Raw genomic sequence first — 71,688 nt, 5'->3', positions numbered from 1 at the left:
TGCTTCCTTGCTGCAAAAAAAAAAAAAAAATTAGTTATATCGAATTATGCATAATATGACTTGCAATAAATAAATAGAGATTTCGGAGTGAGAAAAAAAAACTGATTAAACCAAATCAAAATTAATTTGTTAATTTGGAACTAGTTTTGATTTTGATTTTATTTATTTTAATGTGGTTAGTTTTTTAGGTAAATATCAAATCAAATTGAATGATTCCTGATCCATGAAATTCTCGGCCTATGAAATATGAATACCATATCCTTAAACCAAGAATGGCTAGTTAGACATTATTTTATCCAATAGTTTCTATATTATTAGTTAGTCCTAACCTTTCAACTAGTGGTCTTGATTCCCTATTTATACCTTCCACCTACACTCTCTCTTTCTTTCCACACAAGGCTAGCTGGCTTCTCCAAGACTTCCTTCGATGGATCAGCTTCCAAAGTGTGATGCAAATTATGTTCCTCTCACTCCCATAAATTTCTTGAGTAGAGCTGCCAAAGTTTATGGCAATCGCCTCTCAGTTGTGTACGAAGGAATCCATTTCACATGGCAGCAAACATACGACCGTTGCCTTCGCCTTGCCGATTCTCTCCGTTACTTTAATATTTCTAAAAACGATGTTGTAAGTTTTTCGATCTAGTATATGTTGTGTCTATGTTTTTTTTTTTTGGCGGTCAGGATATTCTCTAGCATATTAGTTTTGAGTATTTACAATATTGTTGTGTTTATTATCTTATTAACAGGTTTCGGTGTTGGCTCCCAACATTCCAGCTCTGTATGAGATGCACTTCGCAGTGCCCATGGCAGGGGGAGTCATCAACGCCATCAACACCAGGCTAAATCCAAACCACGTAGCCACCATTCTACGCCACTCAGAAGCAAAGGTCTTCTTTGTCGACTACCAATTTGTGCAGCTGGCACGTCAGGCCCTCCAAATTCTGATGGCAAGTGAATCTAACTCATCCAAATTAGTTCTCCCTTCAGTGGTTCTCATTGATGACATCGAGTCACCGACTGGTGCTATTTTCGGTGAATGGGAGTATGAACAACTTGTCCGCAAGGGCAATCCAGGGTACATCCCTTATGAGGTCCAAGATGAATGGGATCCCATAGCCTTGAATTACACTTCTGGAACAACATCAGAGCCAAAGGGGGTTGTCTATAGCCACAGAGGTGTCTTCCTTGCCTCCCTTGGCGAAATTATTGCCTGGGAAATGGCAAGTGAACCTGTGTATATGTGGTCTCTTCCTATGTTCCACGCTAATGGCTGGACCTTAGCTTGGGGCATTGCGGCACGGGGTGGAACAAACGTTTGCTTACGCAACACCACTGCTAAAGACATGTATAGGAACATCGCTCAGCACAGGGTAACTCACATGTGTTGTGCACCGATTGTTTTCAACATCCTCCTTGAGGCCAAACCAGAGGAGCGTAGGGAAATCACTTCTCCTGTCCAAATACTTGCCGGTGGGGCACCACCACCGGCCTCACTACTTGAAAAGATGAAGCCATTAGGATTCCATGTCACTCATACGTATGGCCTCACGGAGGTTGGACCAGCCCTTTTGTGTGAGTGGCAAGCCAAGTGGAACAATCTTCCAAGCCAAGATCAGTCAAAAATCATGGCTAGACAAGGGATTAACACAGTAGCTCTGGCTCATATGGATGTCAAAGATTTGAATACAATGATTGGCGTGCCTTGGGATGGTAAAACAATGGGGGAGATTGTTCTGAAGGGAAGCACTGTCATGAAAGGGTATTTCAAGGACCCAAAGGCCACCGCGAAAGCATTCAAGAATGGATGGTTTGCTACAGGCGATATTGGGGTCATACATCCGGACGGATACTTGGAAATCAAGGACAGATCAAAAGATGTGATTATATCTGGCGGTGAAAACATCAGCAGTGTAGAATTAGAGTCAGTTCTTTACAGCCATCCAAGAGTCCTAGAGGCAGCTGTGGTGGCCATGCCACACCCAGTTTGGGGAGAAAGTCCTTGTGCTTTTCTTGCCATTAGAAAGAACTCAGATGGAAAATCTAATGATCTCAAAGAAGCTGATATTATTGCTTATTGCAAGGAAAAGCTTCCCAGTTATATGATTCCAAAGAAAGTGGAGTTCATCCCTGAGTTACCCAAGAATTCAACAGGAAAAATTCAGAAATTCAAGTTAAGGGATTTGGCACGGAATTTTGTGGTCTCAGAGACCTTCCCTAGCAAGAAGAGTGCCCAAGTCAATCCCAATACAGAACTCCAAGGACGTCAGGCTCAGCCAGCTCGTGTTGCTTCGTCTCGTCTTTGAACTTTATATAGCTAAAAAAAAAACAATTTCTGCTATAAAGACCTGCCCCTTTCCGTGGAATATACCATATTACCTATTTTTATAGCAATATTTTTTAATTATGGTTTATAATTATCGATTAAGCTCAAGTGAATTAATTTTGTCCCACGATTAAAGTGTCAGCCTAGTGGTTAACTATTTAAAGCATGGTCGTCAGGGTCTGCCCTTGTTTAGTATGCGGATTAGGGTCAACGAGTTAAAATTAAATTACCCTTATTTTAGATAAAGACCAAAAAACAATTTTTCTCAGAATTGACTACCAAATTTAAAATAAAATAAATAGAGATAAATTGATTTGATGTATCCATATTTAATTGAATTAATATAAAAAATAATTTAAAAATAAACTCGGCTTAAATCAATCTCCAAATTAATCTTTTATATTATGACGATTTGATTTGATGTATCCATATTTGGTGTTTGGCCAATTGATTTGATCTATGAAAATTGGTTGTTTTCTCCATGTATTTATTCTGTTGTTGTAACCTTTAAAATATATTTCTGATTTTATAATTATAAATAAAATAAATTTTTAGTATGATTGTGAAAATCAGGTCAAACGCACATGAATTTTGTTTAACCTTTCTATAATATACTAAAATTAAAAAAAAAACAAGGGATATGAATAAAAAATTAAAAAAAAATTCTGAAAAAAAATGATAAATTAATATATCATTAACTCAATTCATAGGTCTAGAAACTCATTCTTATAAATATGTTGATCATCAAAGTAAAATAAATATCCTTTCAATTAAAATAAAGAAATTCGATGTTTTTTAAAATTAAGAGGAATCAAGGAGATTATGAGTAAATTAATTAGATGAAATTTTCTAATCAATTTTTGACCATCAAACAAATAAATTTAATATTGAAAAACAATTTTAATTCATATATATATATATATATATATATATATATATATATATATTTTATACTTATCATTCTCATCTCATCGTCTCTTGTTTAATGGATGCACACAATGTTATGGGCTATTGTGATGGTTGTTGCGAGAAAAGACAAGGTTAATAATTTTCTCATTGATGAGCAATTCCACTCAAGAATTACAACATATGATAAGATTTTAATCAATTACAATATGGTGATACATTTGAATGAAAATGGTAAAAACACTTTTTTGAACAATGAATTTTTATTTATAACTTCCATATTCGTTAAATTCAACCAAAGAATATAAACAGGATTAATCTAGTCTTACCGTTTCATACTTAAATATCAAGGATAATTCTCATGGATTTTCAAGGCAACAAGATATCAATATTAAGGATAATTCTCAATAATTTTCAAGGCAACAAGGTAGCAATATTAAGGATTAACTCTTTAGGGTTAGCAATATTAATGATGTTTTTTTGGCTTTAATCAATACTGTTGAAAACTTTCCGGGTGAACTTTATTTTTCTCCTTTAAGATTCATCAATGTTCCATTTCTACCTTTGTAATTTGAAGTTCTCAATGTTACCCTTCTAGTTTACATAAATTTCCATTGTTACTTTTAATCGTTGAATATCCTACTTTTTTTAATTTAGTTTTGAATTTTTCTTAGTTTTCCTTTTCTTTTGAGATATTATAACACATGAGAGATTTTAGAGCAAAAATAATAAGAAAAGGGCAAGATTGAAACTTTTGAAAAATTATAGGCAGGACATTGGAAAATTTTAAGCTTTGAGGGTTGAGATGGAAAATTGATGATTGCAAAAATATGATTCATTCTAAATTCTTTATTAAACCTCTCAACCTTGTTTAATAATTTTCTTTTTAATGATAAGGGTATTCTCAAATTAACTTGTGTGTCTATCAAAGCTAAGTGTCTTTTTAAATAATTTTAAAAATACATATTTAATAAATTTATAAACCACCCTTGTCTTTCATATTCATTTGTGACTGGCCAGACAAATTACTATTTTTTAATGTTTTCTTGACCAAATATTTAATATATTTAATAAATTAACTCTCGTAGGATAAAATACAAACTAAATTAAATTATCTAGTTAATAAACTATTCAACCATACAAGAGTGATTAAATAAGACTACTAACAGTGACCTAAGCATGCTGCACTTGCCACCAAAAGAAACCATCATTCATTGATTTTATACATGTAAGGTTTAAACAAATTACTATTTTCTTTTTAGATAATCGTCATATAAACAGTGAGAGTTAATAAATTATTCAAGAAATAAAAAATAAATCTTCGACAAACTAAAATATCCAACTGGTTATGCAAGTCCATGCCAAAATAAACAAAGAACAATTTAGGCACATGTCAATCATGAATCGATCATTAATATTAAAAAAGTTCACCAACAATGATTCAAGTATGTCATACTTGCTGCTTAAAGAAACCGCCTTTCCTTGATTTTATACATTTAAGGTTTGAACAAATAACTCCTTTTCATATCATTGTCATATGAATTGTGAAAATTACTAAATTATTAATAACATAAGAAATAATTCTTCGAGCTGGATCAAATACCAAACTAAAATATCCAACTAGTTTGGCAAGTCCATGCCAAAATAAACAAAGGACAATTCGAGCACATGCCAATCACAAATCGGTGACATTAAAGAAAGTCACCAGCGGTGACCCAAGTATGTCATACTTGTCGCCCTAAAAAACTACCATTCTTTGATTTTATACATTTAAGATTTGAAAAAATGATTTTTTTTCTTTTCATGTAATTGTCACATGAATTGTGAAAGTTAGTAAATTAGTCAAAATATAAAAAATTTGATTTGCATCAAATACCAAACTAAAATATCCAATTGGTTATCCAAGTCGATGCTGAAATAAACAAAGGCAATTCAACAACATGTCAATCACGTATCGATCAACGACATTAAGAAAGGTCATCAATTCAACAACATGTCAATCACGTATCGGTCAACGACATTAAGAAAGGTCATCAATTCAACAACATGCAATCACGTATCGGTTAACGACATTAAGAAAGGTCATCAAAGGTGACCCAAGTGTGATACATTTACCGCTCAAAAGAACCATCATTCCTTGATTTTATAGATTTAAAGTTTGAATAAATGACTCCTTTTCTTTTCATATAATTTGTCATAACCCATTTTTGAGTCATTCCCTAATTTTTAACCATTTTTCCTTTTTAAAATAAAAATAAATAATAAATAATAATAGCAAAGAGATTGATGATGTGGAAAAAGCTAGTTGAGGAAGGATTTCAGATATGTATAAAATCAAGCACAAATTTTGGATAGAATTGAGAGCCTAATTGTACCCCATTGTATCCAAAACTAGAGAAATAATATAGATTCAAGGTCAAATTAAATCATTATTGGATGAATCTACATAAAAATTAAGCTCAATGACATAATTAGATTTTTAATAGGCTAATTTGATTTAATCATGGATCAAATTAAAAGTTTAATTATGTTTAAGAATTAATTTGGGATTTAATTAAATATAAGGACTTAACTATACTTTAAATGGGTCAAATTAATTTTATTAGAGACTTAATTGGTAAAAACTTAAGTCTGAGAGCTAAATTTGAGCTTAATTGAGAATATTGAAATTTTAGAGGACTAAATTTAATTTTTACAAAATCAATTGGTTCAAATCAAGGGTGAGATTGCAAGAAAATTGGAAGTTTAGAGCAATTAAGGGCTAATTGAAGAAACTCGCAACTAAGGACCATTTTGAAAAAGATGCCAAACTTTGGGACTTAATTGACTAAAATCAAGGGTAAAATTGAAGAAAATTGAAAGTTTACTAGTCAATAAAGGGTCAATTTGCATAAATCCAAAATAAAGGATCAAGATGAAAAAGCCACTGAAATTCAGGGTTGACATTAAAGTTCAACAGGGACAAAATTGCATAAAATTAGAAGTTTATGGTCAATTAGGGGTGCAATTGAAAGAAATTAAAAGCCAAAGGACCGAATTGAACTTTGACCAAACCCCTAAATTGAAACCCTAAAAAGTTCAAAATAACACCATTTTGAATAGTAAAAAAATTCAGACCAGATGACACGTCCTTTGGTTACTGTTCATCATCATCATCTTCTTTTTCACCCAAAAAAGGTGTCCAAATGGCTATTTTTCATGTGCATTTAATTATTCTTCTCCCCATTAAACCGGGCAAACCATAAACCATTATGATGGCCTGACATTGTACTACACCCTATAGTAGGTCTCGCCAGTCAACAACCCCTACAGCCACCATGGTGCCTCGTCAAAATAGCCAACTCGACTAGCTTTAGCAACCCATTTTGACAGACCATGATGATACCTTTGAGTTAACGATTAAGATCCTTCCTAGATGAAGCAAGGGCCAAGAATTGTGCTTAAAAAAGACAAAATAATCCTCTTCCATCCCCTATAAATAGGGGTGGATTCCATGTATTGAGTATCAAGAAATCCAAGTTCAAAGTCAGTAAAAAACCAGCTCTTACCTCCAATTCCCACCTTTCTTTTTTTTTCTTCCAACGTTCTTTCTCTCTCCAACACAACTCCAGCGACATCACTGCCTCCAACCACCATGTGCCACCAGCCAAGCTACCAAACAAGCCACCGACCACTTCACCTCTTTGTCAAGTGAGCCCCTTCCTCTTTTTCTTCCTCTTCTTATTCTTCTTCTTCCTTTTCTTCTTCTTCATCATCTTCCTTTTCTTCTTCTCCCCCTCACCATGCCTACTACTATGCCTACTACATGCATTATGCATGCAAATGGAAGAAAATAATTGACATGGTCATTAGGTCGGGCCAATTACAATGTACGCCTGGGCTAGACTCGTTTTAGCCCAGCCTAAATGGTTGGACCAGGTCCAACCCAATGTGAGAGAGAGAGAGAGAGAGAGAGAGAGAGAGAGAGAGAGGCTAGGTCTGTTGGGCCGTTTGTCGGCCCAACCTGACCCGGTTGGGCCAGATCCAGCCTGACCTATAAAATAATATAAAAAAATATAAAAAAAAACCAAAACAATTCCAAGGGCTACTTCAAAAAATTTATGATTTTCTCACATGTTTTTCTACCAATATTTTTCAATATTGGGTTATAGATTTACACTGTAAGATATGAACCCAGTACAAAATTCCTGATTTTCTCTTAAATTTTTGAAAAAACAAAAAATCCTTATTTCAAAAACATAAAAACAAAAATTTCTTTTTTGGCATACAACCAAATCCTAAAGGTTTTTTATGCATATTTTTTATAAGATAAAATCATATTTTTATCATGTTTTGAAAATGCAAAAATGAATATTTTAACCAGTTTATGATTATCCATTAGACTTTGGCTAAAATGTCAAAAATCCTTCAACAACTATTTTGTTTAATTAATATTTATATTATTAGGATTTAGTTGTAGATTTTAATACATAGGGTATAAAACTACAAGTATACCATCGAGTATTAAAGATACAAAGTGCAAAATAAATGCGATGCTATAATTTAGCCCTTTGAACGGTTAGGATTTAACTCAATAAGATACAATCTTTCTGACAAAGGAAGATCTGCCTTGAATCTTAGACAAAACCAATAGATAAGAACACGACTTAGAATAACAATAAAAAAACAATGCAATTTAGTTTAGATATGATACACTAGGGGTGATGCGTTTTCTCCTTACACATCCAATCCCTTACCTAGACTCTCACAAATCATTAAGTTTTATAGTGAACATAATATTAAATGACAACTCTTAAACTTATTAATTACAATTTTATAATTAAACTTAAAATTCATTTCGAACACACCTCGCAGCAGGCAGACCTGCTATTTTCTATGTCGCACGCCCTGTGACATAATTGTCAATGAATTGCAAAAGTTAATAAATGAGTCAAAAGATTCGAAAGAAATCAATGATTTAGATCAAATACCAAACTAAAATATCCAATGGTTTGGCAGTCCCTGCCGAAATAAACGAATGGTTGGGTTGAAGAGACAAGACATCTTAGCTTGTCTGGTTAATTTCTTTTCGACCGAGAGGATTAGCTATGCAATATATGTCGGCCAAAAAGAAAATCCTATCCAATATCAAGGGGCAAGATGCAGTGGACCGTCGTGTTCATGAAGCCAGAAGAAGGATACAAAGGATAAAGAGAGGAAAGAGTTTATCCAAGCTAGTGGGAGTGTGGCAAGCTTGTTCATTTCATCGGACTAAATCATCTCGGCATTTTTTTTCAAACTACCCACACTCGTTTTCTTAAATTCAAACTACCCTTTGCTTCTTTCTTCTTTTTTCTTTTTTCTTTTTGTTTTACTTGGACTTGTTTTTCCTATTTAATTTATGCAAATAATTGATAAAAATAGATAAATAATTAATCAATAAATTTATATTTATATTCTAAGACTATAAAATAAATAGTTTTAAAAACAATTAAATTAAATTAAAATATTTATTTTTGAAAAAAATAAAAAAGCATACTGATTATTTGTAAAATAAATAAATTTAATTAGTTATTCAGATTTATGACTTGAAAATAAATAGAATTAATTAGTTAATTTTTATATTAACTGAAATAAATAGATTGTTTTTATTTATAAAATGACATAAATGTTTGGGACTAATAAAATTACTTATTTATGAAATAATGAATCAAATAAATTAATGTAATTCTGTGGTTACTAAGATCCATGCACCGATACATACAGCAACTAATCATTGTTGTGTAAATTACACTTCAAATATTTTTGATTTAAATTTTGAACCCAATACCTTTGAGCAAAAATTTCAATTCTTTAAATAATATGGTGAAACATATGAGAGGTGAAAAGTCAAATAATATATGATTTGCATCTTTGCGACCTTGTCTTTGAATATGATTAAAAGTCTCTGTCACACCAAATATGATAATTAAGAAAACTACTTTCAATACTAAATAAATTATTAACAAAAAAAACTAAGTCATGTGGCCATTCCACTGTAGCAACTTTACTGTACATTCTCCATCAAAATACTATGGATTAAAATAGTTATTTAAAAAAAAAAAATTGGTCCTCAAATTTTTTTTTCCATAATTAAGTCATTTTGAACCCAAATTCACACCCAATTGCATATTTTGTTTTTGTGTAAAAGGGTTGAATTGAAAGACAAAGAACTAAAATTAAAAAACAGGCAATATAGGTGGTAGTTTTGAGATTTGCTTTAAAAGTTCATTTTAGATCCTCGTTATTTTTAGCAGGTAACCGGTCCCTCTAAATTTTAAAAAATCAATTTTGATATTAAACTTCATTTTCTTTCAATCTTTTTTTTTAGTGAAGGAGGGAGAGAGGGAGAGGGTCGCTGAATTTTGGTGTAAAGAGAGAGGTTTTGTTGGTGACGATTCCGGCCACTAAAACAGTTTATTTTTATGTCAAATGATCTCATATAATGAGGAAAGTTCAGATTGTGTTTTTTTTACCTTGAAAGTACCTAAAAAATAGATCTGAGTTGGAAGATTTTTTTATTTCGGGTTGTTTATGGATTTTGGGATGGTTTTTTATGTTTTCGAAGGTCATTGATAGGTTTATTAAGGTTCCAATGATGTTTTAGGTTAAAAATAGTTTGCAAATGAGTATTTTGACCACTATAATGGTCGTATCCATTGTTTGCCAAGACAAACAACACGTTGTCATTTTTTTTTTTGTCAAAGAGCGCATTGAATTTTAAAAAAATTAAGGCCCTCACGCAATCCCTTTCTTGGTGGGCCACACACCAGGCCCACAGCACATGCCTTCATTCTTACTTTTTTCTTAATTATTTTTTTAAAATAATTTTTGTGTTTATATTTTAATTAGTATCTCTTCTATGTTGTTTTTTGTTTTGTTTTTTTAGCTTTTTTAAAATAATAATAATTTTTTAATTAAACAAAAGGTCCTCTTTTTAGAGCTTCGCTATGTATAACAGTGAAGCTCCTCTCTTCTTTTCCTTCAATTTAGTTCTTTGTTTTTTCTTTTCTTTTCATTTTTTTTCAGATATTTTTTTAACAATTATATGGATTCCCTTTAAATTTGTCTAATCAGTTGAATCACTCGATGTAATTTTTACATGGTTGGATTTTAAACTCGAGCAAAGTAAAGAGTTGGATTAAGATATTTTTTTTCTGTTATTTTTATTTTTTTTCAATTTCATTTTTAGAATTTTTTTACAGGTTTGCCGGGTTTTTTTTGAATTGATCAAGTCAAGATTATGATTAACACTATTTAATTTTAAATTCAGGCTGAGCTAGAAGATTTTAAAATTAACACTCACTGCCAATTTTAATAACAACACCAAAGTTCTTTATCCTTTAGATATTTTTTTGTTACGTTTAAAAAGTCTGACCCGACTGGCAACGGAACACAGTTATGTAAACTTACCGTGAATGCACGACTAATTATTGCAAGAGAGAACCAGTAGAAAGCAACATTTACCAGCAGCTTTCTTTTTTGATAAAATGGCCTCCAGAGAACATGATTTTGCTACTGAGTTCCCGAGGAGATTATTAGCTCTGGTATCTCCCATTCCGAGCCAACCTCACCCTGAGGAAATTAAGGCCCAAGAAAAAATTATTCTCTTTAGGGTAGTAGAGACGTCGTTATAGACTTAATCAACCATCTTAAGCAATATCTTCTAATTAGGGATTAGAGGGATCAAACTTGAATTTTTTGAAAGCAAGAAATAGGCATCAAATTTTAATGGGGTAGGAAACTTTCCAGCACTAGAAAGGTTACGTGTACTCGCAAAATATTAAGGGGAGGATGTATACTTTCCATCATTTAAAAGGCAAAATCTTTTAAAGGAAAATATCGAATATTATCTACTTCTTTATTTAAGAAAAGAGATTAAATTTGTTATATTATTAACAAAAAAGCAGCAAACTTTCATCCTAGTTATAACCATAGTTTTTAAAGTATCCAACTCCAGAGTTAACTCAGGAGAAGTCTTGGGTTACATGGAAGGTGGGTGTCCATGTCGATGTATATTTTTTATTTTATAAAAAAGTTAAAATAGAGTTGTTCATTCTTTGAGTGTGATCTAATATGTTTTTATGAGAGTTGAATGGACAAAGATGAGATTGGAGTCTCTATTACTATATATGGATCCTTCCCAGTTAGGTAATTTAAAAAATATTTCGATTCGAGGCAAACTTCAAGAAAATATTCAATTTTATCAAGTGTTAGCTTGTTGATTGTTGTCTAGACTACCCATTGAACCTCCACGCAAGCTTGTTTATTGGTAACCCACACCAACTCAAGTTATATATATATATATAGTCTTGTCTGATCATGGAGTTGGTAAGACGTATCGTTTTTCATTTTAAATTCGAGTTCTTAAAATTAATAGAAAAGGATGAGTCTCTTCCATGAACTAATCTTTATTGGCGAGGAATGTGTCGGTGAAAAGCTTAGAGCATACTTTCGAAGAATAATTTCATGAACGCAGGGGCCATGAAAGGAGAAAAACCCAGCGCTGCAAGATAACCGAAGTGGGCTATAACAATATTCAAGGGGCAGTGGCAGAGCTGCTGGCCATACAAATTTGTCTAAATTGATATTTAATTTTTCTTCCTTTTCTTTTTAATCCACAAGTAACTGTACCGGATGAAACAATGTCAATATCTTCTTCACTGTTAGTAGTTAGTGTGTCAAAAACCTTAACTATGTTCTCTCAAGTTCTAAAGTTGCAATCTTAAATTATAGGGGAAAACTTTGATACATTTTATAAGGTTAATGGCTCGTAAGAAGTCCTTGAAATATAACACATCAATTGTTTATATATATATATATATATATATATATATATATATGAAAAATAAGTAAAATCTGAAAATAACACTAAAAATAATGAAAAAAATTCAAAAATAGTATTTTCATTCAGAAGTACTTGTGGTATCATGTCGCTACAATATTTAACAGTTTTATCAACATATTTTTTCCATAAAATTCATATTTCATCAGTAATTAATAAAGAGTTTTTTTGTAATTTGATGGTTACAGCTAGAAGATAAATAGGGATGTGGGTGTGATTGTTACTCTAATTCGCAAACATCAATTGCTTCCTTACTAATTAAAATAATGTTATATTTAATTTTTAATCTAAGTGATTATGTACAGTATGATTAAAACATATAATTTCCTTAATCCAATTATGGCTAATTAGACATTATTTTATCAAATAATTTATATGTGATTAGTTGGTCCTAACCTTTCAACCTGTGATCCTAATTCCATATTTATACCCTCAATTATCGAAGACCACCTTAATGCCACCCACCAACAATACTATCTCTTTCTTTCTACACAAGCCTAGCTAGCTTCTCTGTTACTTCCTTCAATGGATCAGCTTCCAAAATGTGATGCAAACTATGTTCCTCTCACCCCCATAAATTTCTTGAAGAGAGCTGCCAAAGTCTATGGCAATCGCCACTCTGTTGTGTACGAGGGAATCCATTTCACATGGCAGCAAACATACGAGCGTTGCCTTTGCCTTGCTGATTCTCTCCGTTCCTTTGATATTTCCAAAAACGATGTTGTAAGTTTTTCGATATAGTTTATGTTGTGTCTGTTTTTTTTTTTTTTTTTTGATGGTCAGGATATTCTCGAACTAGCATATTTGTTTATTATCTTATTAACAGGTTTCGGTGTTGGCTCCCAACATTCCAGCTCTGTATGAGATGCACTTCGCAGTGCCCATGGCAGGGGGAGTCATCAACGCCATCAACACCAGGCTAAATCCTAAGCACGTAGCCACCATTCTACGCCACTCAGAAGCAAAGGTCTTCTTTGTCGACTACCAATTTGTGCAGCTGGCACGTCAGGCCCTCCAAATTCTGATGTCAAGTGAATCTATTTCATCCAAATTAGTTCTCCCTTCAGTCGTTCTCATTGATGACATCGAGTCACCGACTGGTGCCATTTTCGGTGAAAGGGAGTATGAACAACTTGTCCGCAAGGGCAATCCAGGGCACATCCCTTTTAAGGTCCAAGATGAATGGGATCCCATAGCCTTGAATTACACTTCTGGAACAACATCAGAGCCAAAGGGGGTTGTCTATAGCCACAGAGGTGTCTTCCTTGGCTCCCTTGGCGTAATTATTGGCTGGGAAATGGCAAGTGAACCTGTTTATATGTGGTCTCTTCCTATGTTCCACTGTAATGGCTGGACCTTTGCGTGGGGCATTGCGGCACGGGGTGGAACAAACGTTTGCTTACGCAACACCACTGCTAAAGACATGTATAGGAACATCGCTCAGCACAGGGTGACTCACATGTGCTGTGCACCGATTGTTTTCAACATCCTCCTTGAGGCCAAACCAGAAGAACGTAGAGAAATCACTTCTCCTGTCCAAATACTTGTCGGTGGGGCACCACCACCGGCCTCCCTACTTGAAAAGATGAAGCCATTAGGATTCCATGTCACTCATTCCTATGGCCTCACAGAGGTTGGACCAGCCCTTGTATGTGAGTGGCAGGCCAAGTGGAACAATCTTCCAAGCCAAGATCAGTCAAAAATCATGGCTAGACAAGGGATTAATTCAGTAGCTCTATCTCATATGGATGTCAAAGATTTGAATACAATGATTAGCGTGCCTAGGGATGGTAAAACAATGGGGGAGATTGTTCTGAAGGGAAGCACTGTCATGAAAGGGTATTTCAAGGACCCAAAGGCCACCGCGAAAGCATTCAAGAATGGATGGTTTGCTACAGGCGATATTGGGGTCATACATCCGGACGGATACTTGGAAATCAAGGACAGATCAAAAGATGTGATTATATCTGGTGGTGAAAACATCAGCAGTGTAGAATTAGAGTCGGTTCTTTACAGCCATCCAAGAGTCCTAGAGGCAGCTGTGGTTGCCATGCCACACCCAGTTTGGGGAGAAAGTCCTTGTGCTTTTCTTGCCATTAAAAAGAACTCAGATGGAAAATCTAATGATCTCAAAGAAGCTGATATTATTGCTTATTGTAGGAAAAAGCTTCCCCGTTATATGGTTCCGAAGAAAGTGGAGTTCATCCCTGAGTTACCCAAGACTTCAACAGGAAAAATTCAGAAATTCCAGTTAAGGGATTTGGCACGAAATTTTGTGGTCTCGGAGACCTTCCCTAGCAAGAATACTGCCCAAGTAAATGCCAATACAGAAATGCAAGGACGTCAGGCTCTGCCATCTCGTGTTGCTTCGTCTCGTCTTTGAACTTGATATGGTTCAGTTTTTTTTTCCTCGCCTGTATGTACAGACCTGCCCCTTTAATTTTGAGTGTTGATTGGGTTTTATTTTAATTTTTTATTTTGATTTTTTTTATATATAATTATCATGATTATTTTAAATTATCTTTATATTTAGTTGATAGTTAATTTTATTAAAAAAAATTAATATGATTGTCTGCATGGAATGACCAAAATTGAAAGCAATGAACAATGTCAGACCTTTCTTTTTTTAAAAAAAAAAAGTGTTAACTCTAGACTTTTTTTTCACCTTGGTTATTAATTCTTTTTTTCAATTGGATCCTACAATATTATATTTATTGAGATTTAGAAATGATGGTATGTTTTGGTCTTCAATGTTGTGTTGATTGAGATTTAAGAATGATGGTTTATTTCGATTTATTTTTTATGTAATTAACTTGATTTCAAAAAAAAACCTCGCAATTATCTTGGTGTATAATTTAACAGAAAATAATCTGATTTTATTATTTGCATATAATTGAAAATGAGAGGAATGAAATTGTCTCATAGAACAAATTTTTATAAAAACAATTTTTGTGTCGTTGCCTTTTCCATAAATTCACTCTTTGGGTTTTGACAAAAAAATCTTTTTTGGTCCCTTGAGCTTGGAGATTGATTGACAATCCACAACTTTATTTTTCTTGCATTGTAGACCACGTGAGAGGAGAGAAAGAGTCGTCAGATTACGGGAGGTAGAATGAGAAAGTTGATAAACATCCACTTTTTAGTTATTAAACTTGTCATTCTTGATGTGAACGGTTCTATTCAATGAAGATAGTTCTATTTAGACTCTTTTTTTTTTCTTTTTTTTGCCAAAAAAATAAATAAATTAGGACTCAAGAATTGTTTTTTGGTATGAGTTGATATTTTGTTTTAAAATCAATGAAATGCTAATTTAAGAGAATGAATGAACTTATTGAGGTCCCAAAGTGTTTTTCTAGATGTTTTAAATGAAAAAAAAAAATGTTTAAAATAGGTTTTTAAGCTCATATGAGCTGCCATGAATCTAGCCACATGTGGTGGCTTGATTCTAGAAAAGCAGGCAATGCATTCCTTCTATGTTTTGTTAAATGATAGATGATATGTCATCCGCTCTTAAAATAAAAAGAAAAAAAACTATGGGTAGACATGTGAGCCTGCTATAGGGCGGTGCACCTGGGATCCACACTCATACCTCCCTTGATATTTTTTTTCTTTTGATTTTTTAAAAAAGTTATTACATCCAACTAAAAGGTCAAACCGAGGCAAAGCTATGGACGACCCCGAGTCAAGAGGGTCAAATTGGATTCACCAAATAGTTTTTTATTTAAAAATACATCAAAACAAAGTTATTTTGGCAAGAAAAAAAATTATGAATGAGATATTGAGCAGGTTTTGCCGGGTTGACTAGATCAACCTAGGTCAATCCCCTCCTTATTTTTTTAACCTAGATATTTAGTCAATTTTGCTAGTGGAAATTTTTCTTTTTTCGTTGAATTAAGCAAAAATAGTTTTAAAAAGAACATAGTTGTTAAACTTGGTGGATCTAGTACAATTGCCTTTGAATCAATCTATGTTGGTCATACAAGTTGCATATAAACCCACTAGGTTGAATCTATCAATTCAAGGCACCTCCCAAATGGTTTCATTTAAAACCCGAGTTAGGTAAGAAGATTTTAAAATTGACCTGTTTACTGCCAGAAAGTTTTTGGCAAGCTAAACGTTTTTTCTCTCGCTAAAAAAAATGGTATAGCCCATGGCATAGCACATGTCACCTATATAGTGTTAATAGTAATAGTAACTATTTGACCAGCACTATACTACGAGTCAAATGTTTTTTTTCTATAAAATTTTTTTTCATATAGGCTTTTCTAACGTTATTTGTACATAAAAAAATACAAGTGTAATTCAAAAAATTTATACATATATATAATCAAATAAATCGAGAATCATGTGTGTTAAAAAATGAAAAAAAAGTCATTAACTATAAATGAAGATAAAAATAAAAAATTGATAAACATATATAGATTACGATATATAACATTGCAACATGAGCCATTCATTCGGTTGTTTTGAATGACTTTGTTTATCAAAATCAAATTTTCATTCAATTAAATGATAATAGATACAAATACACATGAAATTGATTGAATAAAATATAAAGGAAAATATTAAGGTTACAAAATATTATCCAAGAAAAAATATTGTTTATTGATATAAAACATAAAAAGAAATTATAGATGAATTAGAATAATCTTTTCAAAAATTAAATACATACAAAATAACTAAAAAAAATTATCATTTAAAAGAGGTTATATAAATAAAATAAAATAAAATAGAGAAGGGATGTTAATTTAAATATAAATAAAAAATAATTAAAAAAAACATATATAAAAACATTATTTAAAAACAAAACACTAATTTGAAAAAAAAGGGGCTAAGCCAACCCGCTTGACCCATTTCATTAGGGCTCGCGTGCATGGGCTGTTATTTTATTTATTGTAATTGGAGCAAATGACATGTTGTCTGTCCTAATTTTTTTAATAAAAAATAAGACAAGGTGTCACTTATTGAGACAAACGACGTGTCGTCTGATTTTATCTAGGTGGTTGGAAAATCAAGGGTGAAGGTTTTTTTACCCAAAACACCTTAAGAACCTTGATAAATCTATTTAAGGCCTCAAAAAATCTGAAAAAAATCCCAAAATTCAAAATTAATCTAAAATAAAAAAATCTTCTTGAACTCATATCTATTTTTTTAAGCTTTTTCAAGGTAAAAAAAAAACATATAATATAAACTCTTATCATAGAAAAGAATAATTTGACACTAAAATCGATCGTTTTGATGGCTTAAAACGGCATTAAAGATATTTTTTTCTCTTCACCACTGAAATGTGATGACTTTTTCCTCTTCTCTCTCAAATCTGAAACTTAAAAATAACAAAAATAAATTTTGTATCAAAATTGAATTGAAAAAATTATTGAGGGATCGAAAATATATAATTTTTAAAGTATGAGGACTAAATTATATTTTTTGTGTGAACTTTAAAACCATTGTTCATTTGTGGCATCTTTTCTACTTTGATCCCCTATTTTTTAATTTTATTTTTAGTAAATAAATTTGATTAAGTTTCCTTTAAATTTAGTTTAAAAATGATGCAATCTAAAAAATAAATGGAGGACCAAATTGAAAACAAAGAAAGTTTCTGAACACTAGATTTATCGTAAAATATAAGAGAAAGAGCAGTGCTTTGTGCACAATAAAAATACCATTTAGGTTTTTAGTAATTTTTGAATTATGGTTCGATGATTGTTGATTAAGCTCGAAGTGTCGATTAATTTTGTCCTAAAGGAATTCAATATCGAATAGTATCAGTCTAGTGGTTCATGATTGTGAAGTATACTTGTCAGACCTTGTTCTTGTTGGGAGCTAACCTAGATTAATAATAATAAAAAAAATAAAAATTCAGACTTGCTTATTATCCGCTAACTAACAATTTTTTGCAAGTTTAATTGTAAGAGAAAACAATGACGAGTACCCGTCATTCAAAACCGAACCTTCAGTCATCTTAAAAACTATAAATATAGTAAGATATGAGGGTGGCATCAGGCTGTCGTGGTGTAGTTGGTTATCACGTCAGTCTAACACACTGAAGGTCTCCGGTTCGAACCCGGGCGACGCCAATGTTTTCTATTTTGTTTTCTTCAATTACGTAATCAAGCTGCTCAAAAAGAAATGAAATCAAGCAAGCAAGCTGCTAGTTTTCTTCTTCTTAATATGTGATTTTTTACTCTGAATGTTCCTAATAGAGTTCATGCCATTCATTCTCTGGCTTATCGCACACCACATACTTCTTTGCTCCATTCCTGTCAAGGTTCCCACATGAGTAGTTGCTTGTCACACCCACGCGACATGGCATAAGGAGAGTCCTGAGCTTCAAGCTTCGCGCAGGGTGTGAATTATTCAGTTTGGACATGAATGCAGTATATATAGAGATTCAGAGTTTCGTACGTGTATATCATGCTCTCATTGTTCATCCTTCGTATTGCTTGCTGCAATTTCTGGTTGTGGAACTTGGAGGCAATATTCCAAGTCTCACTGTAATTCTGATATGAAGAGAAAGCTGTCAATATGGGCAGGCAATCCAAGAGGCCACAGTGTTGCTGCTGCTTTTCTTTTCAGGTTGGCAGAAAGCTGTTTGATAAGCGATGTTGTGTAGGCTGGTAAATCCCAACATAGATAGTAAACAATGATATGTTGTATTGCCACAGGTTACCTACCCTATCAGTCCAGCACCATGAGCACAAACAAAACAACAATGTAGTTTACCAAATTCACCTGAAGACTCCCATTTCTTTGAATGTAAGTAGGGTAGTCGTTGCCTGCTAGAGACACCAGGGCAAACCCTTCAGAATTCCATAACATATATAACTAGAACTCTACTAGAATGACAATCACTGAGTCTAGTCTCCTGTATTTTTCAATTTAATTCAAGTTTCCTCTCCACAAATCAGCAGCCACGATTAGACTACAAATCCAGAATTTCCCTCTCGTCTTTCCCATATGGCCTTAAGTATACTCTCCTGATGCACCAATAATTCTTTTGCGTTCTACCTACGAATTATCATATCCTTTAGTTAACTCTTAGACACCGATATGCTAGCTCATGATCTTGATTTCAGATCTTGTTAATTCTACTCAAATATTGTGGATGTGGAGTTAGGGCTACCACAATCCTTCTTGTACTTGAAAGTATAGATAGTCAGCAGTTTAAAATGGAGGAATTGATGCACGAACTTTGTAATCCATAATTAACTTGGTATTTAAATTAGTACAAGATGGGATTCTGATAATCTTGTTTCTAAATCAATTTTTTTTTAATATAACATTAGAATTCAAGATGAGATAGCAAAACCAATATCTAATTGACTGTGTACCTACCGGTTAAAGATAATTATGATGTCTAATACTATCAGAAGAAAATTTAGCTTTATTTTCTGAATATATTATACAATAAACAACAACAACAACAACAATAATAATAAAAAAACAAATATAAATATTAAATATTATACGGGCAATATTTATAGAACTTACAATTTCTTCATAAACGTTAGAACTTACAATTGTAGTATAAAAAATCCTCTGAAAAAGAAAAACCATATAGCAAATTTGAATTGATTTGATTTTAATGCATTAAGAACGTGTTTCAACATTACAATTTAAATGGCGTTTTCATTATCCTGCATGAAAGATCGTCATACTCGAAAGCGTCTTTATAATGCTAATAACTCCTTTTATGTCAAAGATTACCTTGAAAAATCATAATAAACTTGAATTGATTTTGAAGATGTCAAGCATATATTTCAGCATTACAACCTAAATAAACGTTTTCACATTTTCATTGGCTAGTATAAAATAATATTGTTGTTTTGTGCTGTTAATATTAATTTTTTTGTTAGAGAAATTTAATAACTTAAATTTTTAGGTTGAGATAATTCTTTGACTTGATGTTAAAGTTTTGATGATCAAACAATGACAAGTTCAAATTCTATCACCCTTGTTTTTTACTTTAATTAAAATCTAATATTTAACAGCACAAGAAGAAGGTGAACCTAAACAAGTTTTAAGTCTAAATTTTTTTTACTTGAGTAGATATATTAAATAATAATATAAATTATATATTAAAATCTAACCTAATAACTTAAATTTTTAAATTGAGATAATTCTTTAATTAACACCGTTCTCTTTCAAACATTTAAAAGACTTAATCTATGACAAATGAATGCCATGATTTGAAATCTTATCTTATAAATCTTGAAATCTAATTATGGAGTAATTTCTAAATAAAGTAACCTTCATTGATTTTAATAGATTAAGCTATCACACAATTTGTAAATATATAAGAAAATATAGATGAGATATAACCCAATTAAAAAAATGAGAACCCAAATCTTCTTCTAGCTGCATTAGTAATAGTAATTATTTGTTGACAATGACTATATAATAAATTACAGGATGAGATAGATGAGATATAACCCTAATAATAAAAAAAAAACTTTGTCTTTTAACAAATGATAGCAATGGCAGGCACCAATTGGGCCAATTGATAACATCACTTAATTCTATAATAATTTGACATCCCCACCTTCTTATTTTGTCTCTCTTGGGTAGTGGGCAAAAACTAAATGAGAACAAGCAAATTGCCATCGATCCAAGCAAGAAATAAAAAAGAATAGGGTTGAAAATAGACAGTCTCATTGATTATAGCTTCCTTCGTGCATTTCGGTGGCTAAATTTATTATTATTATTATTATTATTATTATTATACTTATAAAAGACCAATATTCATTTGTTACTTGAAGAAATGTTGAGAATTTTAAAATAAATTATTACTGAAAGCTAAATGTTAGAACCCAATTCTACTTTAAAAAAGCTTGGTACATGAGAGAATCCATAAACTTTTAGTCATTCCCCGCCAGTGGAAAATTGAAATCTCTCTGGTCCACGAGGGACCTCGGCCACTGAATTCTGCCTAGGCTATTAGATCCGGTTTGACTGAATTCCTAGATTGTTGATTAAGTTAATTTATATTAATTTGGATAAATTAAAATAATATTTTTTAAAAAATTAAAAATTAAACCAAAATTTAATTAAACAACTTAAAACACAAGTTAACATTTTAAGTTCCCTAAATTTAATCAAGTCAACCATAAAACCTGGGTTACGTCTTGCATATCGAGTCAACCAACATGACCAAGTTAAATTTAATAATATTGTGCTTTGCATGCATGATCATTCCCAAAGATTTATGTATAGAATTTTATTGATATTCAAAACAAATGGTAGTATAAAAAATTTTCTAAAACAGAAAATCTTATAACAAATTTGAATTAATTATGAAAATGCAAGCACATGTTTCAACATTACACCCTAAATCAGCGTTTTCATTAACTGGTATAAAATATTAACTAGTATAAAATTATATTGCTGTTTTGGATTGTTAATATTGTTGAATTTTAAAATAGTGAGATTTGCTTTTACTCCTCACTTGGGCAAGATGAAGGAAAAAACAATTCGTTCTCATCTATTTTTAACATTTCAAAGAATTAATTCATGATAAAAGAAAAATCTCATGATATTTAATACTAGAAAATTAACAAATAACAAAGAAAATATTTTATCAGTAATTTTCAATATAAATAACAACATATCATTCCGTTAATAATTTCTAACAAAACTTATGAAGGAATAGAAAAAATAGAAAATCAATAAAAAAATTTGTCGACAAATAAAATATTGATGGGATATTTTTCTAAACATCAAAAAAATATTTCATTGATATTTTCTAATTTTCTGGTAATGTTCAAATATTATCTTATAAATCTCAAAACCTGAATATGAGTTTTTTTTTTCAAATAAAGTAACTTTCACTCAATTGCGAATATGATCGATTAAGAGGAGTACTAAATAACAAGGACTAGTTACATTGATTTTAATAGAATAAGATAACACACAATTTGCAAATATATAAGAAAAGTGTTCCCATTATAGTATATGAAAAATAATTTATAAATAAGCTTTTCATATTAAATTGTCATACAAACTAATGTATTAATTTTTAAATAATAAAATATGGATTTTATGTATCTTAAATGATTAATCTCTCATGAAAAAACAATCCTTACATACATATATCTATATAAATAATTTATTTATATAGCATTATTAGCGGTGTTTCATGCATAGTTTTTAGACTTGGTCTAGTCCAAGACCTAGGTTCCGGGTTTTGACCGGGTCACCAAGTCGTTTGGGTCAATTCTTTTTTAAAAAAAAATCAAAACGACATCGTTTTGATTAAAAAAACAAAAATCAACGGGTTGCAACCGAGTTTTTGACCGGATCTTACCAGGTCAGCAAAGTCACACCAAATTTCTTCTTCCTTTATTTTTTCTTCGGATTGATATTCCAATACAAACTGGATTCCAAAACTATGATTTCACAAGTCACAAGCGGAGAACAACAAGCTTGAGACAGCTCAGACACGGTTCTTAATTCAAAGGTGAGGGACCATTGCCATTTTCTTTAGCTTAAAAAGAGGTTCTTGCTTTACTGGTTATCACTTCAAAGCATAGTTTTAAGATCTAGCCCAGCTGGTCAATTCGGGGCTTAATTGATCTGAAATTAAAACCGAGCTAGGTTAAAAAAAAAAAGGAAAATAAAAAATTCAGTGTGACCTGGTTGACCTGACAACCCGGTCAAAAACCCAATTGCAACTCGTTAATTTTTATCTTTTTTTACTAAAACAATATTGTTTTGAATTTTTTAAAAATTGACCTAATCAAAATCCGGACCAGCTACCGGACCGGGTATAAAAACTATGCTTCAAAGACTTGACCTGTTTGCTCTTCCAAGTAACTTCGTAAAGGACATAATAATACCATATATATATATATATATATATATATTGTTAAACCCATTACGTCTCATTATCCAGTTGAGACCCGAATATAAGCAATTCGTTGCCTTTGGTAACTCTTATTAACATCACCAGCTATGAGTAATATTGTTGCTGGTACAATGTTGAGCAAATTTGGCAAAGCAAACCAAATTATACAGCGTATTTTGGCCCTCCACTTTCCCTAAAATTAATTCCATGGCCACATTTTCTAGCTTCCACACCTATTTTCTTTCATCTTTTTTTCTTTTTTCTGGCCCCATTGGTGTCCTACTTTTCTACCAAGGCTACATTGGTATTGCGCCGCAACACAAGGCCAATGAATGGCCTCTTCCCCCCAATGAACCCCACAGAGATGCTATAAGTAATGCACCGCCAAGCTAGCTCCAAAATCATCCCACACAGCGAGACTCTCCTTTCTTTCTTAAACATGCAGCAATTCATTCAAGCATGGATGACAATCGCCTTAATCTTCTTGTGTTCAAGGACCGAGTCCCTCCTTGAAGCTGACAGAATTGTAAGATTGCCTGGACAACCGCCAGTTAGTTTCCAGCAATTCTCTGGCTATATCACGGTTGATGAGAAGCAGCACAGATCACTTTTTTACTACTTTGTTGAAGCAGAAACCAGCCCTGCTTCAAAACCCCTTGTCCTTTGGCTAAATGGAGGTAAAAATATCACTCAAGCTCACAGGAGCTTACAGCAAATGCTTTGGATTCTCCATGGATTTGACTGCCTTTACCATGTATAGTTTTTTCTTTCTCGAGTTTGAATAAATTATAATATATTGTAGCTTTTTTCCTCTTGTAGGGCCTGGTTGTTCCTCTGTTGGAGCTGGTGCTTTTGTTGAACATGGCCCCTTTAGACCAACAACAGGAAACAATTTGGTCAGGAATGAGTATAGTTGGAATAAAGGTGCCAGCCCTTATCTGTTTGCATCATTGTAGGAGCCACCACCACAAGTACTGTGATCATCACTAAGAAAATAAACGATCATCCGTATCAAATTCAAGATTTATCACTTTAATTAGTTGAGAAACTGTAGTTTCTTTGCGTTGACCTTGAACACTGGAGCAAAATGTTTCAAAATTACTTGGTTTAATCGGCTTTTTTCTACTTTGAATGCCTAATTCATAATTTTCTTTTGTGGCTGGCTAAAGTTTTTGTGCTCCTCTTTGTTTCAGAAGCAAATATGTTATACTTGGAGTCCCCGGCAGGAGTTGGTTTCTCTTATTCTGCCAACCAAACATTCTACTCCTATGTCAATGACGAGATGACAGGTTGAATTTCTGAACCCTTTTTACTTTAGCCAAAGTTTTGATCGACAATGACAAGAATATGTTGCCCTCTAACAAAACTTATTAGAATGGATTGGTGTTTGTTTCTTAAGCAAGAGACAATCTGGTGTTCCTGCGGCGCTGGTTCGTCAAATTTCCACAATACAAGCAGAGAGATTTCTTCATTGCAGGAGAGAGCTATGCAGGTATTTATGCCTCGAATCAATGACTGCGATCTACTGCTGTATCAATTAATCTCTGAAACCTCATATCTCTAATGTTCAACCAGGCCATTATGTCCCTCAACTCGCTCGGCTCATTATTCGGTCCAAGGTGAATTTCAACCTGAAGGGGATAGCTGTAAGTAGAACATAGAGCAATCTCTTTATGCTGCATTAAACTTTCCTTTTTCTTCTTCAAGTTCTAAATTTAATCTCAAACGTTTCAAATTTTTTGTATGATTGTAGATAGGAAATCCACTTCTGGAATTCAACACCGACTTGAACGCACAGGATCACTTCTACTGGTCACATGGATTAATATCAGATTCTACCTACCAACTTCTTACATCAGTTTGCAACAATTCTAAGCTCATGAGAGAGGCCATAACAGGCACTGTTTCCTCTGCCTGTTTCGGTGTATATACCCTAGTTCAAAAGGAATTATCTGAATCAATCGATCCATATGATGTCACTGGTGATATATGTCTATCATCTAATGAATCACAACTCAAGATCTTCAATCAGCAACTTTTAAGGTCAAGACTTCCATATTTATCACCTCAAGTTTTAGAATTGGATTCTGTCAAGCAGCAGCAGGTAATTAATTAACAAGTTCAAGACTAAATTTCCCATTTTCTCTATAAAAAGTCTGCTTAATTTTCCATATTTATCAATAGATTAATAATTCTATGTTCGTTTACAGCAAGTTATGGGGAAGGTAGATGTATGTTTACTAGAAGAAACAACCAAATACTTGAACAGGAAAGATGTGCAAATGGCTCTGCACGCAAGACTTGTTGGAGTCACCAATTGGCATTTTTGTAGCGTGTAATGATTCTGAAACCTTGTTCAAGATACAACATTCAAGAAAATCTTCTCTTATGAAACACCAAATTATATTTTCAATTTCTATTTTTCATGACTTGTTTCCAATGAATTTCAATGGCAATTCAAAAGGGCATGTTCAGTTTGTATTGATCTTTTAATTATTTGAAATTTTTTTCCCGATATTTGGTTTAATTTCCTATTTCTTGATTCAGGGTATTAGAATATGACAGATCAAATGAGGAAAGACCAACAATTCATGTTGTGCGATCTCTGGTTAAGTCTGGCCTTGCGGTCTTGGTTTACAGGTAATCATGCAAAAAGGCATATTGAAAGGCTAATCAGTCACAAGTTGCCTGAACTTTTAGTCAAAATCTAAATTAACTTGACTTTTTAATTTTTTTAATTTTGATATCTTAAATTATCAAATGAAAGCAATTGAACTATTATTCAACTTGGTGCCCTATTAACCCAAGATTTGTCACGGGTTGTATTTTAAATTAAATTATATAAAATTTAATTTGGTCAAACTTGATCAATACAGCACATTAATCTAAGATTTGTCACAGATTGTATTTTAAATTAAATTATATAAAATTTAAATTGATCAATATAACAGGGCAACTCGTGACACAATCAAAATCTAATTTGATTTTAAAAAATTTTAAAATAATATTATTTTAATTTTTTAAAATTTTTAAAATGATAGTGTTTTGGATTGTCCTGGATTAAAAAAAAAACCCTATTCATGATATTCATGTTGTTTGAATGAAATTTAACAGCGGAGATCAAGATTCAGTTATTCCATTTACTGGGACTCGAAGTTTGGTAAGTAAGATAGCGAAGGATTTGAGACTCAAAACAACAGTGCCTTACAGAGCTTGGCTTTCAGGCAACCAGGTCAGTTCATTCATCTATTCTTTGGTTAACTAAAAAAATCTTTAGCAGATTAAGGACATATTTATCCTCCAATTATCACCCAATTCTCAATTGGGTCCCCCATCTATTGGCATAAATCTTAATAGTATGGTTAATTGGATAATATTTGATACATGGGGGACTAAATAGAATTTTTTTTACAGATATTTTTCTATTTATTTATTGAGAATTAGGTTATAGTCCGAAGTTATTTAATATGTCTGTTTAGGACAGCGTTTCAACTGGAGTTTTTAAAAATTTTGAATATTTTTGATATGTTTTGAATCTTTTTAATGTGTTGATGTCAAAATTAAATTTTAAAAAATAAAATAATATATATATATATATATATTATTTTGATGCATTTTCAAGTAAAAAATACTTTGAAAAACAATAATTACCACGATCTCAAACATCCATGTAGCTTTTGATTGTGCTCAAGGTTCCATAAAAACTTTAATTTAGTCCCTGAATACTCTTCCATTGTTGGCAGGTTGGTGGATGGACACAAGTTTATGGTGATAACCTATCTTTCGCCACCATTAGAGGAGCTTCTCACACAGCTCCATCAACACAACCCAAGAGATCTCTGCTCCTGTTCAAGTCTTTTCTGGAGAAGAAACCACTGCCAACAGCATGAATGAACTGCTAAAAATCTTCAGTGAAGAATGATCTAGGTTTCTATGGATGGCATCATTGACTAGAAAAGGGTTGTTTCCAACTTCACATCATCGTGCAAGATGTTTTTTATACATCAAGATCATGATTTTGTTCATGCTTTATTGACTTGTTATGATGACTACAACAATAACCATTGAGATAAATTTCCATCACTTGGTGTTTCAGGAGCGGATAAGGCAGACAATTAGTCTACTATGCTCATCCAATCTCCTAGATGATGTGGTTTGAAGAAACCCCACAATGTTTTTACTCTTTTTTTTTTTTAATTTTTTTATCTTTTACATAATTAAAACCTTACATTACATAAGAATAAATAGTCATGGGATTAATGCTAATTAATAATTAATCAGATAAAAAAGTCTTATTATCGCTGGAATTTAGCATCTATAATATAAGTTTGTGTTTGGTTAAATAGACAAGAATACATACATAATAATAAATATATTTATAAGAAATTTTTAAAGTGAATTTTTATTTTTTAAAATAAAAAAATGAAAAAATATATCCTTTCTATTGTATTCTAGACGCAACCAAGCACTCTCTCAAATATTAAATTGAGAAACTGAATTTACCAGGACTGTAAAACTAAAAAGCTAGTCTAGCCTCCCGGTCAGATTCTGTCCATTGGGTTATCATTAAGAAGATAATTCTAAAATTATATCCAATAGATTTCACAATCATTGGTTCACTTGAGTATTATTTGAATTATAATAAAAAAAAAATATTTTTCATTTATGTATTAAAATAATTTTTTATTTTTTAAATTTTATTTGTAATATTAATACATTAAAATAATTTAAAAACATTAAAAAAATTATTTCAAAATAAAAAATTCAAAAATTTTAAAAAATATAATGGTATGCAAATTTTATTTTTAATATCAGCATATTAAAATAATTTAAAAAAATTTAAAAAATTAATTTAAAAAAAAAAACATTGTTATATGCTCACAGCAAAACATTGTTTGTTTGTTTTTGCATCTGAAACTGTACTTAGATATATTTAAAAAAACATTGTTTTAAGAATTTTTTTTTAAAAAAACTTGAATTGATTTAGATAAACCTACTTAACTTACAACCGAGTCTTTAAACCGGTTCAACTATTACACTGTGTTATATGCTCACAGCAACACTCCTCATTCTGTTAAAAACCACTCTTATACTTGAGACACACCCTGTCTCACCCTCCAAATGTAACAGCGGGAGCCATGGATTGTTTTAACAGCAGGGTCAATCTCAGAAGCTGAAAAAATTGTAGCCTTGCCAGGCCAGCCAAAGGTCAGTTTCCGGCAACATGGAGGATACATAACCATTGATGAAAAGCAACTTAGAGCTCTTTTTTATTACTTTGTTGGGGCAGAGATAGATCCAGCTACAAAGCCTCTTGTTCTTTTGTTAAATGGAGTTATGTATTCTTTCTGTTTTTATCAGAATATTGATCACCTCAAACTTTTATGCTTATTAATGGTGTAAAAAAAGATCTTTGCTGGGATTTGTAGGACCTGGTTGTTCATCTACTGGAGTTGGAGCCTTTTGTGATCATGGACCTTTTAAACCAAGTGGAGAGATATTGCGATTATAGCTGGAATAAAGGTAACCCCATAATGTCATGGTAAGATTTCCCGAGAGATTGCACTACAAGATCATATTTTCTTAGCAGGTCACCATGTTCCACAGCCTGCACAACTTATCATCCAATCTAAAGCAAAAACTAATCTAAAAGGAACAGATGCAAGTGATATGAACATTTTATAAGGACATGCAAAGCGTTTTCTGTAACATCTGATGAACTTTTATGGCTACAGATCGGGAATCCACTACTAGAATTCAGTACTGATCTCAACACACTCGCTGAGTTCTTGTGGTAGCATGGATTAATATCTGATGCAACCGATGGAATGGTTGCTACAGTTTGTAACTTCTCCCGGAGCATGAGACAAATTCAAACTAGTGGTTCCCTTTCGCATTCTTGCGCAGAGTTTAAGAACTTCAGGTTGTTTTTTTTTTTCTGTGATTATCTAAGACTACTTAATTGGCACCGTATATACCTTTATGATCTTCTTTTTTTCCTGGTTGCTGGGTGGACACAAGTGTATGGTGATATCTTATCTTTAATTTTGCTGCCATGAGAGGAGCTCTCATGAAGCTCCATTTGCACGGCCAGGAAGGCCCATTGTCCTGTTTAAGGCATTTCTACAAAAGAACCACTACCAACAGCATAAAGCCATCAATCTTATCTTCACTATAGAATTTATTAGGTTCTATGGATTGCATCATTGACTAGGAAAGGACTGTTTCCAACTTCAACTTACGGTGCAAATGATTCTGATCACATGAAAAAAAAAAAGAATTATTGACATTGAAATCAAAATTGAATGTGTCAGTAGTAGATGAGGACGACTGTTTGTCTCCCATAGCGTGATGAAATTTCAAAAAACGTGTGATGAGGAACAAAGTTATTAAAGTCAGTTTGTTCCCATGACATTACAAAGCTCAAAGTCACTAGTTGTTTCAATATTTTATTTAAAAAAAAGAAGTTAAAATGATGTAGCTTTGAAAAAATTAAATAAATCAAATCTAGTTTTAACTAGATATTCACTAGATTATATCAGATTAATTTCCACTCAATTTAACTCTCATTAAGTTGACTTGATATCCGCGCGCAGGGTTCTGTAACTTTGATTAAGAAGTGTTGATCCGTAATAAATAAAAACAGATTTGTCAATAAGCTTTTTAAAAGACAGTGATGGAGTTTGGAATTTTTTGTTCGATATTGAAAGACCAGAGTCAACCTTTTGATTCCTTAGAGGGTCATTATGTACAAAAACAATGACTTTTTGCAAACACTCCTTAAAGTTGAAGGACTGTTTTAATCTTTCAAGTGGCCGCAGCCCCTCCATGCTTGCCTCAGCCAAGAGGTCTAGATTCAAAGCTCTCTCTAGTTTACAAAAAAGAAATTCAACCAGTGCATAATGATTAGTATTGAGATCAATCGGTACATAGTTTTATATAGTCTCACTGAACACATTCTTCAAAACACTATGACTATAAAAAAAAATATTATTTTTTCAAAGCATAACTACAAAAGTTATCAAAATAGAATTTGGCAGCTACACGGTGTGAAAGTCATAGAATTTGGCAGCTACTTGGTGTGAAAGCAGTGGAAGTGGTCATCCCCAATCACTCCCACCAATAATTGACTATAAGTGTTTGTTTAGTGACAAAATGCAAGGTGTTGATAGGGATCTGTGCATCATTCTAGGCTCTAGAGCCCAAAGAGACTCTAAGCTGGATGTGTGCCATCATGTGGATTGGAAAGAGTGAGTTGTGAGTGGGATATATATGAAGAAGTTTCCAAGTTTGGCCCCTCCCCACAATCAACGGGCAAAAGCTTTCTATAGTTCAAGCTACAGATCCGTTGGTTGTTATTTTGAGCAACCATTTGTCTTGTTGCAGATAACCTAGTTGTAGAAACTAGAGAGTGGGTGTGAACAAAATAGTTGTGAAAGGTTAGAGATGATTTTCCAAGGAAGAGCCCACAATGTTATCAGGCTTTGTCTCTAATAGTTGACCACTTAACTCCTCTCGTGATCCTCGGTGTGCTTTGTGCGAGTGTGAGATTCTTACTCTGTGGGATTTGGCAGAGTCTACAGAAATTATCTTTTCAATTTAATCCTCACATGATAGATAAGATAATCTAAAGAGCATTTGCTTTCAAGCACTAAAATAGGGTTTACCCCTACATCATCTGATAAAATACCATAGAAAGGTGTGTATCACCGCACATTTCTCAGCTGCCACTATTCTGCACTTTCTCCAAAGCCAATCCTCTGCCTGAGAAACACAAACTGGAGCTGCCCTCAAAATCCTTATCTTCAAATGCAGCAGAAAGAGCCATGGATTGTCATTGCAGCAATTTGTGCAACTCTAATCTTTTTAACAACAGGATCAATCTCAGAAGCTGGAAAAATTGTAGCTTTTCCAGGCCAGCCAACGGTCAGTTTTCAACAGTATGCGGGATACATAACCATTGACGAGCAGCAGAAGAGAGCCCTTTTCTACTACTTTGCTGAAGCAGAAATAGACCCAGCGACAAAGCCTCTTGTTCTATGGTTAAATGGAGGTATGAATTTCTTTCTATCGGAAATCTGCTACAAAGTTTTATGCTTTTTAAATGGTTGAGAAGAATGAAAATCCTTGCCGGGATTTGCAGGGCCTGGTTGTTCATCAATCGGAGCTGGAGCTTTTTGTGAGCATGGACCTTTCAAACCAAGTGGAGAGATATTGCTCAAAAATTATTATAGCTGGAATAAAGGTAACCTTGTAAACTTTTCTGCTTTGTCCCTTTCCATGTGAAATATGAGAGTCTGCTTTTCATGTTCTATGCAAAATTAAAGATTCAAAGTATATAACAAAAGAGACTTAAATTTCTTTAATCTGTTTTTCCTGCAGAAGCAAATATGTTATACCTGGAATCACCTGCAGGAGTTGGCTTCTCCTACTCTGCTAATGATTCTTTCTACACCTATGTGACCGATGAGATTACAGGTTTTCATAAATTGTCAATTATAATTGATCCACACCATGATAAGTAACAGTAGATTACTAATAATATATATGGATTTGGTTGAAACTACGTCATCTAACACACTTAATTTAGTGTTTCTTTCACTTGTGCTACAATTTGTTTTTTGGTAAACTGATGACTGCCTAATTCATTTACAGCACAAGACAATCTAGTATTTCTTGAGAGATGGTTCGATGAATTCCCAGAATACGAAGGAAGAGATTTCTTCATCACAGGAGAGAGCTATGCCGGTATTTTGTTAATTTTCTGTTCATATTTTCAAGCATAGCAATTTAATGAACTCAAAGCTGCTGGATTGGCCAGCATGAAGAGAAACAGTACTAAAAGCACACGGTAATTTTTATCAGGTCATTATGTTCCACAACTTGCAACACTTATAGTCCAATCCAAAGCAAAATTCAATCTGAAGGGAATAGCAGTAAGTGATATGAACATTTGAAATGCACATTTCCATGGGGTCTGCTGTAATGTCTGCTGAAATAAACATGAATTTCTATGGCTGCAGATAGGAAATCCACTGCTAGAATTCAATACCGATTTTAATTCGCGTGCCGAGTTTTTTTGGTCTCATGGATTGATATCAGATGATACCTATGAGATTTTCACCACGGTTTGTAACTACTCCCAAATCAGGAGACAATATCAAAGTGGCTCTCTTTCCCTACCTTGCTCTGCAGTAAATAGCCAAGTCTCAAGGGAAGTTAGTAAATATGTTGACGCCTATGATGTTACTCTTGATGTCTGTTTATCATCGATTGAATCGCAATCCCAAGTGTTAAAACAAATGGTGAGCTCTTGTTTATTTTCTTTCAGATCATACATTATTCTTCCAGAACTAAAATGGATTTGCCTAATTAGGCTTTTCCATGGTCTCCTGTGCAGGAATATACAGGGACAATAGATGTCTGTGTAGAAGATGAAACAATCAAGTACTTGAATAGAAAAGATGTACTGGAAGCTCTTCATGCTCAGCTTGTTGGAGTAGATCAATGGACGGTATGCAGTGAGTAAGGATCAAAACCCTGCATATAAGCTTTGTTCTTCCTTTCTGCAAAGTGTTCTATGAAGTTATCTCCTGCCTATTTCAAAATTCTTTTCTATTTATCGTGGAGAATTCTTAATGTCTACAACTGTGAATCTTGCTTGATACAGTGTCGTCAAATATGAGATGGAAAATCTAGAAATTTCCACAGTTCCTCTTCTTGCCAAGCTTCTCAAGTCCGGCATCCGGGTTCATGTTTACAGGTAAAATAAGCTGCATGCTACTGAATGCTCAAAATCTTGAAGTAGTAGTCATTTTAATGTATCATGCAGTATGGTAATACTAATAACATTGTAAATTTCTCAGTGGAGATCAAGATTCAGTGATCCCACTCACTGGAACAAGGACAGTAGTGAATGGGTTGGCAAAGGAATTGGGACTAAACACAACTGTTCCTTACAGAACCTGGTTCCAGGGAAAACAGGTCAGTTAATCCTCATCACGAGCACATAATTTCAGATTAATGATTTTAACAACAATCTAGGATAACCCCATGGGATCATGCCTTAATATTTATTCTTCACAGGTTGCTGGGTGGACACAAGTATATGGTAATATATTATCTTTTGCAACCATCAGAGGAGCATCACATGAAGCTCCATTTTCACAGCCAGAAAGATCTTTTGTTCTATTTAATGCATTCTTGGAAGGGAAGCAACTACCACCCCCTACAGTTTACTGAACAAATTCATAAATTAGTTTCAAATCAATATTGTAAACTGTCAATTCATCACAGCAGGCATAACCATTCCTGCTTTCTGTCAAGATTTTGATTAATTCCCACTTTGTGTTGCGATCAATATTTTTGCCACAGTTCCTGCACATCCAGTGTGAGACTCAATCTCATGTCACTAAAACAATGCAAAGGGAATGTGTTTTTGGTGATGAACAAGAATGGACACACAGATACAGGACAAGGTTATCCAATGGGAGCAGGGGCGGAACTAGGTGAAATTTACAGGGGAGGCCAAAATTAATATAATAATATATATTATTAAAAAGCTTATTTATTTAAATTAAAAATATTAAATAATAGAAAATTTTAAAATATTTTGCAGGGGCGGGCCCTGCTTGCCACCCCCTGGCTCCGTCCCTACATGGGAGTATCTGTAATCTCATCCCATGTATATACTAAAAAAATCAAAAAGATATAATTAATTTTATGAATTAACAGACAATATCTTAAATTTATGTTTTTATTAGTCATATACTTGGAACATTAAATTATAATATAATTTATAGAAGTGGTTTTTGTAAACTCAATTTTATTAACCAATTTAAACTGGCATATAATAGTTTTGAGCAAGAGAAAGCAAGAGGAGAAATTAGCAAGATTGTGAAGGCGTAGAGCTTATTTACAAGTGAGTATATAAGTTGGGGACTGGTTTGTAGTTATCCCAATAAAAAACATATAAAGAACAAACCTTTGAACCAATGAAATATAAAAACAAGCCGTCCCACAGGCCAATGAAATCCAAAGAAACCCAAAAAAAAGAGAAGAAGAAGAAGAAGAGAAAACAGCTACGAGTTATTTGGCACCAACCGGGAAATTGATTTGAAAAAGAATGTAGATCAACAAGTAGGTAAATACTAGTTCATACACATAAAAAAATTCAAAGATATATATAAATTAAAATATTTAATATCCTAAGACGGGATATTTACTTGATTATGTTATTTGAATTGTTTTTATTAAAATTAATTTTTTATTCAATTAAATAATAATAAATATAAACACACATATTAAATTGATTGAATAAAATAAAAAAAAATTATGCAATGCTACACATATTATAAATATTATCTAAAAATAAAATTATTTTATTTTAAAAAATAAAGCTCATCTAGATTAAAAAATTATAAGTGAATTAAAATAATTTTTTTAAAAATTAAATACACGCAATACTATTAAAAAATATTTATCCAAAATAGGTTAAGAAAAAAATTCACAAGAAGGGATATTAATTGAAATATAAACTTAAATATTATTTAAAAAAATATTAAAAAATATATCAATTAAAAAAATATTAGAAAAAAACCAGTCTGGATATTGTGGCTTGACTTATCAAACTTGTAATTTGAGTCATGAACCCAACCATGTTCAATAATTTTTTTATTTTTAGAGAAATTAGATATTTTGGGTTGAAATAAGTTTGTTAGGGTTTCTAGAGGGTCTTGAGATGAAAAAAAATTAAAAAATTAATTTTTAAGATTCTAAAACTTGAATCTTAATTTTTCAATTATCGAATATGATAAACTAACATTGCAAAGTATGAAGTTGTCTAGTTCATTTAAAACAAAAAAAATAACTAGAATAAACTTTAATCAATACGTTGTCTCCCATTTATTATTACTTTTTAATTAATATACCCTCTCTTATTTTTTTTAATGTTTAGTTCATCTTTTAAAAAATAGTAATTAATCTTGTAATTGGTTTTTTTTTTAATTTTATAATGCTTTAAGAGATCATTGTAATTTCAAAAAATGTATAAAATAAAAAGAAAAACAAGATTAGATACTTAGACCGTACATCTATATTTTATTAAGAATGTTAGATTTTCAATTTAATATTTAATTAACATTAAAAACTATTTTTCAATTTATCTATTAATTTATTTTATTAAACATAAATAACATCCTTTTGCTTTTCAATTAAGAAAAATACAATATATAAAAACACTTATATAACACCAAAACCTTCACTTCCTTTAGAAATTAATTTATAAAAGACTGTATATTTGTTATTGGTAAATATGGATTGTGCAAATAAGGTGATTGGCGTCTCTTCGAATCTTAGAGGTTTGCAAATGAATTAACGGTCAAGAAACTACTTTATAGCTTTTAAGAAATTGAGAGGACTGGACAGTTAGTTTCTTAAGAGAACAGGGACTGAACTATAATTTACCACTCTCTGGCGTGGCCGGGGAAAAAAAACTCCCGACACTTGCGAACTCTGACAGCCGCTTCTCACCAAAAACCCGAAAACAGAAAGCCACCGTCACTGCAGCAGCCACTCTCTCTGTCTATCCTATTTTTTTCCCATCAATATTCACTGCTATAAGACCTCAAGCAATCAAACAAGACTTTAACAAAATCAGACGCTGCATAAGAAGAGCCAGCCAATCCACCAACACAGCCCCCGTCAGTCCTTCCACGCGCCACCACCAACCTCAACCCTCAACCCCTTCATACACCGTCTCTGCAACAGAAACTCGCCAGCCCATCAAGGGTGCTGTAACCGACGGGACCAGGGGAGAGAGCAAAAGATACCAACGTTTTGAAGAAGTTTTTCCTGGAGAAACTCAAGAACGTAGACGCAGATTAAAACGGACGAAGAAAAGCTCAAATTGGATTCTTTGGTGCTAAAAGATATCAGCTCAAGCTGCTCTTCTTGGGTCCAAATCTACAAGGACTCCTAAGCCGAGGTATATACAATCGCTGCCTCTCTTAAAACTAGCTGGTCCGTTGTTTGAGATAGATTGTGTTGCTATAGTGGTTACTTGTCAATCATGATTAATATATATGTTTTACCCATAGCATTGTTGCTCCTCAAAGCACTCTCTATTCTGGCTTTGTGAACAGTACTAACTACCTAGCGAGTAATGTAGCATGAAGTGGCGGGGAAAAGGAAGAAGAGATTCGCGGGAAATTTGTTGGTGCTGCTGTCGTTCTTCTTGCTGTTTGCTGCTACTTCTAGTAACTGTTTGAAGTGGGAAATTTGTCTTCTTAATTTTTGTTAATTGCTTTGGATTTCAACGCCTCTTCCTCATTTCCGCTAGAGCTACCAAATCAACGTATCTCCAGCTTCGACAAGGCAGAAGTTACAGCCACCGTGCTACATCTCGGCTTTTCTTTCCCCCTCTTTAGCTGCTTCTTGATTCTTTCCCCTTACAGATTTGCTTTTGCAAGGGCGTTAGCTAAAAGGGTCTGTGCATTCTTCCATGTTTGTTTGTTTTGCATCCTAAATTTGGTTTCTTGGTGGTTTTTATCATCTGGGTTGGTGGTTTGCTTCTGCAAGGGCATTAGCTAAAAGGGTATTTTTAATTTATTTGCTAGTATTGTTACTGGGTTCATGAATGCGTCTCTTTCTTGTTCAAATCTTGTGTTCCCAAATGCATGTACATAGGTAGATTGAGACATTGAAGATGCTTACTAAATTCGATGATTCTGATGAATTTCCGTATTATTCTAGGATCAGATCAACTTGTTTTGCTCATTCATTAATGTAAGTTAAAGTGCTATAGCTCTTAGAATTTGTAAATAATGAAAATCTGAGGTAATGAGTTAATGCAGCGGGGGAGGCAATGAAACATGAAAGAATATAACTGTTTGATGTGTAAATGCAATGAACCATGAATAACAAAAAATAATAAAAAAATATCCATGACTTCTTAAAATTTAGCTAAAAAATAAAGAGCATGTATAGAGATGCTATAAGCTCCAGTTAAACGATCCTGAGTTGCGGTTTAGCCAATAAAGGTGTTTTTTTTTTGTGTGTGTTCTTTAATCAAATTGCTCAACTGGGTTTCTTCTTCTTTGTCTTGCTTAATTATAGTGAAATTTGAGTTTTCTTGTATTATTATTCGAATATTTGATGGGTTTTTGGCTCCTGGGGTTTTGTTTTATTTTTTTCAACTTAATAACACTGCATGTAGCTATTTTCTTGGTAACCAATTATAGCATTAGTTTAAAAGCTTGAAACTTTGATTGTGTGCATTAATTAATTCCCACTGGAGGTTTAGCTAGTTTTTAAGTTGTTATTTGAAGAAATATTTAAAGGACAACGTAGATTATATGCTGTTGTTGATTGATAATTACTGGTGTAGAATTAATAGAATGGAAGAGCAAGAAGAATTATTAGGAGGCAATGGTGCTGGCATTAGAGTTTCAACATTTGATTATTCAGTCGAGAATCACTTTAAAGAAATGGACATGATTTCTAAGCTTTGTGGAGAAGCAGAGACTGATTCTGTGGATGAAACTGAAATTCAGTGTTATAAGTCCTTTATCACCTTTTTAAGGTCAGTAATCTTTTCTTTTTGTATAAACTCTACGTTGGGATACATCGAGCAATTAGCACCCAAAATATAATTAAATGTTGAAGTATCAGATAATGAAAAAGTTTTGACAAAATAGCATAGTTTGAAGATATCACGGTTCAAAAATGCAATATTTCAATAACATCATGGTTCAGAATCGCGACATTTGATACATGTCGCGTTTCAGACCCGTAACAACTGATGTCGCGGTTCACAACTGCAACATTAATGAAATATCGGGTTTCTGAACCACGACATTCTCAAGGAGTTTTTTTTTAGAGACGACTGAATATTTGATAAAACGGTTGAACAGTAGCCAAAACAGTCTGGCTATTTTGGCTACTATAAGGTTTTGGGTCATTTTCGTGTTTTAAGCCTGAAAAAGTTTATAAAATTATATTTTTGGTTAATCTACTCCGGATCCAAAGTAATGATCCGTCGTATTATAATCATGTACCAAATCATATACTCCTCGTCAGTAATCATAGGATGCATCTCTGTAAATGTTTAATTCCTCCGTGCATCTCACTGTAATACATAAGTATTATGCTGGTCTAACCAATTATAATCATTATTTTTACCTCTACAAGTAATGACGTGCAAAGCATCACTTGTATTGATATCGACTGAAATGTGATGTTTGTAGCTGAACAATTGCATTACCCGATTCGGGCAATGTAGCCTAACCATCTCAAAACATATTAGCCTGTGGCACTGCTCTTTATATATCCATCTCATTGGTGTAAACAGCTTTGGCTACTGTCCAACCATTTTATCAAATGTTCAGTCATTTCTTAAAATGATCTCCTTAAGAATATCACAGTTTTGAACTGCGACATTGAATTAGAGATCGCAGTTCAAAAACGCAACATTTAATTAATGTCACATTCTAAAACACGACATGTATCAAATGCCATGATTTTGAATCACAACATCATTGCAATATCGCATTTCTGAACCGTAATATCCTCAAACTATGCTATTTCGCCAAAACTTTTTCATCTTTTGCTATTTCAGCATTTAATTATATTTTGGGTGCTAATTGCCCAATTTATCCCTCTACGTTGAAGGTTTGTTGCTGTTCTTGTGTTTGTGTATAACTTTTTATTTTTATGTACATTTAGTGAATGGAAGCATTACAAGTATGACCCAAGAATAATTAGGTTTGCTAGTGAAATGGATAATTCACAGCAGAAATGTGTTCTCGGTGGAAAAAAGCTACCACAGTTCTCATCTGCAACTGTTCCTAAGGTACCATAAGTGAAGGTCTGTTTTTCTTTTTTATTGTATTTTAGCTTTTTGTAGATATATGTTACGTGATTATAACATTTGTTTTACTTTGCAATCTGATATAGGAGAGACCAGATGGTGGTGCCACTCCTCTAGAATATAGGTATAAATTGGACTTGCCTTAGTTTTCATTTGCAGCTTGTTTTGTTTTAGTTGATTGTGTTGCAAATTTTTTTGACATTCTAGATTATATATAAATTATCTAATTTTTTTGACATTCTTCTATAGTTTTGTGCATTGCTTTTCCATTCCTGATATGTACATTTTCAAACCTCTCTTTCCATCTTGTTGCAGCAAAGACTTTGTGATGTATGTTGGAGGGTCTGTTTGGGCATTGGATTGGTGTCCTAGAGTTCATGAAAGGCCTGACAATCATATCAAACGCTAGGTTTTCTCTCCTCTCCTTCATAATGCCTTCATTTTTATGGTTGTGGAGATGAATTCTTAATTAATTAGGTGACCTCTTATTGATGGGTTGCTCATGTATGTGAGCCTAATATTCAGATAACATTTCTTTACAAGGTCATGGAATTATTTACATGGACATGCAAACATATAGAATATAGCCTGGGAAATTCATCCAATTCACACCTCTAACTTCCTGAAGAATGTTTTATTCCATGCATGAGGCAGAAAACATCAATTAAAGAAACTGCAAGTCTCAGTTATCTTGGAGCAAATTTATAAATTATTGGAAGTAGCTTTATATATTGATATCGATTGCTGGATTTGGTAAATCTGCATTCATTTAGATAGTTCAGATTGGTGTCATAGTGCCTAATCGACTATAAAATGTCAATTATTAAACTAAAACAAGGTTGGCCCTGTGCGATCCATAGTTTGACTATATTTTCCTTGTCAATCTTTTATCTCCTCCATAAGTTTTGGATTCTTTTCTTTGGGGGACCTTTAACTTGATTCCTTCGTCAATTTTTGTAGTTTATTGCTATTTCTGCCCATCCTCCTGAATCTTACTATCACAAGATAGGTGTTCCACTTACTGGCAGAGGCATCATCCAGATATGGTGTGTGTTTTAAATGTTGGTGTGGATGAGGAAGCACCTCCAATGAAGAACTCAAAACTGGGAGCTTGAAACAAGAGATCCAAGATAGACAATTCAGTTGAATTAAACAGGCTAAAAGGAAGACCTAGGAAAAAGCCAATAGAAGAATCATCCAGTAATGAAGCCACAAAGGCTTTAGTTAAGATGCCAAAAGGAAGACCTAGAAAAGGGCCGAGAGAAGAATCACCCAGTAATGAAGCCACGGCGGAGATTTCATCTAAGAGGCTGAAAGGAAGACCTAGAAAAAAGCCAATAGAAGAATCACCCAGTAATGAAGCCACGAAGGAGATTTTAGCTCTAGTTAATGAAGCCACAAAGTAGAATTTAGCTCAGGTTAAGAGGCCAAGAGGACAACCTAGAAAGAACCCAACAAATGATACTCTTGATAATTTGGATAGCAGCAACCAATATGTCCAAGCTCTCGCTATTGAATACCCACAAGATTCACCTGGACTTCTTGCTATAGAAGGTAGTTCTCAAAACATCCTAGATGAGGCCAAACAAAATCGCAAGGTGAAAGAACAAAAAAAATTCACCAAAAAGCTATCTGATTGTAATTCAAATCTTAAAACTACCGCACAAAGTAGAAGATTGAAAAGTAAGGCAAGGAAGGGAAGTAATTATGATGGTGTTGCTTGTCCACTGTTATTGACTCATAATGAAGATGATAATGTTTCTTTGGATACCAACTCCACTTCAACTGTAAATTACCAAACACATGAGAATTCCGGACTCAACACTGCAATGCTAGCTTATGGTTCTGATAATGTTTCTTTGGATATCAACTCCACTTCTTCCATTCCAAAGGATGCTGATTTGGCAAGAGTTGTATTATGCCTTGCTCACAATGAAAAAGTTGCATGGGATGTCAAATGGCGACCTTGTAATGCACCCCATTCCAAATACCAGCATCGCATGGGCTATCTTGCTGTCTTGCTAGGAAATGGATCTTTGGAAGTGTAAGTCATCTTCTTCACGTGGATTAGTGTAAGATAATATTCATTGTAAGAAAGGATTGACGTTTCTATAATGACCAATAGCTCTAGCATTTTCAGATATGATTAATAGAAGGAATTGATCATATCTAATCATGTTGAGTTATAGACTGAAAAACATAAATGCTGATGATTTCTTGGATAACTGTAAGGAGACTTTTACACTTGGAATGTTGCAAATTGAAGAAATGCAAACATAGTGTTGTCATTTGAGCGTGGAGGGATGGGTGGGGGTTTGGGGATGAGAAGTGGTTAGGAAACATATAATTTCATTTGCCCATTATTCCTTTTTTTTTTCTTTTGCCCCTCAGCATGCCCATAATGTAACTCTTACTATAAGTCTCCTAAATTCTAGGTGTTGCTTTTAATTTTAGGCATAAATTAATTATCAATGTGATACTGCTGACAATTCCCCCTGTCAAATGCAGATGGGATGTTCCTCTCCCCCATGCTATGAAATCTGTTTATTCTTCATCTAATGGAGAAGGCACAGATCCTCGCTTTGTCAAGCTAAAGCCAGTATTCAGATGTTCAACTCTGAAGTGTGGAGGTACACAGAGGTAACATTGTTGATATCTTCTATGCTCTTTCTATTTATATGAAGTACTACTGGAATTTAAGGAGATTGTAGAATACACTTAGGTTTTCGTTTTAACAGGGCTATCCAATATGTAGCTTAGAAACCCCTTTTCGTAGAAATTCTGACCTGGAGAGTTCACTTTCACATGGTATGATTTGGTTTGCAGTATATGGTGGAACCTAAGTGTACCCTTGTACCGTGTTTGTATGAGTGGAGAAAAGTAAATTCATTTTTCTAGAGGAAAAACAATAATAGAACGAATGAAAGGACTGCCACTAAAGTATTTTTCATCCTTGTCTGTATATGTCACATAGGAATTTGACATTCAGGCTTTTGTGGATTTTGAAGTGATGTGTATAGTTGAATAGAACGATTGATGAAGATCTTTCACATTGAATTCCAAATTCACCTAACTCAGATTGTTGAAGAGTTGTCATTAATTATAGAGCCTTTTGCTCCTTGATCATATTTTTTGCTGTGCGCTTTATTATTATTTTGTTTCTAATTTCTTTTTTTCAAATTCCTATACACCATCCCTTTGGCAGTAGAGTGGTCACCTTCACACCATCATGATTACTTACTTGCTGGATGCCATGATGGAACTGTAATATATCAATCATCTTGTTGTTTATGCTGTTATTAATTTAATTGTCTGCCATGGTTTGGGATAAAGTCTAATCGAGTTGTTGCCTTTCATCACTTCATTTTCAGGTTGCTTTGTGGAAATTCTCTGCAAGTGGTGCATCTGGTAATAACTAATGAGTCTAATGACTTTCATGTTTTAGTTCTTTCTGTGTGAATTGTGTGGATACAGTTTATTTCATGTTAAATTTGGTTGGAGTTCTGATCTAAATTGATCGATCATTCCATTTTTTCCCTTTGTTAGTCTACAGATACAAGGCCTTTGCTTTGTTTCAGCGCAGATACAGTTACTATTAGAGCAATCACATGGGTCCCATCTGAAAGGTTAGTGATGTCAGATGTCTCGGTCTGTTACTTTTATAGCTGTATGTTTGATTTATCTCTGATATTTTGATGCAAATTTTCAATTTTTTTTAATTAGATCTGAAGATATATAATCCTGCTACTTTGGCAATGGCATGTCCCTTGCCTTTAAAATTTCTGTGTTGTCAATAATCATCCAGAAATTTTATCTTGTGTATAATGCTATTTTAACTGTAAAGGGATGCATGGAAACTTTTAGGATGTTTATTTCAAAGAAATTGTACTGGCCAAAGTTTTCATTTCTTTTGCTTATAATTAAGATATAAAATATGCTGCCTTCAAACTTTTTTCCAGTGACCAAGGGAGTCCAAATCTTATCCTCACTGCCAGACATTGGGGCCTGAAGTTTTGGGACATGCGGTGAGTATGATTTGTTTGTTATCACAATTACTTGCATTATTTTGATATCACTATTTGCATGTTCCATTTTATATACAAATTCTTAATTGCTCAGTTTGCTTCAGATGAACTTATGGGTATGTAATTTTGTATGGAACTTTCAAGAATATGATTTGAATGTTTAATAGAACTACCATGACTGCCTTTTATCCTTGCCCTGGAGTAGACAGACTATAAGGCACACCAGTACCACTATGTGCTGTAAGCTTTGGGTGACTGGACTGAGAGCATAACATGGCTTCAAGTTCAAAAAACTTGGAGACCATTTTCCTTAATGCTTGCACCAAATTTTCATGAACTTTTGTGATAAATGTTTATAGAGTAACAAGCCTCTGAAGAGGTGGAGCATAGGTTTTTTTTATGAGCTTGTTCTAATATTTTGTGACTATAGTCTCTGGTTCCTTTGTGTCTGGAGTTATCACTGGTATAATCACAGCATTAAAAACTCCTATAAACAAAACATTGATATTTATTTTGCAGTCAGAGTGATATATTTCCATGAATTTTGCATCATTTTGATATTGGGATTTAGAGTTGAGCATCATCATATGCCCTTATCATACTTGTCATCTTTATTTGTGGTTGTATTTTTTTGAGAGGCCATTCTCTAATATCCATTTGTCCTCTAGGATTAAGAAAAACTGATCAGGGTGCCTCATGCGTCATGCTCCTCTTTCATATAAATAAACATTTCCCTTTTGTCTGGCTTCTCATCTCAACATTAATGGCCAGGAACTCTTTTATAGGTGGTAGAAAAAGACACCTGAGAGTTGAATTTACTTTATCAGTTTTCCATGTGGAATACTTTTGCATATGTTGGCTGTATGTATCATGTAACATTGTTGTGTTTTCAGAGCAGGAGGAAGTTCTCAATCCCTATTTTACTTCAATTATGGAATGAGGAAATCAATTCCATTTGTATTTTTTGTTTAAATATAGTTGCTGTATAACTAAGCTTCTGAACAATTGCAGTGATTCATCCCGACCTTTGTGGGACCTTCATCCAGCGCCAAAACTCATATATAGCCTGGATTGGCTGCCAAATCCAAGGTGTTGCATTATTTTTATTGAATAAATCACAGGTTGGGGATTTTATCGATAAGTTTATTCACTTGTATCGAGCCTTTAATTGTTTACATTTTTAGATGTATAATTTTATCCTTAGATGATGGAACAATGAGACTTCTCAGCTTGGCAAAGGCTGCGTATGATGCTGCTGTCAATGGACAACCTTCTGTTAGAAAAAACAACTAGGGATGCACGTTTTTAATTGTTCTTCCTTTGCTATCTGGAGCATTCAAGTGTCAATGCTTACAGGTACTCTTGTGTTGTCATTTGCTTTAGTATTGAAATGATGCAATTTCATTAATCGCTTAATCAAAATTGGGGGACAAAACAATAGGTGGTATACTGCATTTTCTTCCCTCAGGTTTTTTATCATCTTCTTACAGCATTTGTGACTGATGTTGCCTATGCAAGGTTATTTGATTGTTGCATCCTGGGTTCTAGTCTTTTAGATTAGGATCCTCTCTTCTACAAAACTACTGTCTTTATCAATATTTTGATTGGTCTTGTTGTTTAGCAACCCAACACGCCTACATCAATGGAATTAATTTATGGTTAATGCATAAATCAGTCCCTCTCAAGTATCAAACTTCAAAATGGCTCCTCCGGGATTATTTGATCCAGTCTACCATTCTATTTCTGTTGTTTGTAGCAAATAAATCTAGTTGGAGAAGAAAGTGATCCCGTATGCCAGCTGACTAATAATACCCATTAAGACTATGAGGTGTCCAAATGAATGCAGATGATTTGGCGAGCTGTTGATTTGAGAAAAATTTTGAACCAATGGAACAAACTTCTAGTTTTGCAAATGGGCCGGCTTCATCCTCCAGTCAGGCCAGCTCTTCTGGAGAAACAGGGTCTCACTTTAATGTCCTCCACTTTTCTTGAAAACTTTTTTTGTAGTGATACATAGTAACTTGGGTATTTCTTTGGTGGAATTTACAATCTGTCTTCTATTGCATATAACTACAGTCAGATCAATCGAAAATGCTTCTTATTATTTGCTGTCCTAGCTGTATAAACCTTTTCATAATTCCATTTTTTTTTAATTGACAGGCATGGTTGCATATTGTAGTGCAGATGGTACTGTTTGCCGCTTCCAGGTATAGCAGACTTCCCATTTTACATATGATTTATTTCCCCTACACTCCTACATAACATCCATGTGATATCCTAGTCTGTGTGTCATGCATGGGCCTGTTCTCTTGCACTTGTTAATGCTGAGTGCTAAGACGGGGGAACCACATTGCATCATGAATTTAATTTGGCAGGAGTCTGGCTCATTGGTGTGAACAAGAATTATTTAGTAGCATACCTGTTTTACATGTCTTGAGCATGTTTGCAAAATTTTGTTTGAATTACTTACACGAGTGACGCGAAGGATTGGCATCCAAACACACTCTTGATAGATCTTTGCATGAATAATTGAGACAACTAAAGTCTTTGTCTGATACTTTGATGCTACTCTTTTACCAAACAATTCATGGTAGAGTTTGAATAATTATATATGTGGATGCCCACATCTGTACGTCTAGCCTGCTTCAGAGCATTTGCTAAAGCTTATATAGTGTTGCTTTCATAATCGGCTCACAACCAAAGTAGTGGAGAAAGATCCATCGAAACATAGGGCCCCACATTTTGCTTGTGGGTCCTTGAGCGAGGATGAATCAGCTATTGTAGTTGGCACTCCATTACCAGATGGTCCTTTACCCTTTGAAGAGGCTAGTTAACGATGTTGGGAACAATCCAAAATCCAAGCAGCCCTTGTCTGTCAAATAAGGCCGCAAAAATCAGCTTCAGATGATCAACCGTTAGGTAACTGCAAAATTTTCACCCCTATATTCTTCTTAGCTTTGCTTTTCTTCTCTCTTTTGATCATCAAGTTTGTCAAACTTCTTGCAGCTCTGTGCTATGGTGATGATCCAGGTATGTATGATGGATCAGATGAAACATTGACAGCTTCAAAAAGAAAAAAGAAACCAAAATCTAAAAGTGGGAGTAAGAAACAGGAAGGAGAAGATCAGGCATTGACATGCATCGAGCAAGATGACAAACAGAAAGGAAGAGGAAAGGATGGAGCTGGGAATGTAATTTAAAGTATCCCACCAAAAATTGTTGCAATGCATAGAGTTAGATGGAGTATGAACATAGTTAGTGAGAGATGGCTGTGCTCCGGAGGAGCAGCCGGAATCGTAAAGTGTCAAGAAATCAAAATGTCTGGTGTTGATATATGCTTGGCTAAGCCAGCAAAACGTTAATCATAATCTATGGATATTTAATGTTATTTTCCATGGATTTGGCTTTTAAAAAAAAAAAGTATTGAGTAAGAATTCTTGAGAAGAATAATTGAAACAAATTCCTCGCTGTTAATCGCCAATAAATAATATTAAAGCATAGAATAATCGGCAATTCCTACCATAAACGATAGGTCATGAACGGAAAATCTGGTCGGCGATTAATTGGGAAAGAAATCTGTAATAAACTGATAAATCATCGCCATGTACTTGGTGGAGCTCGTGAGTTAAAGGCAAATATTGAGAAAAATAGCCTTCTCCAAAAGTCGTTAAATAATCGCCAATACAATGTTAATCGTCAATGACGCGAAATAATCGGATCCAAGTGCCGATTAATCGTTGGATTGTGACTGATTCCTCGCCTATTCATCAGGAAAAAGTCGCTACTTCCTCACCAATAACCAATTACCCGGGTCGTCAATTCCTCGAAAATTAATCGTTAAATACTCGTGATTTCCTTGTAAACTACTCGGGGTTTCTGCAGGATTTCCATTTGCACATGCTCGTTAATTCCTCGCCAGTCAATAGCGATTTTCTTCTTAAATTCATCGCGAATTCCTCGTAAAGTAATCGGTAAAAGATTGTTAATCCATATCCAATTAGACGCTTATTGATCGGGAAATACTCGGATTTCCTCAAATCAGGGCTTTTGATGGAATTCATTAATCAGAATCTTCCCGTAAAATCGGACATCTAAATTAAATACTCGTCAAACAATCAAGAACTAATTGTTAGTTGTTTATCTCTCCGACAACTCTCTAAACTAACTGTTCCACGAGATTATTTGGTCTGATGATGAGAAAAAAAATTATTTCTACAACTTTTCCCTTTTTTTTTATTCAATGATTATTTGGTTTCATGATGAGGAAAAAAGAAAAAAAAAAATTTCCTCTCTCTCTTTCTTTCCAGTTAAAGTGAGCATAGAGATTTTAGTAAGCATGTCAACTATAATTAACACCAGGAAAATCTTTCCTTTTTATAAAGATTAGCATGGAAATTTAATAATCAACAAAGATATTTGGAATGAATATAACTTTTTTTATCTTTATAATATTATAATTTTGTGGTTGCATGTAGATCGATGATCAAACATCTTCTAAATTTTATGAAAACTTCAATTAAGCATTAATATTTAGAAATGATCTAGAATTATTATTATTTTTTTATTAACATGGATATCCGTGCTACCTTACACACAACTCGATTAATCTTACAAGTTCTAAAGTTAATGATCATGTAAGTCTCTAGTGATCCTGATATTTATGAAGCTGATCAATTTAGAATTATTCCTTAACCAATATGATTATGCACAATTAATAATTTTCAATCTCCTTGCTAAATGTTTGAGGTTCAAGAAATATATGATTGTGCAAAATAAAAATAAAAAACTAGGAAGAAAAAAATAAATAAAGGAGGCCTCGAAGAAGAACAGGATTATTCAGACAGCTTGACTAATTATGATTAAGTTGACCACCTTAAATCTAAGTTAAATTTAGCCCTACAATAAGATTATGACTAATGATTGTCATCAATGGAAGAAATCCATCTTTGATATGATCTGCTAGTGACCTCACGCTTTCTTAAACATGATGCTATTTTAGGTGGACAAACATTGAAGGTAATAATTAGTGCGAACCAAAATATTAGTAAAGTAATTAACTATATTTACATGTTGATAACGTATTTAATGTTCGTAAATGATTTATCCTACATCAAAACATCAATGTCACACCCACTAATATAGGGATTTTCACTTTTTAGTTGTCAATTCATGACTTAATTATGAGCTTAAAAATATTGGTTGTTGACAATCTTGCAGTTCACAAAACTTATATTTTAGAATTTTACTTAAGTTTTTGAGTTAAATGTATTTTTTAATATGATATTAGAATTTTATTAATTAAATAGTTTGTAGAAATTTTAAAAAATTATATATTATCTTTATTTTTCATAACTAGTTTAGAAATCCCTATATTAATTCCATAATTATTTCTTTGGATTTTTCCTCTTTTAAGTATTAGGGTTTAGATCTAGAACTAGTACAAATAGAGTTGTTTAACTTATATTTTTAGCGATGAAAATAAATAAAATTAAGTATTTTGATGTCCCATTATAGTTATGGGTTTGTTTGGTCTTTTAAGGTTTTGTCTTGTAATAAATCTCGTGAATTTTTTAGAGTTTTGACTTATAGCAAACATCATTACCCATTCGCTTCAAGACTATGTTAGGTTGTATTAAAGCCAGACAATTCCTAGTGCTCTATTCTGGTGATATTAACCTTATTTAATAATTTAAATTTTTAAGGTAAGATGTTTGTTTAATAGTAGCCCTTTATTATATAGTATATACTAAATTTCTAGCTTACGCTAAACCCAATCTAATCTTTAAAACTTGTAACCCATGAAATTATTGAACCAGGTTCAATCAAGAAACTTAATTCCTAAACAATTTAATTTTTAAGGATCAAATGTGAAGAAAAAAATTAAAGGGACTGGTGTGAAATTTAAAGAGGAGAGAGAAGAAGAAGAAAAAAAAGATTACTGGTGTCAAACTTAAGACGCGTTTGGGGCACACATCACCCTATAGCATCAAGGGCACTAATATCTTTCAAACATCATCATTGAAGGTGGTGTTTAGTGGCCATGAAGCCTCACATGCGCCGTCCACACGCATCGATAGGTCTTGTTTAATAATATTTAATATAGGTAAATTACAATCATACCCCTAAGTAACCTTTAAATCTATAATAAAACCAATGTAAAATGATAAAAAAAAGCCCCTGTGAGAGAGTAATGTTTGTTTTATTTTAAAGGGCATCAAAGTAATTATATCATTTAAAAAATTAGAAGACCAAAACAGCCCTGAGTAATAGGCATTATATTATTTTACTTGAGGGTTAAATTAGTAATTTTACTATGTAATAAAAAAATAAAAGAATTAATTTATCCCTATATAATTTTTAAAAAATAATTATATCATAGTAAAAGGTTATCTTACCATCAATGCCTAGTTCAAGGTTTTTTAATATTGAAAGCAATTTTATCATTTAACTATTATAATGAATAGTAAAATGTCTATTTAGCTACAATAACTTTTCATTCTCATTTAATTTATTTTTTTAACTTAATTAGGCACTAACAGTCAAGGATTCATATAATGCGCCACCATGTCAATGTCTCTAATTCAATGAGGCCTAACATTTCTTTTCTAGTACCAGCAAAATTAATTTCCATGGCCTTCAAGTATATGAAATGAAATAGATAATTATTAGTTTATAACTCTTGTTATGTTGTGGGTTAAATTAAAAAAATTGAACATGACAAAAAAATATTTAGGCCGTAAAGAACTATTTTGTATTTTTATTAAGGTGAATTAATCTTGAAATCTCCTGATCCAACTTCTTGCCTAGCTCGAGTTTAAAATTAAGTTGTAGGAGTTTTTTCGATGTGACCCAGTTAACTTGGTTAGTCCAAAAGCATCTTAACTAACCAATAAAAAACATTTGAGGATAAAATTTAGAAAAAAAAACAATGAAATTAACAGTAGTTTCTTAGAAAGTGCATTATTTTTTTACATTTGGTAGTGTCATGAAAAATAAATGAAAAATAATTTTCAGTATTTGGTTATGCAATGAAAAATAAGGTGAAAATTAACTTATTAAGGTTTTAATTTATTTTTTAAAAAATTTATTAAAAGAATAAAGACCAAATATGACATATAAAAAGGTTGAAGGAAGATGAAATAAAAAAAAATTAATTTCATTAATTATTTCAAATAAAACAAATATCAACAAAAAGAATAGAGACCAAATATGATAGATAAAAAAAATTCAATTAAAAAAATATAAGAGACAAACAAATAACAATCAAAAGAATAAAAATCAAATAAAATAAAATTATTCAAAACAAAATATGCATCAATCAAAATATTGGGGATCAAATTTAATATAATCAACAAATAACATGATATTTTTAAATTTTTTGCAACTTCTTGAAAGTGTATTTCGTCCAAAATAAAAAATATATTTTTCTGAAAATTAAATTAAATTTTACTTTGACTATAAAGTGTTTTTTATTAATCAATATTTCTAATAATAAATAAACATAAGAGAGTTAAGTAAAGTTGTTTTCAAAAAAAATATTTTTCATAAAACGAAGCCTATGATTCACAATTTGAATCCCATTTGAAGAACACATGATCTAATGAATTATATTTTTTTGAAGTTTTTTTTTTAATATTTAATATGCTTTGAAAAGATATCTACCAAAATAAAAAGGGAGCCAAATTTTAGAAAGAAAAAAAAATTACAGAAGAGACTTCGGGAAATTTTACTCACCCAGAAGAACTACAGCTTGTTATTCCTCTCTTGAAGTTCACCAATGAGATTTGATCCTATTTTCTTCCTAAACCTTAAAAAAGAAGGGGGAAAAAAAGAAAAAGAAATAGAAGGGAGATAGACACATATCTAGCAAATCATGGAGCGGCCCTATAACATGACTGGTTTGTGCAACACAAAAGTGAGAAAACAGGTTAGGGTAAACAGAGACACAACCGATGTGAAAGAGAGAAATGTCTGTGTGTTAAAGCAAGTTCTGTATGGGCTCTATAAACATAATTAGGCATTAAAGAGGGTAGCCCATGATGAGAGATTTCATGTACAAGTCATTTTCCTATAATGATAGGAGCAAGACTTTGACCAGAAGGGATCGAGGGGCAATATTGCAGAATGAAAAGACCATATATAGTTGCTTGCTTAGCAATATATTCTTTGCCCTAATCATGTCGCATGTACTCATAATTAATCACATTCTTCTTTTGAAGGATTTGATCTTTGCTTCTTGTCATACAAGGAGATGCACCAGCTCAAACCTTCAGGTTGAGAAGTGGTGGGTCTAAAAGTATATGATTTTAATTTTGCCACCTTCCTTCCTTCTTTCTTTCTTTTGAAGAGACGACTGTAAACCAATTAAATGAGAAACAATACCATATATTTGTGAGAAAAGAAGAGAAGAAAAGAAAAGGGTAGAAGGGTGTATAGTATATTGAGTTGTCATATCCATTGTTGTGAACCCTGGATTGGCTCAACAGGTTAACACAAAACCTGGCCGAACTAGGGTTTGGGCTTGTCTAAGTTGAACGAAATATAAAAGAAGAAAAACACTCAACTAATGTGGTCAAAAAACTCAGATGATTTGCTAACGTGATCGGCCTGATTAATACCTGATCAAAACTTAACCCTTAATCTGTTTATTTTAAAAAAAAATTAAAAAAATATTATTTTGATTCTTTTATAAAAATAAATAAAAAAAATTAGAATCAACCATCTTTAACTTTGACCAAACTTTATGCATCATCAACCCCTATTCAAGTTTTCCAATGATCAAATGTGCTCCCGTGCTTCATTCAATAGTACTGAATGCATTTGGTGTATGTGCACTTTTGTGTACATGCATGCCAAAATACCTACATCAAAATCAAATTTGAAAATGACATCCATGATAAAGACACCATCCTTAAATTGTATTCTGGCTATGCGTTTATAAGATTATATAGTGTTATCAAAACTGAACCAAATCAGCCGATTCGATCAATGAACTAGTAAACTAGACTTAAGATTAGTTCAGCTCAAAGGTATGAGTCATTTATTCAATCAATCTAATAATAAAAACATGATGAATTGAATTGAAATGGTAAAATAAACCGATTGAATTGTTGACTTGATTGATTTGGTGGTGCCGTATTAGCATTTGGAAAAAAACGTGAAATTATGTAGCCATGAAAATAATTATACCATTGACTAAGTTTTGTGATAAACACCAGTTTAATCCTCATCTTTTGCCTTTATTAAGTTTATTATTGGTTTGAAATTCTAATAGATACTCAAAAGGGTGGTAGACTGAGGAGGAGGAGGAGGGGATTTGTATTTGTACCTAATTAGTCACTTCTCAAGACAACAATGACACTATTAGGATCAGTTGCTTGCATGATTTTGTTTTCAATTTTATTTCAATCTTTATGTTAATGCAGATCCAAAAATGTCTTAGAGTAATGATTAATGTTTGATTTAATCCCCCCTCCTGGAAGAAAAGGAGTGAGGTTAATTAATTTTAGATTCATATCCTATTATTGTTTTTCATATAATCAAAAGAAATATATTAATTAAAGCATGGCTAAAACAATTACATTATCCTTAATTAATTTCAGATAGTGCTAAATTTACTAGGAGATTTTTACCAAAATTGTTTCTGGAAAATTTTAACCATTAAATTTATGTATTTTGTTTTTTAATAAAACTCACTTATTCAAGATGTTAAAAATATCTAAAAATAAACCATATAGGTGGTGGATTAGTGGCAAGAGTTTGGGACCAAGAGGTTTGCTTCTTCTGTAGTTTCAGGTTCGAGCCCTGTAGTTACTCATATGATGACTACTGGAGGCTTACATAGTCATTAACTTCAGGGCTCGTGGGATTAGTCGAGATGCGCGCAAGCTGCCCGGACACCCATGTTAAACTAAAAAATTATATATAAAAATAATTTGGAAAAAGGGGATAAAATCATCATTATTAGTATGTGTTTGTCTACGCAATTAACCGACTTTCAAATTGTGATAAAACATTATTGCATAGTGAACTGTAGTTTGAAAATAGAAAATGTATGACATAATACTTTTGAAAAATATTTTTTATTTAAAAATTTATTAAAATAAATTTTTTTATATCAGCAATCAAGATCATTAAAAAATATTATTTTAATATATTTTTAAAATAAATATACAATTAAAACACTTCTAAATACAGAGTAAAATACAATACTAAACAGTCACTGGCTGCTTAGACAAACACGAAAGCTATTTTTTTTTTTTTTTTTTTTTTTTGCCAAGGCTAGTTGGTAGTTGTGGGGCTATGTAACCTTTTTATTTGAGTACATGCACTAGTATATCATACCACAATGTTGAAATTGAGGATATTCTCACGTCCTTGTAGGCACTAGGCAAGGCACTCTCTTTAGCAACACAAAGGAAAATAAAAGTCCAAGAAAATGATTATATGTCATGACTCAGAGATAGATAGCTAAATACTGGAGGAAGAGACATCGGGAAGCTTTCACTTTCAGAGGTTAGGAAATTGAACCTCTCTCAGCTCTCCCTTTCTGCTTCAAACCTGCACAGCTTTTCTCAGCACAAGTTAGGCTCTGAAATCTGTAAACAAAAATGAGTAGCCAATAACACCCTCTTGAGTCTTGAGTTTGAAACCTATCTACTATTTCTATTTTAAAAACAGGCAGCAAGTTCTATGCATTTTGACCCGCATCCTACATTGACTTGCCTCTTCTTCAAACCCTACCAGGCTTCTTCTCAACAAACCACCAAAAAGTTTCTTGATATTAGGACCCCAAAAGGAGCAGAAGAAATAAAGAAGGGCAATCCCCATCTCCAGTCATCTCTCACCGCTGCTCCTGCTTACAGTATTTCTTGCTAAATAACTCTAGTTAGTGCTCCATTTCCATGCCATGGTCAATCGGGTTACAAGGAAGAAAGAAATGGGGGTTCTAAGAAGAGAGCTGGCTTGCTTATCTCTTCTTCTTCTTCTTCTGTTAATAATGTCACTGCTAGAGACTCCATGTTATGCTGTTGGCTATGGAAAGTTTAGTAGCGTCAAAGGCGGGTCTAGTTCTGAGCTGAGGAACAATCCTGCCATGTCTAATAGTGTTGGTGGCCTCAAGAGAAATGCAAATAAAGATGGTAATGAAAATTTTGGTGCTGATAAGAGGAAGGTCTATACAGGACCGAATCCTTTACACAACAGATAAGTTACTACAGCTAGTCGCCAAGCTTGAATCTGCTTCCTCTATATATGAGACTTTTTTTTATCTGTTTTCTTTCTTTGCTTTCCTTTTTTTTTTTTTCTTATCACTTTTATGAACATTTTTTATGCTTGGAGCTCTTGCTGTAATCTCCACAGTAAATGTTTCAAGTGGTCTTACAGATGTATATGAGAGTTTAGGTTTGAGATTTTGGCTGAAGAAACATACCTATATTTGTTAAGATTATAAAGGAAGAAGTCAATACTGCTGCTTTCAAGTATTACTCATGAAACATCAATGCCCATTAATGGAGTTGTTGGTGTTATAAATTCTGATCTGCTTTATAAATTTCCCGTTGGTTGGTGGCCATTAGTCCTGTCGTTGCTTCTGCTGGAAGAAGAAAATAACTTTACTGTTTCAGCGGGCTAATACTTTCTTTACACTGTTTAAGATTACTAGGTACTAGGCACTTGTCGATATAAGGTTTGCACACAACACACACACACACACATACATGTGGAGATTAAAAAATATTAAAATTAAAGATATTGTAATTTCCAATCATGTCATGTCATGTACCAAACTTTAAAATCGAACCCTAAACAATGGTGAGTCGCTGAGATTTGGATTATGATTAGGTTAGTTTCGGGTTAAGCTTTAAAATGTATTATTTTGCTAATATTTTGAGTGAACAATGCTAATTTTCAACCAAAAAAAAAAAAAAGAATCGTATGGATGGATGTACAGAGGACTTGCGCCTCGGTGCTTGAAACAGTAAAGATGGATCCTAATGCACAGTACAAGCATTCATGACTCATGCCTGCTCTAATGGCCATTTTTCATCTTGGCTGGAAACCAGAGGGAGGGAGGAAGCAGAAGGACTGTAAGCCTTAAATGCCTTGTGGAATTGTTTATCAGGGACTGTTGACCCAATCATCTTCAATTTCTTTGCCTGAATAATTATGTGGCAGACCCCACCTTAAATTCTGGTGTTGATTCGCCCTTTGCCAGCCATATGTCCACTATAGTATATAATGAGGATTTTACCGATTACAAGCACACACGCTCTCAATTTATGACCTTTCTTCCTTTGGCTTCATGCCCCCAGCAAGAATGATTGTCGTATTGTCTGATATTTTAATAGTTATTATTTTAAAAATATTTTTTATTTAAATATATATATAAATTTAAAAAATATTTTTTAAAATTTATTTTTAACATCAATGTATTAAAACAATTTAAAAATATTTTAAAAAAATAATTTTAAGTAAAACAAAGATTTTATAAAATATGATTTTTTTACCATAAAGACAAACACGTCCTATGAGTACATGTAAATCATGTCTCTATTATATATACTTATTTATTATTTATTATAGTTTCAATTTTTAGGTATTTATTATTTAAATATTATTTATTATTCAATAATATAAAAAGACTTATAAATGATGTACATATATCTCAATATTAATATAACATATACAGATGTTATTTAATTGTTTTTTTATATACGCATCTTAATATTGATATAATACATACATGTATGTATATAATTTATAATTTTTTTTATATTTAGATACAAGAATATTTATATCATATTGGTTAGATAATAATCCCAATATATCAGCAACTTTCACAGAAATCTCACCCCTTTCTCGTAAATAAATAATCCAAGCACATTTCTACTCGTGAGTAGATTGCTTTATGTGCAGGTCTGTATATAATTCTCTCTGATTTTCGAGTCTAATAATGCTAAAATCTCACCCGTCCAGATCACTACTTGATGCAGAAATGGGGTTCTTAGGAGGATTTTAGAGATAATCCCATTCACTAATCTTTTATAATAGCAAGTTGTTCATGAGCGTTTGGAATTGTGTTTGGAATTATAATATAACGTGTTTTTTAAAATAATTTTTTATTTAAAATATATCAAAATAATATTTTTTTATTTTTTTATTTTATACTATACATTAAAACTATAAAATAAACACTAAAAAAATTATCAATCAAGCTAAAAAACACTGTTAAAATACTTCCAAAAACAAAAACAAAAGCTAGAGCTTTGACCTGTACCAGTCCATCAAAAAAATATGCACTAATTTCCAAAAACAATATGCTAGCACCTAATGGAGGACAATGCATAGCTTAATTAACACATTTCCTATGAAGAAGAAAAATCAAATTTCAATCTAAGAATTTGGTATAGAGGGGCCAAGATTATTCCATCCATGAGCATCAAACAAAAATGATTTTTGGAAAAGAATTTCATTGCAAGTATTGTACCAAGCACTCATCTGATTTCCCTTTCCCCTTTTTGGGTGGGTGGATGGAAAAGGGATTAGAAAGGATTCCAATTACCAAGCCCTAATCTGAATACAAAGTGATTTAGTAGGTGCAACTTGCAGGATTCCAATCACAATTACACTGGGAATAAAATTGAAAGAGGAGCTAAAAAGTAAAAGATTTCAAAAAAGTAAGAAAAGGATGGCTTATAAGAGACCTAGAAGATAAAAAGCATCAAGATTTTTCAACAGTTAGTGAAAAAAGAGAGGTGTTGTTGACATTGGCTTAAACATGACCAATAATGGATGGGGAGATCTATCCTTTACTTCATACAATACTCTTCTTTTTTTTTTTTTGTGCTAGGAAAAGAAATGGAATAACTCATATGAATATATAAATGATAGTGTAGCTTTAGAACTACTTCATGAAAAAAAAAAAAAGATAAAATGTCTCTAGTTTTGATTGTTATAGTGATGCGGTGTTATAATTTACCCTAATTTTTTGCCCAAAACTCTCTTGAAATCTTGATTAAAAAAAAAATTAAAATTTATAATTTTTTTAAAATTTATTTTCTTTAACTGCACCGCAAAATCAAACACATATTAACATCCTAGTGTCCATGTTACTTTAATTGTTCCAAAGGTTAAAAAATCTTCAAATCAATTTTCACACATCTAAACTATTTTTATTTTTTTTTCATAGTTTAGATAGACGAACCATGTCCAGATTAGTACATTCTTGAAAAAATTTCTTTCTTGCTGCTGCTCTTCTGATTCAAGACTGAGGTGATAACATGGGAATTGGGAGGAAGCCTATTTCTCATTGGAGCCAATACCTCAAGGATAATCACTGCCCAAACTGTCAAGGATCTAAAAAGGCTATCTCACTACCTGACCTCGATAAACTGAGAGCTAGAAGTTGACCGGAGGTTCCCTACATGGCTTGTTCTTATGGTAGAGTTTAAAGAAAGAGAAGCTAGAAAACATGAAGTACTCGATGAAGTTCTCAGAGCCATGGCCTCGCACTTCGCACTGGTAAGGTCCAGAGGTTACCAGGTAACAGTACAGTTCAAAACTTATTTCAAGAGCGCAAGGACCATAATATCTCTGTCCAGACTCCAGATACTTGTAACGAAGAATCACAAGCCTAGAATCTGATTTGGACAGAACACACCTCAGCTGTAGCTGGGGGGAGGGGGGGTTAAAAGAAGTAAATTTCTATTATTATTTTTCTTGCTGAGAATTCAACAGTTGTGTACCTTTTCAAAGTTTAAACATTCAAGAAAAAAACCCTAATCAACAGGTCCTTGGAGACATTTGAAGAGGTTTTAAAGGATCCAAGTTGGCAAAAGTCCATAGCCATGATGCTCGGGCATCACCAAAATTCTCCAACCACCGAGTACCAACGAAATCACTATCATATTACTGTTTCACTCACATTCACGTGTACTTCTCAAGGAAAATCCACAGGTATGAGCTATATAAAAACCCACAAACTGTTAGGCAAATTATGATAGCAAACATTACATTTCAAACTTCTTTGCGATGAAAAGAACCTGACAAATAATCATTATATCATCGGGCATCAAATGCAATTTGGTCTGGAATTAGTTTGTGAAAGTTGTCTTTATTGTTTCTTCTATATCTTCCTTTTCAACCTCAAATCGAGGTGCTTTACAATGATAATTTAGTCCCTTTTCAGTTATTCAAGGTCTTGCTTTCTTTTGAAGGAAAGAATATATCAAATTTGAATAGTTTGACAATGTGATGGGAGAAGTTGAAGAATGTTACCCTACCCAACTTCTAAATGATACAAAGAAGATTCTGCAGGTCCACCAGCTTGAAAGAGCTTACTTGGCGATGTTGCTGTCAGCTGAGATGAGGGTCTTGAAAGAGCTGAGTAGCGCTGTTCTTGTCAGATAAGATTTGAGCATTGATAAGAACGAGATATTCTGACAATAATACAGCCAAGAATCAGGGATTTCATTATTCGGATGGTTTATGCTAGAAAGAATTTTATGTACTATTCATGATATTACTAATGACCCCTATGCAACTAAATCTGGTCCGCATGCCAACCGAAACTCTAAACTTAAAGTGCAGCAATTTGAGGTGAATGCGGCTGCTCTTTACTTGAAAATGCATTGATATAATGTTTTTTTTATTTTTAAAAATTTATTTTTACCATCAGTTTATCAAAACAATCCAAAAACATTAAAAAAAAAATTAACTTGATGCAAAAAATATAATTAAAAAAGCATGGTCAAGCCGCAATAACAAACACTCTCATACTTGACCTAGTATAGATACATGAAAATCTATTTATGCTTTCAATATTAGATAATTGACTTGTTTCCATTGCAAATTAATAATAGGACTAGCTGAAGGATTTATGGCACGATCCTGAAATTTGGCCTACATCTTTGGGATATTTTAAGAGAATTAGCTTGGCGAGCTTGGACAAGATTTGTTAAGAGGACTCACACCTTCTAACCTAGCTTAAGCAAGTGCAAATCTCAACAATATATCATCCATGATGATATGTCCTAATTCCTCATTAAATCCAGGAACGCTAGTCATCATATCATTTGCAAAACTCTTGCTACTTGTCATTAGTAGAACTCCTCAAAGTTTCCTTATCGAAGACTCACACCTTCTAACCTAGCTTAAGCAAGTGCAAATCTCAACTATATATCATCCATGATGATATGTCCTAATTCCTCATTAAATCCAGGAACGCTAGTCATCATATCATTTGCAAAACTCTTGCTACTTGTCATTAGTAGAACTCCTCAAAGTTTCCTTATCGAAACTACACCTTCCCCACTATAAATATAACCTCATTTCTCTAATAAGAAGACAAGTTTATAACACACAGTAGATCTCTCTCTCCCAATTCTCATCTTCCAAACCAAAACACCTCTCCAAACTTCCAATCTTCCATTCTCACCAATTGCCTCCTAGCTTCCTCACATACCACAAGTTTGGGTTCCCTGGTATTGCCTAGCCGTCCTCCCTCCACTCTCCTTATCTGCCTATTCCATCAATTGAGTTACTTGCATGTAACGCTACCTTTTTTCACAAAAAGAACCTACATTTACACCTAGCATGTGATAATTTAGCTGTGTAGTTGATGTGCAATGGAGCATTGTTACCATGGGAAAGAATAAAATCTACGACTTTTTTTTCTCTCATGTGTTCGTTCTCATTTACTAAGACTATAACTTCCTCTTAGTTTCTTCTCAGCTAGATGAAATATTATTTAACAAGGAAAAGTTCCTCGCTAGCCCTCCATTTTCATTTGAATTCACCCATGTCATGTACTGTATAAAATCAAGCTTCTTTTACAATAAATGAAAACTCATTGATATTCATACACTTTGTGTCTATTGGTGTCACACAGAAATGGTCCGTTTTCTTTTAATGAAATTAATTTCATACAAGCCACATGATAGAAAAAGTAGATACTTCAAATGCCTTCTCTACATTTAGATCACAATGCTGAAAGTTACAATCTGGGAGCAACAATTGATCTATCCAATCCCAACACAAGCAATCTTCTGGCATAGAGTTTTATAACAGCAACAATGCTATTAATATCACAAAAGCATACAGGCTTAAAGGAGCATTTAACAGGATGATAATTACTTTATCTTTTATGACAACAATTAATTTAAGTACAATCTTGGATCAACTGCAAGCACTAGCTGTCTATGTAAAATGTTGTGCATTTGCATGTTGAGGGAACAAGAGAGGTTGCACACAAGTAGTTTCATGAGGAATGAAAGCTCCAGTACCTTAAAGTTTGGAGGCATGAGCTGTGATTTTGCTCAAGGCAATTGCTGTTTTTGAACCACATGAGTGTCCCAAATGCTTGCGGATGAAATTCCCAGCCAACATGATCTTCTGCAGATCCACATTGGTCTTGACCCCAAGACCATTGAGCATGTAAACAACATCTTCAGTGGCAACATTCCCAGAAGCACCTTTAGCATATGGGCAACCCCCCAGACCAGAAACTGATGAATCAACTGTGCTGATCCCCATCTGGCAAAAGAACATGCACTTTGTAAGGATTTAATTAGTTAAGGTGTAAGGTTTTGGTTTGATACACCAGTCTATGGTTTGTCGGACTCGCAACAGCCTAAAAAAAAAGAAACAGGATGATTCATTATCCCTCATATCATCGAGGAAACAGATTGGATGTTATACCCAAAGCTATGAGGCTTTGTCTTCCTGTAAATTATTGAGTTAATAGCATAACCATTGAATAAAATATGGACATCACTTTGCTTTCAACATTAACAAAGGTGAAAGAAGAGGAGTTACTTACTTGAAGTGATGCTAGAATATTTGAAAGAGCTTGCCCATAAGTATCATGAAAGTGGACAGCAAGCTTTTCAATAGGGACAACATCAATAACAGCTTCGAGCATTGGGATGACAGTGCCTAAGCCATGGAAAGGAAAAAATAATTCAACACCTACCCCATCTTACCCAGAAGATGATAAGAGAAAGGTCAAGAGCAAAGCCTCAATGAGACTATAAGCATAGTTATAATGAAAAACATAGAAGAAACAACTGGCTTCTGATATATAAGACATTCATATAGGTGCAAAACCTAGTTTCAACAAATTGTCACGCTGCAGATACTAGTTAAACCAAATATACAAGTGAATTAATCATCTTTAATTATGAGCAGAAGGCAACTTGACATTACCAGGAGTACCAACTCCAATTGTATCACCAAGAGAAATTTCATAGCATCCCATGTCACAAAGCTTTTTGGCCACATATGCAACTTTAGATGGAGAAACCATGCCTTCTACAGGACACCCCACAACACATGATATATAGCTGCCAGGATTAAAAAGTAATTATTTTGTCAAAATACCAAATTATTTTATGCTACATGTTAAGAATGAAGTGGCACAAAAATTTTGGGACATCGTATTAAGGAAACCAAATGAGGGTGGGCTTAATGCATAGCATTATGTCAGCTCTATTGCAAACCAGGCATTCTGGTTCAAAACACAGGGGAGGTTGCAAGAACTGTTGCTATACTAATACCAATGGTAAAATGCATAAGCCTTGAGTACTCGCCTACCCTTATTGATACCGTGGAGGATATGTATCGAATATTTGGGATAATAAATTGAGTTCGAATATCAAACATGATATCCTTTGGATATCAGGTTTCCTGGATAAGATAGAACTATGAACATCTCATTCATGATTTAGAGGGGGGAAGAGGGACAAGGAGAACAATAACATGTCAGTAAAGGGCAGAAAACTGAGCTATCCAAGTTTTTTGAGTTCAGTAAGATGTCAATGTTAACAATCTTTATGGACATATCATATAAATTGTGTATCGCTGAAAGAGCTTTCAAAGTATTATTAAATAGTTGCCACAGAGATCATCTTCAACTGCTATTTAGGTGATTTGCCATGTCAATTTCCATACAACTATAGGCATAAAAGATTAGGCCACATTATCTTATAAATTAAAAGGGAATGCACTTCCTAATTTTTCCTCCAAAGGTTTTCTTCGGCCAGCTGTCATTGCTGTGCAACCATTCTGGCTTTCAAGCCAGAGGTGAAGAACATTTTGTTCATTTTCAGCAAAAATGATCTCCATTTTTCCTTTAAAGGGCTGGTCAAAAAGACAGGAAAAAGTCACAGCTCTCTTCTATATTTGGCACTTCAAGAGCCTACAACTTGTCATCTGGTCACCAGAATGAGTTAATATCTTGGATCCGTTATTAAGAAAATGAACTGTGCCTATAAGTCTATCATCTCACAAATTGCCAACTGCTGTCAAAGCAAACCAAAAGATATTACAAACCAAAATCACCTTCATGTCAGTCAGAAGATCCGACAGTATGCATCCTTTAAAATGCCATCTATCTCTTCATGTAAATGTGTTACTCATGAATACATTCTCAACAAGAATGAATACCTTCTTCAAGCATGTCCAGAATAGGATATCAGAAAATACAGGGGGTTTTGAGATTACTAAACTCAGATGAACCACCAGTACACTAAATTTGTTCTAGATTGACCAAAATGCAGCAATACAATCTTGATGGGATAAGAAAAGAACTAACTGTGTATTTAGTGCAAGTTCAAAAACATACCCACGAACAGGAATTGAAAGCTTGCTGGCAGAGAGGGCAACTTCATGATAACGAACAAGACTATCTTCAATGCTGCAATTGATGTTTGATTTTGAGAAACCCTCCGAAGCAGAGGCAAAGACAGCCACTTCCTTGGCTCCATTTGCAATAGCTGCTTCAAAGCCCTAGAAAAAAGTGCTACAAAAATATCAGCAACTCTCACCACACAAGTTATAAGAAGTTTATACTGCATGGACTTGTACTTAAGACAGCTCACTTTTAGATTAGGAGTTAAGACTGGAAATCGAGCACCTTTAAAATCTCTGATTGCTTCCATTACATCCTTTGCATCTGCTAGCTGTATACCAAAAGGTAGTTTAAAAACATAATAATAGACTTTGTTTTGGGAGGGAAGCTCCCTTCAAAGAACGACAAGACAGATATGAATTAAAAAACCTATGTGAGTGCACCAAACAAATAGACATTAGAATAAACCATCAAAATTGATCTAAGGCAGATGTTGCCATATATTTAAAAATTACTAAAATCCAAGAAAAGGCTAGAACACTTTTTTCTATAAAACATGAAAATGTAAATGTATAATGATACAAAGAAGATAAGAGTAACAATATTACAAATGTGAATTTAAGAAAAGTTTCTTATCTCTCATTACAACCAATAATACGCACCTGCGGTACCCATTTTGGGGAAACAAAACTCGTGGCCTCAACAACAGGCAACCCTGAAGAAGCTAGCATTTTGATCAGCTCAACCTTAACAGCAGTAGGTACAATATCCTTCTCATTTTGCAATCCATCCCTTGGACCAACTTCCACTATCTTCACATATTCTGGAATGCTGCTAAAAAGCTGCAGTATAGGCAACAAAACCTCATTTGGAGTAGATAACAACCAAGCTCAAATTTTAAATGCATCCAGAATATGGATATAGAAATGTAAATCAAATTGCGTAATGACTAACTTATACTGCAGCTGCTTAAGTTTCATTTTCATGAAGCTAAGAATTAATTAAGAAATATTCTTATAGAAGGTGATGATACTAATCCTACAACTCCATTCCTCCCTTATATGAAATGACACTTTTGAGCTAAAATCTATAGCATAAAGGAAAGTTCAAAAGATAGTTGATCCACCTTATTTGTCGATTCCCTTCTGAGTTTGTCATTGTAATAAGTACTAAAATGACGACTTGGCAAGCGCAAAGCATCATGAACATTATCAATTTCCATAGAATTCCAACCCAATATTGAACGTGAATGATTCAAGAAACCCCTTTGAGGCATTCTTCTTGTTTGTCCACTCCAAGAGACTGCCTCTCTTGTATCACTACGAGAAATAAAGAAAAGAAAAACTCATCGACTCTGATCATTTGTATCACACTAAAAAATGAAGCACTAATTAAGCAAGTCTTGCACATGCAAGTTTGTCAAAAAATAACCAAAAAAAATACAAACTTTAAATCATTCCAGCAACACTTTCTCAAAAAAAAAAAAAACAAAAAACCCTTACAACAATCCCAGATAGCTAAATAAATTAAACAAATAAAATCAATCTCCACAATAAATTTTGGGATCAAGCTACACACACATATAACCAAAAAGAAGCAATAAAATCAAGGAAACAAAACAAAAAAAACTTGCCAACCACATTACATCATAAACAACAGAACCTTTGAAGAACAAACAGCTTGAATAACAAACAAAAAGTAAATAAAGGTCCTTACTTTACACCTTTTAAAAAAGAGTTTGTGGGTGCCATGTCATTTGTTGTTGCGCCATCTAAGATGGGTTTCATTGGGACAAAATTACGATGATGAAAGAAACTGCAACTCCGAGAAAACTTGGAGAGAGCCTTTGTGGTTATCATGAGATCAATCAAGAGGCTTAAAGATATGCTAAAAATGATCAAAAAAGAAAATTTATTTCAAATTAGTAATGATAACGAAATATTTAGCTGAAATTTGTCGAGTTTGAGTGGTTTCGATCGAGAAGGGATCGAGGAAAGGAAGCGAGTTTGATTAGTTGCAGTGAGCGCGAGAGATAAGATCAGAGCGAGGGCCGAGAGGTCTATTTGCATCAGTGCTTTGGATTGGCATTTCAATATATATTGAATATTATATTAATTCATACATTTTTATTATATTTTATTTAAAAAGAAATTAAAGTAGTAAAATTTAGTATTCAATTCCTTAACTTTTCCCTCAAGTTTTTTTTTTTTTTTGGATATTAGATTATATAATAGAAGTATTTTTTATTCATTATATAATAACTAAATGAATTAAAATTTTATCTATTTCATTTGAAAAAAAATTAACTATATAATTTTAAAAATACTAATCTTAATGTCTATTGATTTATTTTATAAAAAATAGCTTAATGAAGGTGATTTTTTTCTTTGAGAAAAAATAAATTGTAATCTGTAAGATTAATTTAATTATGTTGAATTTTGGATTTTTAATTATTAATGCTCCTAGAGGGTATAATTTGGATTTGAAAAAATAAAATCCAACTTTTCTATCGCAAAAATTTAAACTAAAAAATAATGTGCTGTCTGCAACACGTCCTATATTACACGCCCTCCTCAGATAATGCAACTTCCAACCATTGAAAAACATGCAAACAAGTGACTTGGAATAAACATCCTTTTAACATTTTCTTTGTTTTTAATTTCGGAATAAAATTCTCTTTTTGAATAAATTTATTAAAATAATATGTTAGGGATTATTTAATCATGGCATATATTAAATAAAACTACAATTTTCTATGATAATATTATTAACATAATATATAGATTTTTAAAAAAATGTTGATTAATATCTAATTTTTATTGTAAGTTGTTAAGTGATTTTTTAATTATTATTATTCTTACATCTTCTTTCATAAAAAATGATAAATTTTTACTTAAAAACAACACTTCTGATAGAGAAAACATATTTTTTTGTCAAAAAATACATGAAAAAATAAGTTTTTTAACTAATGTTTTTTTTCTTTTTACTTCAATTCATTCAAATTTTTAAGAATCTTTTTTTAATTGTTCTTACTTCTTATTTAATAAATCATGTTATTAATAAAAAAAAATATATGTTATTATTAAAATAAAAAATTTACATAACTAAGAAAAGACATATTTGAGTGGAAAAAAAAACTTTTTTATAATTTTATTCTTTATTTTTTCTGTGGTTAATTATTTATATTATTATATAATTAAATTAAAAAATAGATATCAAAAATTATTTGTTTCAACAAGTGGACAATATAGCTAGATATAATCTAAAAGATAACATTTAGCACAACTTCTGATTTTATGTGATTTTTAAAAGTGTTTTTGGTTTAAAAAGTTATTAAACTGAATTTTTTTTTTAGTATTTTTTATAATTTTAACATGTTGATGTTAAGAAAAACAAATTAAAAAAATTAATTTTAATATATTTTTAAATAAAAAATTATTTTAAAAAATACTCTATACTACAATTTTAAAGATGCTATGGTCAAAAAAAATCCACCATAAACGATCTTATTTCACCCGACAACAACATACGAAAGAAAACATAAAAGAATCGCACGAAACTTCTTCAGGAAAAAGAATCACATGGAAGTAATTGAGCAAATACAATGAAAAGATTCTCCTCTGACATTTAAACAATTATGCTACTTGGTATCTGAAAGCAGCTCGAATTAGTAAATAAATGGGGTGCATTTACTGGTTAGTCAATTAAAGGATTTGATTGGCTCAAATATGAGCTATGCAAAGGGATTTATGGACGCAGCAAACAACAACTTGACAGTAAAAATTCCATTTTTCTCTGTCAAATCATCAAGAATCGCATGAAACTTCCTCTTCAGGAAAAGGGGTCGGCAAATGCAATGAGAAGATTCTCAGCTGAGACTTAAACAATTATGCAGCTGGTAACTGAAAGCTCAAAATGGTAAATAAATGGGGAAAATCAAGTTTCAAGGCGAAGAGAACAGAGGGACTCCCGGTAGGGTTGCCCCAGCATCTATAGAGTAGTAATATTCTTCAAGAGCTCACAATGAAATTTTCAACATCCTTTCATTGATTCTTAGGATGTTGTTTTATACCAACCTTACAAATCCATCTAAGAAAAAATACAGCTATCAAAAGTGATTTAAGTACAGAATATATTTTCTTAAATGTATCAATTTACAAGGCATGATTCTAGGCTTGGTTGTTGCTGCAAATCACTTCCAGATTTCTTGTGAATTTGAAATTGATTCTTGCTTTGTGTCACCTTCCTTAATAGCATCGACAATGAAATCGTTGCCTGTCACATATTCTGAAGACTCGTGGATTAGGTATCGGACAAGGGATGTTGATGCTGGATCTGCAGTGCCAAATGTTCTCGAAGGGACTGTTTTCTGGGCAACATTACTAAGCCAGTCCTTTCGCATAAGACCCTGCATGATCTCCGATTTGGAAAGTCCAGAGGATATTGAGTTTACTCTGATTTTGTACACTCCCTTTTCCATAGCCATGACCTGATATTGCCATCATCATCAGTTTTGATATTTCAGTCTTGACCAAATTCCAGAACACCATGAAAAACAAATACCAATAGAGTAACTTTGAGCAACATTGCGAATTTGATGAACATAGTTAAAATTGAAAGCAGAAGGCACATGAAAGGCGTACACTTCTCATGAGTACATGTTAATTTATAACTTGGTGCTTGAATCATGAATCAAGCAAGTTAACTCGAGTAAATCAGGATTTTTTTACACGAACACGGGCTAAGCCGTGTCTTATAACTAGAATTTTAACAAGACTTAAGCACTGTTAAAGTTAACATTAAGGGCCAAGCCGAACCAAAACTTTAGAGTCATCAATCACATCATTTAGAAAATAAATCAGTAAAAATAAATTTTTTAACAATTAGCACGGTTTGAATAAAATTTGTGAAATAACAGAAATGGAAAAAGTTTTGGCAAATAACATAATTTAGTACATGTATGTTGCGGTTGAGAATAGGATTTCTAAATAAATTGTTAAAATAGATTAGCATAAATTACAAGGAAAAAAAAGATAGGAAAAAAATAAAAGAGAAAATAGACTTTTGAGGTTGATTGAAGCTTTGATGACGACAACTTGATGTCATTGAAAACATCTTGATGAAAAGAATCTAACAATATCAATAAGGTTATTTTCACACATATGCAACATCGCGGTGATCGTCCCCAAGGGGCGTAGCGTGATGGCAAAGGACTTGAAATCTGCACAGCAGGTCTCGAGTTCGAGTCAGGACATGCACCTCTTGTAAGAGCCTGGGACAGCCGGAGTTTTACTCACTCACTTGGGCCCACAAAGTGCGCTTTTCGGGAAGTGAGGTTTCCTCGAATCCAAAAAAAAAAAAACATCACGGTGATCATCTTCCCGGATCGGAATTATTGGGAATAACATGGGTGGAGTGGAACTCTTGTTCTTTATCAATAAAAATGAAAGAATGAGAGTCGTCACCTAATATTTTGTTAATTAGGAACCTTAACTGGTTTCAAAGTCGGGGTAAATAGACTACTTGAGTAAAGGAAAAATATCATTACCCCTAGTACGCTTTATCTGAGGTAAAGTGTGTTATTTATTTATCTGATATAAACTAAGATACTTGTAGAAAAGACTGGAAAAAAAAAGACATGCATACAATATTGTGTAACAAGTTCCGACACGAAAAATTGATGCGGATAGGAGCCAAGGATAATAGGGTTCATTAAAAGTTAAAATCCTTAAAGTCCAAGAACACCATAATTATAAGGAGACTATTAAAATACTTAATTTTATTCATTTATGTCTCACTCATTGAAAGGGTATTATAACCATTTATATAGAGAAAAAACAAACGAAAATACTCTAATAATATTGAATATAAAAAATAAATTAGGAAAACTATTTCCTTCAAATAAATAAAAAAAAAACTAGAAAAGCATCATAATACATAATAAAAATAGAAAAATAAAATTAAGTAAGGAAATATTTATTTTTTCAAAAATACTTTTACATTAGTCTTCTCAAGCTAAAAGGAATTTGCCCTCGAGTTCAGACATTATTCAACAACTGTTATGGGCCACAAACATTATTTTGTGTGTGGACCACCCCATTATAAACCCTTAATATCTTTGTGCGGGTTATCCCATCATAAATCTCTAATACAACATCTTTGAGTGGTCACTCTATTTTGGATCCCTAGAACAACAACACATCTTATTATGTAATCGTTTATATCAATGGTTATTTAACAACACACAACAATAAACCAACAAGAATTGTTGAGCTCTGATACACATTTTCTATGACCTCCAATTAAAACTATCATAAAATGTTAGATTTTAATACCAATTGATGCAAACAAGAGCAAAGAACAATGAAATTTATTATAATTCAAAACTCTCGAAGACCATGAACATCATAATTGTTAGACATCTCTCCAAATACTTAATTTTATTTATCCACATCTCACTTATCAAAAAGGTTGTTACAACATTATATATGTAAAAACACTAGAAAACTTAATATTAAGTATAAAAAATAAACTAGAAAAGTCATTTCCTTCGACATGAAAAAAAAAAAAAGAAATATCATTAACTAATATACTAAACCGTGTGGGGGATTTACTGTTTCCCCACACACAAAACACCGTGGATTACAACGGTAATCCACAGTGATTCTTCTCTCTCTTCTTCTTCTTCTTCTTCTTCTTTTTTTTTTTTAGCTTTTCCCTTTTTTTCTTTTTTTTCGTTTTTTTTCAACTTTCTTATTTTTTTATTTTTTGTCATTTATTTTTTTTTCAAAATTATTTTTGTTGATTTTACCTTTTAAAATTTCTGCTTTGTAATTTTTTTCTTTAAAATACTATGGATTGCTATGATGTTTTTCCACTTAGTTTTTCTATTTTATTTATTTGTTTTTCAAAATTATATTTGTCGATTTTTTTTAGCTTTTCCCTTTTTTTCTTTTTTTTTCGTTTTTTTTTCAAATTTTTTTTTCAACTTTCTTATTTTTTCTTTTTTGTCATTTATTTTTTTTTCAAAATTATTTTTGTTGATTTTACCTTTTAAAATTTTTGCTTTGTAATTTTTTTCTTTAAAATACTATGGATTGTTATGATGTTTTTCTATTTTATTTATTTATTTTTCAAAATTATATTTGTTGATTTTTTTTTTAATATTGAGCTGATTAAGAATTTTGCTTTATAATTTTTTTCTTTAAAACACCGTGAATTGTTGCAGTGTTTTTCCATGTGATTTTTTTATGATTTTTTTCAAAATTATCTTTGTTGATTTTTTAAAAAATATTGAGTTGGTTAAGAATTATAATTAAAATAAAACTAAATCATATGAGGAAAGTGTTGTAGTTTTTCTCATAAAACATTGTGGATTGCTACAATATTTCTCAAAATGGTTTTTTATTTTATTTTATTTGGAAAAAGCGTTATGGTTTTCCTCGCAAAACATTGTCAATTGCTGCAACGTTTTTTCTCACAGGTTTTTTTCCTTCCAAAATTATCTTTGTTGGTTTTTTTTTTAATATTAAGTTGGTAGGGAATTTAGCTTTGTAATTTTTTTTCTTTTTATTAACTGAAAAGCTAAATCATGTGGCGAAAGCACTGTATCTTTTCTCACAAAACACTATAAATTACTACAAATCATTTTGTTCAATCTCTAAGTTTTGGATCACCAACACAATTTTTTTTTTGTCATGAAATATTTGCTCCATCATACCTTTAATTTCTATTACTTATCTAGCGTTGGTTCACAATTATAACACTATCAAATATATTTGTTTTATAAGCCCGCGGCAGCGCGCGGGCATGTCATTTCGTTATACAGGATATGAAAATAAAACTAACTAAAAAATAAATATTTATTTGAAAAATATCATAATAAAGTAATTGGGCCTCAACTTAAGATGCATACAGGTATCAATCTCTGAATTACACTTTTTTGGGTCACCTTAGACTACCCATTCCCTTGTTTTAATGGTCTGACTCTGGCATTATTGGACTTTAGAAGATTTTGTTTTTCATTTTGGAAGAGAGCACCGTGCAAGTCAAAACCTTACTCCCTGCTGCAGCATGTGAGGTCATGGATTTGCAATCTAGTCCCTCAAGTTTACAGAATTTCTCACAGAGATAATAAATCATACTCTATGTTAGGAGTTCCTGGCTGACTCTATCTCATCATTATTCAAACGCCATTATAATAGAGCTTTAATCTGTTATTTAAAAGGATCCATCTGAAATATATTTCCCACTTTGCAGGTGAAATTGGAAGGAGAACATAGTCCAAGTATTCTGGGCTTTTAAAGGCATCATTCCAAGCTTCAGCTGAATTCTAAACTTATTGGGCCCAGGAAGAAATCTTTGGAGCTACTACAATTTATTCCAATCTCCATTCCATGGCTGATAAACATGGTAATCCACAAATCTGATGGATATGCTACGACAGCAATATTTTAATATGTTAAAAGTGAATAGAACAAAATGACAGTAATAATTTCATAGCCTTGATGGGTCTAACTAGGCAGGTGGCACTGCCTGCAGCATCGTGAGTTTTGAGGAAGGGCACTCGCTATGCTCACGAGGCAGGCTCTACCTTGTAGCCCAAGGAGAGAGAGCGAAGAACCTAAATCCCTAGGGTAGAAAGTGGCTGCTAAGGCATGATGAAAAGGGCAAAACCAAAGCCAAGCGGTTTGCCTTACTCTATTGTGTCTGGAGGTGGAAAATGTTGGAGTTAATGTAGCAGATTGTCGGAGATTTGGGAGTGCCACATATCCCGGCAACAAGCATCCAAAATGGTGCCGTCTGCCAATGCTCTTACAGACGACGTCACTTTAATGTAATGTTTCATTATCTAGTATAAAAGACTCCATTAATTTTAAAGATTTCCCAATTACAACCGTTTATTGCATCAATTTATTTGATTTTGTGTTCTTCTTTTCTAATTATTGTTAAATTTATGGATTTTCTCTTAAATATTTTCACTGCCACTATTGAAATTCAATCTTAGAGCCTATTTAAAAGTGCAACTATTGAAATTCAATCTTAGAGTATATTTAAAGGTATGATTATGATTGTTTTTTAAAGTGTTTTTAACTCTGAAATGTATCAAAATAATATTTTTTATTTTTAAAATTAGTGCATCAAAATGATCTAAAAATACCAAAAAAATATTAATTTGAAATAAAAAAAATAAAAAAATTATTTTTTTTAAAATAATTTTAGAACACAAAAAC

The 71,688-nt window shown here is 32.7% G+C and overlaps 6 protein-coding genes, 1 non-coding gene and 1 pseudogene across 11 annotated transcripts; 6 read left to right on the top strand and 2 right to left on the bottom strand.

The window, feature by feature from the left end:
- Positions 1-408: 408 nt before the first annotated feature.
- On the top strand, positions 409-2,393 carry LOC133689257 (trans-cinnamate:CoA ligase, peroxisomal-like). The gene is made up of 2 exons (XM_062109059.1): positions 409-625; positions 747-2,393. The coding sequence occupies exons 1-2, from the start codon at positions 428-430 to the stop codon at positions 2,301-2,303; spliced, it is 1,755 nt and encodes a 584-aa protein (XP_061965043.1). The 5' UTR covers positions 409-427; the 3' UTR covers positions 2,304-2,393.
- Positions 2,394-12,560: 10,167 nt separating this feature from the next.
- LOC133689354 (trans-cinnamate:CoA ligase, peroxisomal-like) lies at positions 12,561-14,609 on the top strand. The gene is made up of 2 exons (XM_062109186.1): positions 12,561-12,815; positions 12,919-14,609. The coding sequence occupies exons 1-2, from the start codon at positions 12,618-12,620 to the stop codon at positions 14,473-14,475; spliced, it is 1,755 nt and encodes a 584-aa protein (XP_061965170.1). The 5' UTR covers positions 12,561-12,617; the 3' UTR covers positions 14,476-14,609.
- Positions 14,610-18,094: 3,485 nt separating this feature from the next.
- Positions 18,095-18,169, top strand: TRNAV-AAC (transfer RNA valine (anticodon AAC)). Its single transcript has one exon. It is a non-coding gene; the product is annotated as a tRNA-Val (tRNA).
- Positions 18,170-23,284: 5,115 nt separating this feature from the next.
- LOC133689355 (serine carboxypeptidase-like 45) lies at positions 23,285-27,018 on the top strand. Its single transcript, XM_062109187.1, has 10 exons — positions 23,285-23,612; positions 23,755-23,859; positions 24,129-24,224; positions 24,335-24,427; positions 24,511-24,581; positions 24,689-25,039; positions 25,146-25,270; positions 25,483-25,575; positions 26,050-26,167; positions 26,679-27,018. Exons 1-10 carry the CDS (start codon positions 23,312-23,314, stop codon positions 26,823-26,825), a joined length of 1,500 nt encoding a protein of 499 aa, XP_061965171.1. The 5' UTR covers positions 23,285-23,311; the 3' UTR covers positions 26,826-27,018.
- A 3,168-nt stretch (positions 27,019-30,186) lies between these two features.
- Positions 30,187-33,295, top strand: LOC133689356 (serine carboxypeptidase-like 45). Its single transcript, XM_062109189.1, has 10 exons — positions 30,187-30,988; positions 31,079-31,180; positions 31,318-31,413; positions 31,591-31,683; positions 31,801-31,871; positions 31,959-32,240; positions 32,336-32,460; positions 32,606-32,698; positions 32,802-32,919; positions 33,022-33,295. The coding sequence occupies exons 1-10, from the start codon at positions 30,745-30,747 to the stop codon at positions 33,175-33,177; spliced, it is 1,380 nt and encodes a 459-aa protein (XP_061965173.1). The 5' UTR covers positions 30,187-30,744; the 3' UTR covers positions 33,178-33,295.
- A 2,130-nt stretch (positions 33,296-35,425) lies between these two features.
- On the top strand, positions 35,426-46,224 carry LOC133689867 (uncharacterized; annotated as a pseudogene).
- Positions 46,225-57,920: 11,696 nt separating this feature from the next.
- LOC133687805 (hydroxymethylglutaryl-CoA lyase, mitochondrial-like) lies at positions 57,921-64,540 on the bottom strand. 5 transcript variants are annotated; one of them, XM_062107130.1, is made up of 9 exons: positions 64,172-64,537; positions 63,582-63,774; positions 63,118-63,297; positions 62,706-62,786; positions 62,450-62,613; positions 61,033-61,169; positions 60,647-60,762; positions 60,111-60,360; positions 57,921-58,219 (listed from the first exon to the last, which is right to left on the bottom strand). In XM_062107130.1, the coding sequence occupies exons 1-8, from the start codon at positions 64,312-64,314 to the stop codon at positions 60,112-60,114; spliced, it is 1,263 nt and encodes a 420-aa protein (XP_061963114.1). In that variant the 5' UTR covers positions 64,315-64,537; the 3' UTR covers positions 57,921-58,219; position 60,111. The 5 variants fall into 5 exon arrangements, 4 of the variants coding, with proteins under 4 accessions (XP_061963114.1, XP_061963113.1, XP_061963116.1 ...); XM_062107129.1 differs by having other exon boundaries at positions 57,921-58,265; positions 64,172-64,536; XM_062107132.1 differs by having other exon boundaries at positions 57,921-58,265; positions 64,179-64,536.
- Positions 64,541-66,398: 1,858 nt separating this feature from the next.
- Positions 66,399-66,941, bottom strand: LOC133689478 (uncharacterized). The gene is made up of 2 exons (XM_062109336.1): positions 66,698-66,941; positions 66,399-66,445 (listed from the first exon to the last, which is right to left on the bottom strand). The coding sequence occupies exons 1-2, from the start codon at positions 66,939-66,941 to the stop codon at positions 66,399-66,401; spliced, it is 291 nt and encodes a 96-aa protein (XP_061965320.1).
- Between the last annotated feature and the right edge of the window lie 4,747 nt (positions 66,942-71,688).

Source organism: Populus nigra, chromosome 3 (assembly GCF_951802175.1).
Source record: "Populus nigra chromosome 3, ddPopNigr1.1, whole genome shotgun sequence".
NCBI lineage: Eukaryota > Viridiplantae > Streptophyta > Magnoliopsida > Malpighiales > Salicaceae > Populus > Populus nigra.
This window is presented reverse-complemented; position numbering and strand designations above follow the sequence as displayed.

Bases quoted from the DNA above. Each gene is read 5' to 3' on its own strand.
- LOC133689355 (XM_062109187.1), top strand. From the start codon at position 23,312: ATGCACCGCCAAGCTAGCTCCAAAATCATCCCACACAGCGAGACTCTC. The intron at 25,271-25,482 runs GTAATGATTCTG...TTCTTGATTCAG, and splicing joins AATTGGCATTTTTGTAGCGT to GGTATTAGAATATGACAGAT. The intron at 25,576-26,049 runs GTAATCATGCAA...GAAATTTAACAG, and splicing joins CTTGCGGTCTTGGTTTACAG to CGGAGATCAAGATTCAGTTA.
- LOC133689356 (XM_062109189.1), top strand. From the start codon at position 30,745: ATGCAGCAGAAAGAGCCATGGATTGTCATTGCAGCAATTTGTGCAACT. The intron at 31,181-31,317 runs GTAACCTTGTAA...TTTTTCCTGCAG, and splicing joins TTATTATAGCTGGAATAAAG to AAGCAAATATGTTATACCTG. The intron at 32,461-32,605 runs GTAAGGATCAAA...TGCTTGATACAG, and splicing joins CAATGGACGGTATGCAGTGA to TGTCGTCAAATATGAGATGG.
- LOC133689478 (XM_062109336.1), bottom strand. From the start codon at position 66,941: ATGGCTATGGAAAAGGGAGTGTACAAAATCAGAGTAAACTCAATATCC. The intron at 66,446-66,697 runs GTGACACAAAGC...ACTACTCTATAG, and splicing joins TGTCGATGCTATTAAGGAAG to ATGCTGGGGCAACCCTACCG.
- LOC133689257 (XM_062109059.1), top strand. From the start codon at position 428: ATGGATCAGCTTCCAAAGTGTGATGCAAATTATGTTCCTCTCACTCCC. The intron at 626-746 runs GTAAGTTTTTCG...TCTTATTAACAG, and splicing joins ATATTTCTAAAAACGATGTT to GTTTCGGTGTTGGCTCCCAA.
- LOC133687805 (XM_062107130.1), bottom strand. From the start codon at position 64,314: ATGATAACCACAAAGGCTCTCTCCAAGTTTTCTCGGAGTTGCAGTTTC. The intron at 63,298-63,581 runs GTGGATCAACTA...CCTATACTGCAG, and splicing joins GAAGGGAATCGACAAATAAG to CTTTTTAGCAGCATTCCAGA. The intron at 62,614-62,705 runs GTGAGCTGTCTT...ACTTTTTTCTAG, and splicing joins TCTTAACTCCTAATCTAAAA to GGCTTTGAAGCAGCTATTGC.
- LOC133689354 (XM_062109186.1), top strand. From the start codon at position 12,618: ATGGATCAGCTTCCAAAATGTGATGCAAACTATGTTCCTCTCACCCCC. The intron at 12,816-12,918 runs GTAAGTTTTTCG...TCTTATTAACAG, and splicing joins ATATTTCCAAAAACGATGTT to GTTTCGGTGTTGGCTCCCAA.